We start from the raw sequence: 61,488 nt of genomic DNA on the forward strand, positions 1-61,488 counted from the left end.
TTAGATGCAGAATGGTTTTCAAGATATTCGTCAACTCGCAGATTGCAGTCTCAAACTAAAACTGAAACTCAAGGTATACATTTTTACTTATGAATAGTTAATGCATTTAGTCTTGGTGAAGTTGTAATAACTTTTTACATGATAAAATATAATAAATGATATCTATATTTTTTATATGATCAGAAGTAATATATTTCAACAACGAGTAATATTTTATATCATATAATTTAATAATGTATAATTGTTTATGAACTTTCACTGCAGTTGTTACTGCGATTATTGTTTATTTCGTTTTGTAGATTTTAGATTTCATGAAAAGATTTGGGAAAGTTTCCTTGTGTCTTTCAATTGGTGGTTTCTTTGATGTGGATAAGAAAATTATTTTTAAGGTTATTTCAATTTATAATCATATAAGTATTTAATAAATGTTTTAATCTGAAAAATTATAAGACATTTTTCAATTCGACTTCATACTTTCGATTTTCGTTCTTTTCAGATGGCGAGTACGTTGCATTCGATTGTTTCAGGACTTTTAAAATTAAGGAATGCGTCGAAAGGGAACAGAAAATGTAACAAAATATTACTATATAATTCTACTGAATATAATTAATATATAGCATATGAAATGTCATTGTTTGTAAATACTTCATCAGCGAAGAAAGTTGTCACTTTTGCAACATTTATGATATAAAATTAATACCGTTTGGAAGCACTTGTATGTTGAAAAACAAAATGTTTTTAGATTTCAAATTTCACTTCTTAACTGATTATCAAACTTCAAGTGTAATGCACAGGTATAAAAACAGCACACACGAAATTATATTTTTTCTCATGTAAACACGGCAGTGTTCGTAAAAAACCACTATTTGATCAGTATAAAACTGTGAAGACTGTGGTTTGTGCAGTGATAAGTGATCAAAACTAAAGTTTTATTATTAAATTACTATGTCTCTTTTATGTGTAAAAAAAACTTAATTATAATAATAAATAATTGATATTTTGAGTTGCCTTTGTTTGAAATCATCTCAAAATGGTAACGATAATGCCAATTTTGCAAAGGTATATATATATATATATATATATGTATACACGTCCAATTTGAATAGCTGTAGAACTGAATATTTAATATCAATACATCGTAAATTTTGAGAGAAATAATAATAAAATTCACGTTAGTATCAAGTGCTTTGTGAAACGTCTATTATAAGAGTTCGAAAACAACCAAGACAAAGTTCTTTTTAAACAGAAGACATTACATTGTTGTTTTGTAAGTATTTACATCGTTTTCCTATGTGTAACAGAACAGATTCACAGAGTTAACTTTAAATTACAGCAGAGGTCAACAACTGATGAACTGCCAGAACTATACGTGACAATCTTACTTACAAGATATTGTCACAATGGCGACTGTAGTGGTAAATAAATAAAATTAAATAAACTACTATGTATTTTCTTGAGTTTGCTCTAATACAGTCTGGTGGCTTATTTCATCGTTTGTGTAATGTTTGACATACGTGTATAATTCCATACGATTATAATCGAAGATAGAAGATCGAATAGTGGATAAAATTTTTTGTGAAAATCTTAACCATGACATTTTTGCAAATAATAATGGAAATGAAATAAGTGTCAATTAAATCTTAATTTTATAAACGAATTTATAAAACTATAACAAAAACGATATAACCCGAATTTAATCGTAATAAACGTGATATTTTATTTAAAAAAAAACTATTAAAATAACATCGACTACACGATAAAGTAACTGACTGTAATTTATTAATGAATCAAGAATTTATTAATGACTGTAATTTATTAATGAATCAATCTTCGCTTTGTATTTTATACATTATCATGCAAGTAATATTAATATTCAATTCATATATATTATTATTAGAAACGTTCTTTGGACGATACAATTAATGCAAACATGATTTACCGATTCAAATTTTTTCCAATAACTTGTGACAAACAACATAAACTGTTGTTTTGCCTCACTTTCCTGTATGTCTATTTTAATAACAAACTCACTTGCACTGACTGACTGATNATAAACGAATTTATAAAACTATAACAAAAACGATATAACCCGAATTTTATCGTAATAAACATGATATTTTATGAAAAAAACTATTCAAATAACATCGACTACACGATAACGTAACTGACAGTAATTTATTAATGAATCAAGACCTATCTTCGCTTTGTATTTTATACATTATCATGCAAGTAATATTAATATTCAATTCATATATATTATTAGGAATGTTTTATGGACGATAGCTATAATTAATGCGTGACAGTAGGGTCAGTGTCTCTGACACCACGTCAGGATGTCACACCACCGAGTCTCGCAGGACTCGGAAATCGCGACGTTATGTCACGCGAGCGGTAGCGGGTGAGCGGTTGGATTCGGAGTAGAGGTGAGGAGAGAGACGAAGAAGTGACTCACTCGGACTCCACAGTAACAAATAAATAAGAATTTTAATAAGTACTAAAGAAAATACAGATATATTCGATTTCTGTCATAGCTTCTGATTATACTAGGTCGTTCGAGAGAGAGAGTTTACAAACGAATCGCCGTTGATAAATACCTTTCTTTTAGGTCGAAGATCTGTGGTCAGATGACACTGTTGGCGCCGATGGAATGTTCCATAAAATGATGCCAGATCTTGTCCGTTAATAGGAGCCCAGAGGTGTGAAGGCACGAAGTCAGGATGATATCCTTAAAGAGGCACGGAATTAATCCGGGAGTCTTGGTCTCGGTATAAATCCTGGAGGGCGACTTTGGTGGACGGACTTTAAAAGACGACTGACCTCGGGTGTTTTTTCCGTTTTCTCTTATTATTTTTCTTAGATTTTTTTCATGAGGTCAGGTGGTTGTTGTTAAGGGTCTGGGCCCTTAACAACAACCACCTGACCTCCAATATGGGCCCTCAATCGAAAGTTCCGAGTGACACATAGCTGACTAGCTGGAACCTCCTCAACAAGGAACTAACTCCGTGGGAAATAAATTTTATGGCTTTTAGCCTAACGCTCAAATTTAGATGATGGAATGTTTTAATAATTAAAATTTAAAATAATACTTTATTGTAGGTCTGTTCGTCCCTTACAAATGCAAACATGAGTTACCGATTCAAATTTTTTCTAATAACTTGTGACAAACAAAAACTGTTGTTTAGCCTTACTTTCCCGTATGTCCTTTTTAGTAACAAACTCACTTGCACTGACTGACTGATTACTCAATCCAAATTAGAATCTGGAGATTTTACCCAGTCAGAAGAAAACTTCAAGTATGGTATTGGTTCTAACAATAGAAATGAATGTAATTGTTTTATTGAAAACTAAATATTTAATACTTTTTTATTAATTAAAAAATAAAATTTCGCGTTAGAATTAAAATAATTTAAAACAGATTCGCTTTAAATTCTTTTTCCATACAGACTCAACAGAGAACAAAAGTTTGTCACTGACAAGTGACAATTATCTAACAAGGGATTGGACAGTTTTACCCAGAATTTCGATTTTCGGCTTTTCCGTTTGAGTTTTAGGACGACAGATAACTTATCAAACCGAGATATTTCTAAACTTTCCATCTTTAAACATCTAATATTTAAGTAAAATATTATTAAGATGTAGTCAAGTTAAATAGTTTTTTAAGTGGAAGAAAAAACAGTAAATAACACTAGTCGATAAATTACACGTGTTGTGTTTACCTTGTTTTAAAAGAACCTAAAAAATACGATAATGAAATTTTTGAAAAGCTCTATATAAAATTGTATTTGAACAGCTGCAAAATTACGAATTAAATACATCGCAAATTGTAAAGCGAAATAATAATAAATTCAGTCAGTATCAAATATCTTACAAAACATCTATTATAACAATTCGAAAATAAACAAGACAATGTTCTTTATAACTAAAAGACAATACATTGCACTGTTATAAGTATTTATATCTTTTCTCTGTGTGTAACAGAATATATTATTAGATTTTTTTTAAAGTATAGTAACGGTTAACTACAGATGAACTGCCGGAATTACACCTGAAAAATCTTTCTTACACAATATTTTCACAGCAATTTTTAGGTGGACAGTTTGAAATATATCGCAAACATCTGGTGAATTTAGTGATACAACTATAAAAATTTTGACTGGCAAATATCGTTGTTTTATGAATATGACATTTACATTGTATTTTATCACAGAGAATTATATTTTTTAATTAATATAACTTTGTGCACAAGATTACTCTTTAATTTAAACAAAACTTGGACTCTTGATAACGCTTTCTTTTTCTTTCACATTTATAAAGTTTGTAAAAATATGCTTAAAGTATAGCAGTAATAAATAATACTTATTTAAATAATCTTATTTGTATTATTTCAATACAGTGCCATAAACTTAATTTGGTATTTAAAACGTTGCGAAATCTTACTGTATTATTTGTAAAACTGTTATTAGATATATCTACCTGAGCGTGGAGTCCAGCTTGGTAGAGCTAATAAACCGATTAGATTAATAATTTCTGTTATTTATTTAACTCACTTCGCACTCTAGAACTAAACATTTTAAGTAAAATCCCACACCGCTTTGCACTGCATAAACATTTTGACACGTCTTAAATTTGTGCCTCCATGCTTCCAATCAAACAAATTGTCTACTTTCTGCACTGACACTATTTTCAACAGTATCTACTTTTTATTTTTTTATTTCTTCTACACGATGAAGCGCAATTGGTTAGACACAAGGTGGTTTTTTACATTGCTTGACCAATGAATAAATAAAAAATTCAAACATTTAAACAATAGCACTTGATCGTGCTGAAGAAACAAGCAAACATATAATAAATAACTAAATATATATCCGAGGCTATAATAGTAAAAAACGTTATAAGATCGAAGAATGGAAATTTCAGTATTAAAAATTTTAAGGACAATTGCCTATTCCTTCCAAAATGTTTTTGGTGTAAGGAAAAACCTTTTAACAACTTTCTATAACTCATCTATGGACTCTATCGCAGCGATTTTGAGCCTTTTTATACCTTACGGCACAATGAAAGAATTACTGATATTGCAAGAAACACTATTTAAATATTATGAAATTTTTTTCCTTTATAACCTACAAGTTCGTCAAGAAATCCAGGCTTTGTCAAACTCTCAGCCTTCTGGCTTAAAGGACACGCACTTTAACACCTTCTGATGGCATCACGCAATGGCCAATACGATATATCTCTAATATTGTCATATCTGCTCGAGATTTATCTGCATGCCAAGTTTCGCAGAAATACAAAAACTCTTTCTTGGTGCGATAGTTTTCGTTGCAATGAGTGTGAATACTATTTAGTCAATTCAATAAAATATTTAAAACCCAGCATTATATTATAGAACTAACATATTCAAGTTAACCTTTTTATGATTTGTCTTTATTATTCACTGAAACCATTTATTAACCATTTCTAAAAAAAGGTGTATTTTATAATTTACGTTTAAAAGTAAATGTATAATTAGAAATTTTATGTTGTAAAAAGTATAAAACTGTGAAGTATGTCTACAAGAAATACATTTATATAATAAGAAAATCTCGAATTGTGTAATTTACACAACAGTTGTCATCAAGTGATTTAGTGAAAACAAAATGGCTATTGTTGTTGTGACTATTTACAGTTATTATATACTGTTTCATCTATTAAAGTTCAAACTGACTAACTTATAATGTTCTTAAAATATTTAGATCATTTTCTTTATTATTATTGAATATATTTTTTACATTGTATAATTACCTTAATTTATGAAGTAACTTATCGAAGATTACAGCCGTAAAAATATCGAATTATGGTTCAATTCGTTGGCAAAGGAACATTATATTAAATGTGAATTATCGCTGTTTACACAGTTTATACAGTTTATACTTCAAATAATATTTCTACTTTCCTAATATTCCTACTTTATTAATATTCCTATGAATGTTAATATTATGACCAATACAAAACAGATATCACTTTAAAGAAATAGAAACTTTAAGCTAAAGTAATAAGAAAAGATCATTCATGGAATTGACATTAGAAAATTGTTCGTTTTAATCGCACAATTTTCTTATTGTTTATTATTTCGTTTACATAAGGGAATTTAACAAATAAACGAGTAAGACATTTATTTTCAAAACTAGCAGACCCCGCCGCGTTGTTGTGGCTCAAAATGTATCTATTATAAATGTATAACACTTCCCCTGTGGGGGGGGAATTTTACGAAAAATTTCTTCTTAGTATACATTCTCTTGACCTACCCTATTAAAACGCAATCAAAAACGCAAAAAACCGCATCTTAAATAGTATAAGTAGAAGCAGAGTTCTTTACTGTAAGCCTTAATCCTGTCCATCTCCCCCAGTGCGAGAAATTTCGACACGTATATGATATAAAAACACGTGCGAATTCGAATGCAGCGTTGTGTCAAAATTTAAAAGGAATCGGTAGGAACAAACGAACATTACATTTTTATTTATATAAATAGATAGAAGATGATCCACTTTACTTCATTTTCACAGAAAAGCGTAATGCCTCGCAGGAAAGCAAACTTAGGGCGTCGTTCTCGTAGCGCCATCTGTTGGACATAAAAGCCTTAACCTAGATGATATATTTTAATTTATATAAATGTTTAACGGAATAATATACAGCCTATGTCCACCCTGAGGTTCCATTCTAAATATTGGTGAAAGAATTATTGAAATCGGATGAGTAGTTTCGGAGATTACCTGCTGCAACGAAACTTACATACAAACATTACCTCTTTATATAGTAGTATAGAGTATAGATATAGATATAGATATAGATTAAAACGTACTTGTAAGAGTTATTCTGGTCAACTGATCCGTAGTATGCGATGCTATTTCACGATTTTATATGCTTTTGTTTATTCCGAACAATATTCATGAAGATCGAACATTAACCACTATCTTGTTTAAACATATGGACATTGCTATGACATACTAACAGCTTGTCTATATTCCAGTCTTCGAATACAAGTCATTAAATTAGTTTCATGAAGCAGTGTTATCAGACAAATGCTGTATTGCTCGGCGCTAAGTTTCCTTCATTGTGTTATACAATATACTGATTATGTTTTCTTTAATTAAACAAAAAAGTAATAAGTTTTTCGGTAGATTTAAACCTGGTTCATATCAATCGCCGATATTTTGATGCCGTTTAAAGATTTTAATGCAAAAATACATAATCTATATCTATATCTATATATATATAAATGGACATGTATGTCCCTATATCTCACTTTATCGCCAAAACTACACATCACACGTGAATGGTGTTTGTATGTGGTGGTAGACCCANACAGCCGTCATAAAATCTCTTTACAGATGGTACTATGTACAACTTTGACAATAAATAAGCGTCATCGTGCTTTTTAAACTGAAGTATAACTTAATTGTAAATTTGTCATATAAATCCATGGTATTATTTCCTTTCAGTGTTGGTGATTACTTAAACTTAATTTACTAATACCATTGAAATTTAATTAACTTTTAATTGCTTTCGTAACTGTTTTTTCGAATGCCAAAAATACGAGCACGACCGGTTGATGTTGAGTGCGTTTTCCTTTATTTTTTTAAGAACGAAAAAATCCGCTCAATATGTTTCAAAAATTCCGTTGATTGCAATGAAAATTTCGAACCGAAACATTACTTTGTATGGTAAATATTTCATTTCATTTTCTAAAAGTAATCATTTATTCATAGAAAACACTGCCCCAAAATACATATTTAAAAATTAAAAACACTCATTAATGAATGATGAACAAAACAATTACGAACAATAACAGAAAAGTATTATAATAACTTATAATAATATGTCCTTAAAAAAATTCTAATTACATCGTCTCAGGACACCACGAAAATGCGAAGTACAATACACATATCAAAGAGTTATGAAATATTCTACATTCCTACGTACAAAAATACTACAAAAGATACAATACCCTCCACACTTTTTACATCACAAAAAACTTAATATGCTTGATCGTCATAAACATAATCATTAAAATTAATTTAATGATAACTTAACTAAATCATTGACAAAATGTACACAAGCTACTAATTAGGTAAAACGAAAGCGTCTTTCATTTTTTAAACAATTCTTGAACGAAAGATTTCTTCATGATAAAGTCTTAACCATTAGTTGAAATGCACTCATTCATTTATTAATTGTTTCTTTTCTTTTCTTTACTCGTGTATTTAGTGAAATACACGAGAAAATTTGCATTCAAAATCAATACTTACATTTTAACGGAGGATCGATTAAAAGTTTCTTATCGATTAATTTTCGATAAATTTTTCATTTTATTGAAATCTCCAAGTGATTTTAACTTGTCGTGCTTTGAATTTTTAATATTATATTGCGAGTATAAAAGCATTAAGTTTGGATATCCATTAATGAAATAATTATCTTACAAGGTAGGATCTGTTTTCAGGAACAGTCATACCTTCAGTCACGTGCTTAGAGAAGTTATAATTTCATTCACTAAAAAAAAACATTATGCTTATTAAATATTCTTTTTAATCTTTTATTTTGATAGGCATATTCATAAAATTGATTTAATAATGAATTTAATCCATCTGATCGTAAAATTTAAAGTGAATTATCGATATTAGAACGGTTCATACTTGAAGTAATAGTTCGACCTGTTAAAGATGTTTACTTTATTAATGCACATCGATAATTTGCGCTATTAACATGTTTATTTTGTTAATGGATATCGGCAAGAACAATTTTCCTTGAACTTTAGTACAGTGTATATGTTATTGACTATTCAGTGGCGTAGCGTAGGTGTCAGCCGCCCGGAGCAAAGGAAAATTTCGCCGCCCCCTTATTTAGGTATTTCAATTTAAAAGACTAAAATTCAATTTCCTCACAGAATAAGTAATGAAAAATTTCGTGCTAGTGTTGCCACCTTTTTAACATCGCCGACCCGGACGGCAGGTGAGGTTTGTTCGAACAGAAGTTCCTGACGCATGCGTATATCATTTTGCAATGAATAATAATTTGCAGTGCATGCTGGTTCTAAATCAGTTACAGTTAGCGACTAGAGAGACTTGGGTAGGAGTAATGTAAGTAATCTACTTAGCCCTATTGGATATTGGAGGTGTATATGAGTACCAATGAATCGTACAAGCAAAAAAAAAAAAAAAAAAAATTCGACAGGTTGCTGCGCACAATATCCCCGGACGGTGAGTCGGATGATAACACTATTTTCACTATTCCGCGCTCATTTTAACCGGCCCGAATCGTAGGTGGACAAAAATATGAAATAAAATGGTTCAAATTCTTACAAGATATTATTATTATTTATTGTGAAATTTTGCCGCCCTTTAAAAAGTGCGGACCGCCCCTGCCGCCCCCCTATGCTACTATACTGTGACTATTAAATCAATTTTATAAATATGAATATCAAAATAAAAGAAGAAAAGGCTAGTGAAATTCACAACGCTCTCATTTCAACGAAAGGTAACATCATTTGAAACTTTTAAGCTACTAATGATATCGATATAACTTCAATTCTTGAAATTATGACTGACAGAATTTCCAGGTGAATTACTTCATAAATTAATAACAATTATATTATATCAAGAATTATATTATATCATAATTTATTAAAATATTGAATATAGACATTTTTTATTCTCTGTTATATAGAGACAGCACTAGTGTAAATTAAAATAATTTGCATAAATATGATTTGAAATTGTTTTTTATATGTAACTACTTCATTGTTGACCTTGTTCACTGTTTTATACAATTCAACACTTCAATTGTGCTAAAATGGTTTTTTCAAAGAAACTAAAAGTGTCAAGAAACATTTATTTACTAAAATATTAAGTAATGGGCATAATATAAAAATGGCCCAACTAAGGTAAAAAACAAGACTTTCATACTGAAAAAATTTAACGTTTATTAAAATAATATTTTATTAAATAAGATATTATTTTTATAAAAAGAAAGTATTAAACTAACATCGATTACTTAATTAATAAGGTAACTGACTTCAATTCATTAATTAATCATGAATTTATGCCTTCTTATATTTTATATATTATCAAGCAAATCATATTAATATTCAATTCATATACATTATTATAAATTGTTTATGGACGATATAGTTTATGCAAACATGATTTAATAGTTGAAATTTTTGCTCATAATTTGTGTCAAACAACAGGAAATATGTATTCTAATTTACAAGAAGAGATTTGTTTGACTTGTTTGTTAGAACCTTTCGTAAGGATAGCTATCATCTTTGGCTTCGATATTTTTATCATATGTAGCCGCAGAAAAAAAGTGTTCAGGCTAAAAGTTATTAAATTAAAAAATAATTATGTCAGATTCATTAAATATGCTTTATGGCAATTGACTTTGTTGTATTTCTGGCAGATAATACCGGGACTGAATAAATACGCAATTTGTAAAGGGTGGCTTGATTATGTAACTAATCAGCCAATGCTATTAACTGCTGCTTTTGCAGCAAGTCAGTTAATTTATTCTATGTGTTTAACTATTCTTACGAAAAATGACAACAAAGTCAATTTAGAAATTGATTTAAAACATGAATACTTCCAACGAGAAATGTTACGCAAAAAGAATTCTTCACTTAGAAAGGTTACCTTGTTCATATCTTTTTATACAATAATGGCTACTATTGTGTCTCAATTTCTGAATGTATATTTTTATTATCCCGGAGTAGAAAAAGGAAAAAAATTTGAAAGCGAGCCACTGCTATGCTCTATTCTGTATGCTCTAGGTATGATACCTGCATTAACAGGATTTGCATTGTCTATATTATTCGTAGGTTTATTCTTGTTCACCGCCTATATAGAATTTCAAAATGTTTCGTTTCAACTTTCCTCATTGAACAAGAAATACAAGAACATGCCGAATATATTGAAAGAATTGATGCTACGACAACAAGAATTGTGGATTTTCGTCAATCAACTTAACACTAAACTTAATTATCCATTTTGCATTATGTATTTTTCTGTTATGTGGATAACCAACTTTTGGTTTTACACATACCTATTTGTAGATGTGAATGATTCAATGCGTATAATTGCCATAATAATGTCCATAATTTGTACCTTCGTGTTTACAATTTTGGGTTGTTTACTGTCTTGTTTCGCATTTTCGGTAAGTATTCATGTTAACGATTTATTTTTTTCGAAAGCTAATTTCTTACTTTTTAGATGCAGAATGGTTTTCAAGATATTCGTCAATTTGCAGATTGCAGTCTCAAACTGGAACTGAAACTCAAGGTATGCATGTACTTATGAGAATACTTTACTCATAATAAGGTGCATTATGTCATTAAAATAAAATTCAATGATAACACGTTCTTGACAACTTTTAATTGTATCTGATATTGAGATTATTGTATATTTCGTTTTAAAGATTTTAGATTTTATGAAGAGATTTGGAAAAGTTTCCTTGTGTCTTTCAATCGGTGGTTTCTTTGCTGTGGATAAGAAAATTATTTTCAAGGTTATTTCAGTTTATAATCATATAAGTATTTAATAAGTTTCTAACTTTAAAAAATTATAAGACATTTTTAAATTTTAATTTAACTACATAATTTTGAGTTTCGTTCTTTTTCAGATGGCGAGTACATTGCATTCTATTCTTTCAGGACTTTTAAAATTAAGGAATGCATCGAAAAGGAACAGAAAATGTAACAAAATATTCTTATCTAATTCTACTGAATATAACTAATGTACAGCATATGAAATCTCGTTATTGGTGAATGTTTCATCAGCGAAGAAATATGTCACCGTTGTAATATTCATGATATGAAATTAATGCAACTTTCAATAGACTTATATGTGAAAGAACAAAATTCTTTCGTATTTCAAAATTCATATCTGAATTGATTTTCAAACTTCAAGTGTAATGCGTAGGTAGGAAATTAGCACACACAACATGACATTTTTTGTACTGTTACACGGCTCTGTTTGCAAAGGAACATTATAGGAGCAGTAATGAACTATCAAAATGGTGGTTTTAAGTCATTATTTAAGATTGCTTTTTCAAGAAAGAAAACAACGGTAAATAACACTGATGTTGATAAATTACACATTTAATGTGTTCTTTGCTTGGAATAAACTCAAAAAGGATTGATAATGCTAATTTTTCAAAGTTATATAAAAGTCCAATTTGAACAACTGCAGAAATGAAAATGATCGCATATTGTAGAGAGAAATAATTGAAAATCGACGTTCGTGTCAAATCATTTGCGAATGATCTATTATAAAAGTTCGAAAATCACCAAGACAGAGTTTGTTTTAAGCATGAGACATTACATAAGATATTGTTAGTATTCATTCTCTTTGTGTGTAACAGAACGGATTCACAGAGTTTTCTTTAAATTACAGCAAAGGTCAACCGCAGATAACTACGCATGAAAATCTTTCTTGTACGATATTTTCAGAGCTATTTTTTGGCTCACAATTTCAGTAGCGATGATTTCGATTGTTAAAGCTAAGAACCTCCAGGGGTGGTTATTTTTTTAAACTTTGTATTCACGGCAATCCCTTAAACTAAATTACTGAAGTAAAATCACACGTTGCAACGCCTTGCATAGAGTATTAACCCTGTTTCAATGGTGTCTGTAGTGATATATTATAGAAGAGTATCAAACAAACTTTTTTTTCGGCAGTGACATTATATAGAGTAAAATTTAGTTGGTAATATAAGAATTACCTAAATTCAAACCTTTCATATACTGTTCGCAAATGACTTTTTTAAGTAGGTTAATTTCTTTTTATATTTTCTTCATATTTACATTCGAGACATTAACTGCCACTATAGGACAATAGTTAATGTAAAAAGTATTTTGTGAATTGAATCTATATATATAATCTATAATCGAGATAGGTAGATAATAATAATAATAATAATAATAAGCGCAGAGGCCAAACGGTTAGGAATTGAAAGTTGAAATTTGGTACACAGAGGACGTCATGAGAACGTACATGAAGAAAAGATTTTTTTAAATCCCTTTCGGGGAGAGGGACAGGATTAAAACAATCTCGAATATTCTATAAGGAAATTGACTATAATTAATTAATTACGAAACATTGGCTGTGTGTATGATTATTCAATTATTATATAATTTTTTAAAGTGTTTCTCGACATTATCTATGCAAATCAAATGTGCTAATGATTGAAGTTATACGGATTTAGTGATAACAATTTGTGTGACGAACAGGAAACATGGCAGAATAATGTCTTACATCATCGGTTTCGATATTTTTAACGTAGGTAGCTGTAAACACAAAGAATTTGCGCACAGATATGTTAAATTAAAATTAAAAAATATATATATTCTAATTTAACATATAATATATACATATATAATACATATATAAAGTACTTGACTTGTTAGTATAGTAAATATAAAGGTTTTATTGCTTATATAATGAAACAAAACTACACAAAAAGCTTATTTATTCAATCTATTGTCTGCCAAAATAACACAAATATGCAATAAAACCTTTATATTTACTATACTAACAAGTTAAGTACTTTACTTTTGCAGTAAAGTACTTGACTTGTTACACTTGCTTCACTATTCTCACCAATAAAGAAAACAAACTCAATTTAGATGTGAAATTAAAAAATAATCATTTCCGATAAAAAATGATACTCGAAAACTGAGAAATATTTTTCTGTTCACATTTTTCTGTGCAATAAATATTACTGCTTTTTACTTTATGAATGTTTATCTTTATTATTCCGGAGTTCGATTACTTTATTCTGTATTCACTGTTATCTTATTATGAAATGTTCTGCTTGTTTGTAAATTATTAAATTATGCACCAAACTATCAATTCTGTGAGTAGAGTACGTTTTTCTTCATATCTATTACTGTATTGAGTTGTGGGTCCAGAACACAACAGAGAAGAATAACTATGTGAACGAACATAAGCAACACCAGTAAATTAATTATTATGCAAATGTAAACCATCATTCTAAATTAATTTTTGAACAATGTTCATTTATTGCTTTTCTGTAATTGAATAGGTTACCCCTGAAGCTTTCTGAAGTTTAACAATTTGCAATCTTTGCATTTTGATTTTGCGATAATTTAAGTTATTTTTAATCTACAGAGATGAAATTTATTATTTACTTCTCTGCATTTATTCAAAAGAATCTTTGTACCCTATTCCATGTCAACGTTACATAATATTTTATTCGTCTTGAGTATAAAGTCTAAAATATTCATTAATCTTTAATCATAATCGCTTTCAGTACTATTGCTTAAATAGATAATAATCTTATTACAATTAATTAATTTGTTAACAAATATTTATATGAATAATTGTATTTTAATTGAGGTTTTAAAAGAGTTGTGTGTATTGTACATTCATGTGCAGTATAGGTTTCATAAGGCAGTATTTTCCAAATTGCGGTGTGCGTATCATTGTGTATTATTATAGCTTTAACGTTAAAATTTAAGTGATTTTTCAAATAAATTCTGCTGTAATCAAATATATAAAGAATAACCAAGAGGATTTTTAACTCGGCTCCTGAACTCAGACACTCATAACATGAAAGTGATGTGTCAAGAATTCCTTTTTATTTTAATGTTTATAATCTATATATTTTTTATGGCTTTTGGACAGGAATAGAATAAAATATTTGTTAATGTGACTAATTGAATCACTTCTGTCTTAGCTCATATACTTAATAATATCTTTAATTGTATTGTAGTTAACTATTAAAATTAATTGTACATTTATTAAAACGGCATTTTTTATCCTATTTTAATATGATATTAAATATAATTTATTGACTTATTTGTATTAAATCATTGTATTAAACCATATTTAACTTCACACAAATCTTTATAATCATAAAAATAATTATAAAGACTTTGTATGAAGTTAAATATATTACTCAAGATTAAATAAAAATTATTCTTCAAACTAGTAAAGTATTTATATAAAAAATTTAATTACAAGATATTATTTCTAGAACACAGAAAACTTTTTAAAAATTTTATAATCTCCTTGCTGACTCTCTTGTCCTAGTTTCTTACACGCTACAAATGCCAAAGATTTTAATACGCTTCTAACGTCGAATGACCTATGACCTATTCTATTGACAGACACGTTTTGTAATTTCATTTTAAATGCTTTATACATAAGTTAATTTCTTACATTAAACTTTTAATCTTTCACAATTCAAAACTGGTTGATAACATACGAGATTCAAAGTTATTAATCAACCTCACTTGAAATTTGGGCTAACGTCTTTCTGGACATGAAGACACCTGACCTAATTTTTATAAAAGTAACATATTCTTTATTATTTTATATACATTAAGGACTGGATAAATTAAGAATGGATCTTGCAGCACTAAAATAAGTTAAATTTGTTGATAAAATTTATTTAATTTTTTAAGTATTTACTACTTCCCTCCCTAGTATTAATTACATAATTAAAACAAAAATACACATTCACTACTAAATATTTTCTTTATTATTATTATTTTTTACTTGATTAATCAAGTTTAAAGCATTTCATTTTGTAAAAATGTCTTTAAAAAATGAAATTGCTTGATTATAGTTTAATAAAACAAAACTTTATAAAACTACTACTTTTAAATATATACAATTAATCATTTATAAAACTGGTCCTCTACTTTCTATCGATTTTCGTGCTTGTGCTAAATAACGTTTCAATTCATCTGGCATCTCTCCTTCTCCTGAAAGTGGATCCTCTTCTGGTGGAATATCTGAAAAATTAAATATTATAAGTTGAATATTTCAGCAGCCCAGTAATTTTGCTCTTTCTAATGTGAATAAATTCATTTTCCTATGTAAGATAAATTATAGATTTTAACAAGACACAGATACAATTAAAAACAATAATAAATTTTAAATTATAGAAAAATATCAAAGGAAAATATTTCAGTAGTGTTTAAATAAATTAAGTTTAATTGTTCTTTATGTGTAATGTAGTCGAAGTTAATGATCGGTCAAAGAACGATCCCCTAAATGTTCACATTTTTTTAATTTAGGACACCTTAAAACGTTCAGAAATGTAAAAAAAATGCGGGTATTTTCTCCTGTATGTATGGATGTTAGTGAATGTGGGGGCACGATTTTGTTCTCCTTCTTTAAAGCTTAATAACTCCTGTCGGTGATTAAAGGTCGGGAGATAAAAGGGAGTCTGTATCTCCAGTAGAGTCAGATTTTATAAATATTTTGTTCATTATTAGCATTTATAAATTTTAATAAAACTCACATCCATCCTCAAAATTAAGTTTTTTGGCTTTTTCGTAATAATTAATTATATATAAGTTTTTATAATAAAAGATGATAACAGATGGCATTACACGCAATTTCAAATGTTATTGTCAGGAAAGTTACACAACTCGTTGCTGGATTTTTTGCTGTAAAGGAGATGGGCATAATGCAAAATCTTAAAGTGAATAGGGAATTGTTTGCATTTAATTTAATAGGGTCTATTTGGACAACATGTACTGTCGCAGAGTTTAATTATAGTACTGTACGTAACAGTTTGCTAAATTTTATAACGATATGCCATCTAATATACTGTAAAAGTCATGTTCTTTCTGCCATATACTGTACTTGTTTTATTTGTGTTGTATATTATTATATACTTTAAATATTTATGTAATAAATTATGTAAAATGTATATCTAAAGTATTCTGATCCCAAAGTAAATAATTCAAAAATAAGTATACAAATCAATCGCTATTTTTGAAAAAAGAAAATTCAATATTTCTATATATTTGTGAGAATAATATAATTCTGTATACAAATATGTTAACAGTTAATAAAAAATTATCGATATTTATTTATCAATTACAGGATATTAAGTATATTTTAAACCTAGAATCTTTCCCTAAAGTAGGGCATGGCATGAGATGTGTCGTGTAACGAACCTTACCTTCAGCAATGGAAAGTTCTAATTCAATTGCTTTTTTCATTTTTTCTTCTTTTTCATTAAATTTTCTAACAACTCCATAATGAATCAAAGCGTAAATAACACAAAATCCACCAGAAATTATTCCCATTGCACGAAAAGCTATTCTTCCACCGTAATTACTCATAATGTTACCACCTATAAAACTACCGGACCCACGACCTGAAAGTACAGAAAGTATTATAGAATTTATTTTACATATTAAACATGTTACAATTTACTTACCAACTCCATAATGTATACCACTAACAAATCCTTGCATTGTTCCCAAAAGACTCCTCGGACAGAGCTTCGCACTGTAAGTAGCTGCAGCAACCCACATGGTGTGATAAGTAAATGCTTCCATGGCTTCGAATGGAATGCACCACCATGGGTTACTTATAAAAGAATAACCAAAACATCTGATGAAGTAGAACATCAGTGCAATTATTAACAGATTTACTTGTCCTATGTGTCTTACGAACCATTCTGAGTAGTGAAGAAAGGGTAGACCAATTCCAGAGCCAATAGTGAGAGTTAATCCAAGAAGATATGTGGGACTATCTAAATCTAACAGATACCAGAAGAGAAACGACTCTATGAAACCCCATACCGTACCTAACCAGAAGATTATAAAAAAGAGAATTATAACAACTGGTAATCTGAATAGCTTGACTGCATTTTTCCATATGTTTTCTTCGGGTAGGGCCAACTCCATTTTAAGTGAAGCTACAGCAAAAACTGTTAATATAGTTAATCCGTTAAAGAAATAAAATGCGGGAGAGTAATCGTTATGCCCTTTTTCACTCACGAAATCTACTAAGATTCCAGTAACGGGGGAGAAGATTGCAGTAGCTAATATAGCCCAAAATCTTTGGCGTCCATACTGTCCACCATGCGATTCTACCATATGTAACGTGGTAGCATCAGTTAGTGAAATGCAGATAGCCACAAATATTTGAAACATGACCCTTAACCCAAAATATATCCATACAGTTAAGCGTTTATTAGTGTTAGTATGGAAACAATTTCCGTTTAAGTAATTGGTTTCGTTAGTATTGGAGACTAAAGTTATGTTGCAATTGATAGTGCAGTTTTCATCATCTATATCTTCCGAATAACAAAGCAGAGGGGTCTTAGATGCTGAAATTGAGTAACTGCAAAGATCTTCTTTTAGTTCTGGCATATCTAAGTGTATATTTGTAATGGATATGGATGAAGTCATGTTTGTTTCGTAGCTGGAGTTCAAATTACCATGTAAAGAATTGAAACATCTCTTATCACAACTTGAAGCAAATAGATCATACCTGACATTTGAATTATTTTCGCATTTTTGGTTACAACTTTCAATTATTAAATTTAATTCCGAAGAGTTACATGTTATGTAGCGATGAGGAACATGCTCATAAGTGTTGGCTGCTGGAGGTACAAACATAATGGCTGTACTGAAAGCTGAAGTTAATAAGAGAGAAATGATTAAAACTGGCTTGTATTGCCCTAATTTATCAGCCACTGCACCTGCTAGTGGGGAACCCATAATTTGTGTAAAGGGTAGAAATGTGTAAATGTAAGAAGTCTCTTCTACAGAAATTCCAAGATCTTTCATGTGTATAGTCATGTAAGGAATTAGACACGCATGAGCTGAAATTTTAAAAATACACATGTATTATTTCATTTTATCAATTAATATTCTTTAAAATGCTAAATAAAATACCTCCAAATAAACAAAACAGAACTACTTTTAAAGGTAAAAGGTCCACATCAATTTCTGGTAACTTCATTTTGCTGTTAAAGATATAAATTAGTATATTTTTGAACAATAAATTAGCTTAATACATAAAAGGTCTTTATTAAAAATTATATTAAATAAAGGATTTAAATACTTCTTTCCGGAAATTTCAAAACTGAAATAGTTTAAACAATTTGCAGCACGTGACACATATATAACCATTTACAATTAACATTAAAACGTTAAAATGCGTTCAACACGATTCACTTATGTCTTTAATAGGCTATAATGAGTAACATTTTAATTCAATTTTCTTAAAATACAGAGCAAAATTTTACTATGCCGTATTGAGTACATTATTTGGAAAAAAACTACATGCAATTCAGGGTATTTATCACAGTGAGTACGTTTCTGTGATTCTCTGTGTTTGGAGTGACAAGAACTGGAGAAGCAACCTTTGCTAATAGAGTCAGATTCGATGGCACTAGGATTAAATTAATATGTAGAACAAGGCAATCTGACAGGGAAGGGTGCATCCCGGAAGAAATTTCTTCAAGCAAATTAGTTTCTGTTTACGTGTTAAACATCGAAACTCCATTTGGTCGACGTATAAATGTGACGGGCCACTGGCGAGCTTTGAAGACAATAAGACTGGATTAATCTATCATTCACCATCTGCACACACTTCGAAAGTTCATTGGGGGCTCTGTACAAGCCCCAAATTATCACGTTTAGGTGCCAGAAATTTAGTTGTAATTTATCTTCCTCACTATTATATAGAAAAAATTTTGTTTAATCGCTAAATTATCATTATTATTATATTATTAATATGGGCCCTTGGCACTTGGAGGCCCAGGGCTTAGGACCTATTAGTCCCTATGAAGATTCGCCTCTGCATACCATTATCTATTTTACTATTTCCATTTTCTTTATCGTTATTAAAACGGTTATGCATTTATTATCCAAAAGAACCATTTAAAAAACATTTTTAATTTTATATTATTCAGTTAAGAACAATAAACAGTCAAACCTCTGAACAACGGCCACCGATAAGAACATAAAACATTTACATTATTTGGAGGTTACTTTGTGTGCATTTTTGTTTAACGTTCTTGAAAAAAATGGTGTCTTTTATTGGAGGTTTGACTGTATTAAACATTATTGCTAATTATAAAAGAATTTCGTTTCTATTAAATGAAAATAATTAGATTTTTTTTCATTTATTTACTTATAACTTTGTTATTTTTGTTTTAAATATTTATAAAACAAAAAGATCATAAATAAAAAGTTACGTATCTAGTTTGACATGTTTAAAATATAGCAGTTTGACAAAGACTTAACGAAACATTTCTTTTATTTTTTTTATCTAAATCCTTTTAGAGTATAAATCTTGTCATCTTCAGAAGAATCCATGTGATGAAATATTTCTTAGTAGGTAAAATAATACAGGAATAAAATTAAAACAGCATTAAATTATTATAATTTTTATGCCTTTTTTAATTTAAAGTATTTGAAACATTTCCCACAGGCTCAGGGAAATGTACTTTGTAAATTATACACCAAAAAATGGCTGATAAAATATATAAAATGGTAAAATATATCAATTTTTAGACAGTTATAACAGGAAATTTATATCAGTCGTAAAAGCTAAAGTTTAATACATGATGGATACGATTAGCGGAAGCGGAATCTATAGTATAAATTCATATCAATGCAGCATAATTAAACATATACGACGATGTTTCTGTATTCAAAAAGGAAGTTTTTATCTAAAATAAACATTTTAATTGTATACTAAATTCAAAATATTCAAAAATACTTCTTTGTTTTACAGTTTGATACTAGGAAATATACAGATTGTGCCATAAGTCTTGAAGTTATGTAGATTTTTGTTTATACTTATACAGGAAAAGCATGACACCGAGTAAGAAGGAATACATTAAACCTATTTTGGTGATGGGAAATTACTGTTAGAGTGACGTTGCCAAGAAGTTTAACAGACTGCGCCCGGGTCTCTGTTGCATAAAACTCTTGTAGTTATTTCAAAGGCTTTATAAGTTACAAAATACAAGCAAAATGTATTCAATTAAACGTTTAGTAACAAGTTACAAGCTACTAGTCTTAAGCTTCAAATTACTGATAATCAGTAACGAGTTACAATTGCTACAAGATACATACATATTAGTCTTGTAGATTGTAACTTTATGCAACAGAGTACGGGATTAGAGGGATTTCTGGATGAAACCTGTTAAACATTACGGCAACTTTACGCCCTTACTTGAAAATAAATCACATTCATTTCTTTTTTATTCGCCTCCTTTACCAGTAAAATAAATGAAGAAAAATCGACATAACTCCTGCTAAATTAATGTTAATAAAATAATAAATACAAATAAAACCATGCAATTTATACATGATATATATTTCTATTTATTTTTCACGTGTAGATTATTTAATACACACAAAACGTAAAGAGAAAAATTTAAATGACCTAATTAATAACAGAAATACTTTCGTAGTTCCATGTATAATTTATAAGCGAGTTTTTCGATTTATCGATCGTAAAAATTGATTAAAATTGGATATTTCTATTATAATTTTACATTAAATTTACTTACCTGTTAACCACGAAATTCGCTTCTATGCCTTTTCTTTATTTAAAGCTAACTGCTTATCGGTTGCAACTAAGCCAAAATTACAATGTCCACTATTCTCTGCCATTGGTTAATAGCAGATAAGTGTAAATAACATGAAAATTTTTAATTTACTGCTTTGTTATTCTTTACTCTTTTACTTTAAATATCTCTGTCAGATTTCATAGAAAGTCATTTTTAACCTTTTCAGATCTAATTAAACTATTGTAATAATTTAAAAAAATGCAAACTGTAGCATATAAAATTTGTTTTAATTGGTACAATTAGTCAATTCATTTAATTTTTTTTCCTTACACGTAAAAAAATACAGTATAATTTTCAATAATTTATATAAATAATCAATTAAATATTATTAAAATTTATATAATAAAGCTTTTTAAAGTGTAAATGCTCTCAATTTCTTCAATAAAAACGCTGATTATGACATACATACAGGATTTTTTTGTTTATTTAAAAAATCTTTACTTAAAAAAACGTATCGAGCGACCTAATTCGTAAAGAAATTCTTTAATACATTTATAATAATATAAAATTTTTTATAATAATCTAAACAGTAATCGTATCAGTTGAATATATCGTTATCTACGTTAAATAAAGGATAAAATTAATGGTAATAAAAATCCAGCAACGAGTTGTGTAACTTTCCAGGAAAAATAACTTATAATCTCTCTGTTATGATAACTTTTTATAACATTTTAATATTATTAATTCTTATAAAACGGCAAAAAGCTTAATTTTGAAGATAGTGACGAGTTTTATAATGAAAAAAAATTTGTATATGGTAATAACGAGTAAAATTTTCATAAAGACCTATCCCACTCGAGATACAAAATGTAACTCCCTCTGACTCCCAACTTCCTTGTCTTTTAATTATTAAAATTTAAAAGCATTAAAGTCCGTAATATACAAATTTCCTTGCAAAATTTCAGAAAATTTCGACAAAAGGTACAGGAGTTATTAAGCTTCGAAGTGGGTAAATATAAACAAAATGCTGCCACCTATTTCCACCCACACACACATTAACATTACATTACATCGTATATGGCCGGGATCGAATGAAATTTGAGTATTTTGTTACTGCCAATTCTTTTATATCCTGTGCAAGTAAAGTTCTTGTATTTTGGTTTTTAAGAGTGTGAATAACTACCCTGCTGTCAGTGTATATTATTATAGGTCATTTATGTCATTGGGATTTTTTGTCAATATGTTGTAAGGCTTTGAAAACACCTCAAAGCTCTGCTTGCGTGATTGTGCAATAATTCGCCATTTTAAGGCTAGCCTGATAAGTCTTAATGTTCTTTGGGTCAAAGATTACGATCCCACAACCAACTCCTTCTGCCCTCCTCGAACCGTCCGTAAATACTCTCCAGCAGTCTTCTCTGTGGACAGACATCCTTGTTTTCCATGTTTGTTTCGTAATTGATAGCTTGTGAAGGGTGTTTATCCATGTCGCCTCTCAATTTGGTTGTCTTTTATTTCTTGTATGAGGTTATTGCTATTCGGGGGTAGTAATTTATTCTTAATTTTATTTTTAATATCCTTAGCATTAAAACTGCTGATGTCGTCTTTTATTAACGTCCATTCCCAGTTGTTTTGCTTTAAGGTCAATTTGTAGGATGTTTGCCAATACAGTACTAACATGCCATTAGTCGGACCAGTTCTATACGCTTTACAGATATTTATCATAAATTTTCTTTGGATCATTCATAGTTTCCTCTTTATTTCTGTTCTGCTAATGGCTTCTCCCCACACTTGTACCCATATAAAATTGTCGGCTCGATTGCCGCTTTATATATTAACTTTGTAGATTTGTAATTGAGACCTCAAACTTTAGGAGATGTTTGCAAAAGTATATTTATTTTTTGAAGCATTTTTTGATGGGTTTTTTACGGGACTTTTCCAGGTAAGGGCCCTGTCAAAATAAATTCCTAGATACTGCATCTCATTGACATTTTTTACCTTATTCCCCTTTATGTATATTCCGGCTTATTTCTTTAATTGTCCTTTATCTTCTTTGTACTCACTAGTATCCCACATTTCGTATAGTTAATCTAAAGTTTATGTTTCTGGCTCCACTCACCTATTTTCCTTGTTGCTTTATTGTCCTTTTCTGCTTTTATCCGAAATCATCAATTTAACATCATCGGCAAAAGCCTGTATTTTTGTATCTTTCCTTTAATTGAATTCTTCTAGCAGGCTGTCATAGCCTAGGTTCCAGAGGCCTGGCCCACTCCTCGAGCCATGTGGGCAACCTCTGGTGACCTTTCTTCCAATTGTAATGTTCTTGGAATAATATCCTGTCGTCCTGCTGTGTATTTTCTTAGAATCACTTGAATATTGGTGAAGCATCATTCAGTCTTGTTCAAGCGTTTGAAGATTCTAAACTCTGAGGGCTGCTTGGATTGTAAAACGCCCTTTTTTGAATCCAAATTGACGATCATTTAGTTTATTATTCTTTTGTAGATGGTAATAGATTATCTAAAAATATGGAAGTGATATGTGTATTATAAAATCTGCTTTGTTGATTTTATCGATTTGTAAGCACATTTTTGTAGCTTATGGTGCAGTTGTGATGAAACTTGAAATCGGTTCGAGCTTCATCACATCTCTTTCCAGCTCCGAAAGGGTCCTTGTAAATTGATAAAAACATGAAAATACTGCTGTATCTCGATTTTACGAATCCCAGTTTAACAGATTTCGAAAGAAAATAATTAAATTTAACCGTTCCAAGACACATAGCAAAATGAAACTATAGTAATTGCAAGTGTCAGTGAGTGGATCCCCCTCCTCTTTTTATATTTCTTGATATTTTGACAGGAAAAATTCTGTGTGTGTGTGTGCAAGTGTGTATTTGTGTCGACATCTGTCTTACATTATACCTGAGAACTGGATAAACTTTTAATAATATAAAAGTTATTTTTTAATAAAATCTTATAACAGGTGACACCGTATATAATTTTAACTATGTGTTATTGTGTCATAATGTTTTTAAACATTCTTAAAATAGAAAAATTTCTCATAATCCAACAAAATTATTTTTCATTTTATGATCTTGGTGGATGTTACTGAGGTCAGATCTCAAATATTTTGATCATGTGAGAAACTCAAACTAAATTAAAATTTTCAATTTTTAAATTTATATAATTATTTTAGGCAACTCTGAAGTAGGAAATAACTGCTGGAATCGTTATAGAATTTAAATTAAGCATTAAATTTAATTTTCGCAGACAAGCAGATTAATTAATGTTCGTATGATACAGAAGGTGACGAGATAAAAGACATTATTTATCCGTAGAAAAACTGACCTACGTCGAAACGATAATGTCACAGAATATGACAGTATATTGATAAAATACGGTCGATATTTAATCGAAGATTAATACTGAATAGACTCATTGTTAATTATCAAATTGTCTAAACATCCAAAGATAGCCTAAATGATCGGGCTATTTTTAATAATTAATACAAATTATTTTGCTACTAGATTATTAGTGAACCCTTCATTAGTGAGTAATTTTTTTTCAACAGTTGAATGTTAAACAATGTTTTATTTTTGGAAAAGCGCTATAACTATAAATAATAAAAAAATTAAGGTAAGCTACACCCCTAAACAAATAATAGAAGTGTCTGGTAATCACGTGAGACCTATGTCATCAGGTGTCTTCTTCGTGTGCACAAACAATACATTAACGTATAATTTTTATTGGTGTTAATATATATATATAAATCAATGGATTTAATGAAATTGTGAGCCTTTTAAACACATTGTGTGCTGTAATACATTTTAAATTTACATATTTTAAATAAGTGTAATAATATTCAAAGTTAAATTAAACAAAAACAATGATTAGCTTATTAAATTTTTTTTAAATATTCACCCTATGTAGAAACAAATTTAAGCATAAAATTAGTTTAATTTTACTACTCAATAAATAAGGAAACACTTAAATAATACAATGGCGAAAGGCATTAGAAAACCTGAGCGAAGTCCACAAAGAATTCAGTTTTTAGTCAGAGAGTCGGAGGAAGTAATATTGATATAATAAAAAAATTTCAAATTTTTCTTAATAATGCCACTCACTACAACTTAAAAAGCAATTGCAAAAAATGTACAAAATACTTTATAAAAGTTTACAACAAATACATTACACACAGTTTAAATTCAACTGTGAAAAATGGACGTAGAAAATAAAAGTACTCTCACCTGTTATCTGTTGCCATATTGACACTATTATAGCTAGCGCTTTATAAAATCGTATTTGTAACTATTACATATCTTTAAAATTATATATTCATGTGGCCGATACGGTAAAATCTTCAGGAGAAAAGAAATTTCACATTTAATTCGTTCAAAATGGTAGAACATGATGGTGGGATATTTAGCGATGGTTACTCATCACACAACATTTATAATCATGCCGTTTATTTATTTTAAAGTTATTCTTATATACTACAGTTTTGGACAGTTTTTATCTCTTGTTTAAATATTTGTTTTAGTTATATAATAATTTATCTTTAAGATTTCTTGGGGAGAGAAAAACAAAAATACAGTTTTGTTAATCTTTATAATATCGAATAGTATATTTTTATTTATTTTTTAAAATAATATGCTAGATATTTTTCTAAAAAAATAAATAATTTATTTATGTATTATGTAATGAAGAAGGTTTGTTTGTTTGTTTGTTTGTTCTTTATGTATTTTTTGATACGGTTTAAGCAAATGTAATTAAACTTTTCAGGGTAGTCTCGAGTTACCTAAGTTACAACGCGGTGTTAACATTGTCACGTGTCACAAACTCGTTTAGTGAATAGTCTCACAAAACAGATTTCTATCACGTGACATATTGCTATTTACTCAACTCGAGGCGAACGAGTAAGTACTTACAAGGAAGTCAACCCCTACTTTTGATCGAGTTAACCTTAGCAAGCTCTCTTATGTGATCGGAGGAATGATGGCATTCGAATAAGAAAACTACACAATGTACGGTTACGAGCGAGCATAAAATATGTTTTTAGAGGATTTTGAGGGTGCCGAGTTTAAATGTTTGGTCCATTTTTCGCGACACAAGAAAGCAATATCAAAAAATTTCCGTGTAATGCTGGATAACTTTGCTAGTGTATTCAGAAAAATGGAAAATCGATCGATTAGTTAAAACAAATAGCTCATTAGGAAACAATTTCGCTCATTACGAATGGACCCATGATGGAGTTAAGCAATATGGTTGAAGCGGAAGAAAGAATGAATTATTAGTTATCCAATGTGACATGCTCTATAAGGGTTTATCGTTTCGATTTGTTTAACGGTCATAATGAGCTTTATATAATCCGATTTCTTTATATGGTCGAGTAGATAAGACCACTGAACACTGGTAGTTGGTCGCGGATTAGCACCACACCAACGGGTAAAGTTTTTTATCACGTGTTACACACGTGAAAAGGGGATATCCGATAATCCGGCATATTAATATTCGTGAATCAGAATGTATCTAGCCACGTGGCGGGGTAGAAACCGTGGAAAATTATGGCACCTGCCTAAAAAATAGATATTATTTTAGTGTATATTAAGGATTTTGCAGATGGTGCAGTGTATTCATGTACTGTATTACCTTCAGACTGAATGATCTTTGAATCACTTTTAATAAGATTATAAAAGCACTACGAATCACTCTTGATGGAGTGTGAAGTTTAGTATTTTAGTAAGAGTTTCTGACCAGTTGTAAATTAAAATAAAATGTTTAAAGGGTGTCAGTGTCGCTTTTGTTCACAACTTTAACAACTGATGCACATAACAATGAGTATCGAAGATAAACTCACTTCTGCTCGACAACCGGATAACGAAATCACTAAAGGCGCTAATTAATCTACTTACTGCTCTGGATATCCTGGTTTGAGCGCGGGTCAAGAACCTTAAAAATTTTTCATGGATGGTCTGCTGGATAGTTCGAGTCCTCTTTTTCTCCACTCAACCGTCTCCTTTGTTGTGTGCCTGATCGAATCTTTAGTGGGAAGAGGGGTGTTCTGTTTGTGCCTAAAAAGCGGAAAGAATTTAAAAATCACCTTCGTCCATCGTCAAGGTGAAAAGGGACGATCAGTGGAACTAGTTGTTCAGTCGTTGACACCGATTATAGTTACAATTTTAAAATTCATGTTTATCAACCTTTAGTTTTATACTGAAGAACTCTACAATTGTCAAGATTTCTGTACTGTAAATATAAATTTTATGCACTAAAAGCATGTTGAATTTTTTACTAATTAATAAATTAGTTTAGGGTTTTTATTTGTAACTAAATTATTTTGAAATATAATTTTATCGAATGTACATAAACTATATATTAAATTTGTTTCATTGCATTATATAAACTTGCAGAGTATATGACATATTCTTCTTAGTTATTGTAAAATATTTAATTACTAAACTTGAAAAATAATCAGGAAACTTGATGATATCCTTTCTAAATTCGCCAATTTTTTATTTTATTTTATATTAAGTTTAAAAAAATACTTTACTAGTGATATTATAATACCTTTAATGCATCGTCAGCCATATTCGTATGTTCAATTCCGAAGTCACTGCACACACTAATACGGCTGAAATGCTTTGAATGCAATGCGAGGTCTCGCATTGCATTCAAGGTATTTCAGTGAATATAAACATAAATGGCATTGATTTNATGAATTTCAAAAATATTTCGATATAAATTTGCTTTACTGTTTATGCATATTTATGATTGATGATACATAATTCATATAAAATTAGCAAGAATTATAATATTTATAAAGAACAAACATTAATAATACACCAAAAAATAAAACTTTGCCCTCTAATAAAGTAAATCATTTATAATAAGTAATGAGATATATATTAGAAAAACTAGTACAGTAATTCACAAATAAGTAATTAAGAGCCTAAACCAAGGAAGGCCTACTATAAACTGTGATTCAATACAGATAATTAACCATTAATTAAGTAAGGGCCTTTATTAAATGGCCCCTGTGATGAGTCCTTATTAAATGCACTTTTTCAAATTGCTACGTCTGTCTTCCCTTCTTTACACACTCTTCTCACCCTTTCCCTTCTACCCCTCTCTTGTTATATATTTTATGTGTTATGTTCTAAATTTCTATACAATTAAAATAAGCTATTTTTCGTAAATTTGGTTAGAAGATTCAACAAAATATTATTTAAATTTCAAGTTTTTTTTTATTTTGTTTTAATGTTTTAATCTATGAAGTCGTTGAACTTCTTCACCCTTTTAACAAGTTGCGTGATGGGTAAAGGGTGGAGTGAAGACAACACCCTTCCGCTTAAAAAGTGTAGGAAGTATATAAGTTCCTTATCTCTTTCCTTAATTTCTTATAATAATTATTATAAAATATAAATTTAAAAGTCTATAATTTAAATCATTTTTAACTGATAAAACCTAATTTAAATCAATAGAATAATTTTTCTAATAACATTAAGTTATGCTCCCTTATTATTATTATTATATTATTATTATTAAAGAAATGTCGGTCAAGTCTTGAAACTTATTCAATTTATGCATCTCACGAAAAGGTAAGTGTTTGATATTCAGTTACAAAGGTGACAAAACTGACCTAAGTCTATGGCGTAACTCAATTGCAAAGTTCAAATTACTTGTGTAATAGACCTATATTATAACAAAAAATATATAACTTTAATGTTTCACATTTTAATTATAAATATATCATTTATATTTCTGATTAAATGGTCCAAAATTGAGTTAACCGATGCATGAGTAAGTTAATTTATTCGGTTAACTGACTTAAAGATCGTGTTTAATTCTAAACACTTGTTACATTATGTCGGATATGACGAGTTCCACCTTTATTACTGGCCTGGTCGAAGTCATAATGAATACAGAAAAATGTCCTCTTAGTATTTACGGAATGGAAAAAGTGAAAAAAATCACTTAAAATTATAAATTTATTACTTTATATAGTAAATTCCCGTTTTACGACCTTTCGCTTTACAACTCTCACTTTATAGAAACGATAGAAATTTTCTATTATAATTAAATTAAATGCCGTATTTAAATGCCGTATGTTTACATGTTATCTCAGTATTTTATTGTACAGTTTAAAACTATTTTGGAGAACGTAACCTCCATAAACGACACAGAGTTTGAGTGTAATAAATGGCTCGCTTTACGACGGATTTCTCAACAGCCAATAGCCTAAATTTATAAAAGTATGCGGATGATATTACACATTTATACAGATTTAATAGACCAATATAGATAAAAAGAATTAATTTATAAAGTTTAGAACACAATCGAACCTCTGAATAACGGCCGTTGATGAGATCATGAAAATGAGTCGGAGGTGGTCTTTATATGGAGGTTCAACCGTATAAAGCAAAATAAAGGATTTAATTATATAATTTTTTTATATATTAAGAAATATAAAAATAAATAGTGATTAATCATTACTTTTTTATTATGTTTTAGTTAATATAATTAAATGTATTCAAGACCATATATTTTGGTATTATTTATTGTACCCTAATTTTCATTTTGCCCTATTTAATATAGTGCAACAACCGTTATCTATAATAACGAGAACAAACCATAATTGTTAATTCTCGATTTGTTTTTTATTGCTCTACATATATTTTTAAATGATTATGATAAACAGGCCTACATGAAGGGAGTGCCATTGAGGCCATCTGGAATGCTTGGGATTGAAAAGGAGCCTTAAAATTTAGTCTTTTAAGTGAAAAATTATATTTGATAAATCTTAATGGTATCCTTCCTCCCTCCCTACGAGGTCTGTATAGATAGGGTACCAGTTGAAAGGGGTTCCAATGACAAAGGGGCCCAAAATTTAGGTGTTTGCATATAAAACATGATAGGAGTAATATGAATTTAAATTTCGTTTGTTATGTGATTTATTTATTTTTATGGATTTCAGAAGGTGTGGATCTTACAGTTCTGAATGTTAAGGGCTCCTATCTACTATCTCTTAGGTCCTGATAAAAATTAGTGTTTATACTAGTCAATAATTACTTATAGATTATGCAAACTAGTGAAGCAATACATTAAAATTGAACATTAAGAAATTTTACATTAAATCAAGAATTTGTATTTAAAAATATTGCATTTTTAGAATGTTTGATTCATGAGAATTCATTGTATTCAACCCCTCGTTCCAACCCCAACATCCTCAATCCTGACGTCCCTCTCCAGATTGTTCTATTAATCTAATCTCTTATCAAGGAGAATAGCCGGAACATGCCACTGACCTCTGTAAAATGCCTTCGAGTTATAAATGCGATGTTAAAGTAGAAGATAACGTAAATAAAAGTTAATATAAAGATCATTGTATGAGTCAAAGATATTATCCTATTGACAGGATAAATCTCCTTTTATGTCTGACCGATTTTGGTAACGATTTTGTCTCTTACAGCCCCTCTAATAATTTAATGGGTAGTATCATATCCGGATCAATTTATAAGATTTATAAAAGCAGGAAACAATTCTCTAATATAGATATTTTCAATTGATCTAGTCGATTAATCATTCCGCACCCCCATTTTTATTCTATTTACTTATCATTATCACCAATAAATAGCACTGAATATGTTACTGTTTCTGGGAATAAATTAAGATTTGTATACCTGATCCATTTCTATAACAGTGTTTCTTTATCTTTTTAGTGATGGCACCCTCTTGAATCGCAAAATATGGTCTGGCATTCCCTTGAAATATATGTACCGACTTCTTTTTGTTATGGAAAAGGCTACCCTTTCTACCTTTGCCACCGTGGCATTTTCACCTGGCTTTTTTATCACAGCATTTTCAGTTTATCGTAGGCACTGAGAGTACACAGTATACTCAAATCAAATTTAAATAGGATGATTTAGCCTTAAATTTTATGTTAAACATGCAAAGATTAAAAACCACTCGCACCCCAGGTTAAGAAACAATACTCTACACAAATGATACCTACAGAGCGAGTGATTTTATAAAATCTTTATTATCTAGAAAGCCAAAATTTATATAATTGTAGATATCTCATTATCTTATAGTTAAGGTTTATAGAAATCCTTAAAATTAATCTCCTATTTTAAGTATAAATAGAAATAATTGGGTGAGCATAACTCGAACCAGAGCAATAGATCAAGATAATACTGATCGATTCTAACAAGCAAAGGGTCATTTAACGGTTAAATTTAGACTAACCGCAAATGGTAGGGCTAATCTAGCACTTATAGCTATCAAGCATGAAGTATTCCTTCTTATTTTCTTAATTTTATGTCCCTGTTCTCACTAACAGTAGCTGTGAAGTGCTTCATAAAGTTAAGAGAAAGACAATACGTATGCTTAGTATTGTATCTAAAAGTGCATCATCGTAAATATTAATGCTTACGACTTGATAATAAGCATTAAATAGTTATATTTTCCATTTTAAAAAAATATTAATTACATTAAAACCTGTTCGAAACGGAACCTGCCTAAACGGAAAACATTCATCGAAAGGCTGCGATTTTCCGTGTTAAAAACCTGCCAAACAGGAACAATATTCGGTACCGTGCCTGACCGGTTTACACAGGTTTTCCTTTACCTGAAAATAAATTGAAAAATTCATATTCTTCACGTCTTTCATGTGTATTTCCTGTATGTTTAAGGCTATTGTAATTTAAAAGTAGACTTCACGAATTGTTACATAAGAGAATTTACACACGAAACCTTGGCATCTACCTTTTTATTTACATAATAATATAGAGTAGTAAATGAAAATTTGTACAACAAAATTAGTAAATTAGTACATTGGAAATTAATAATTCGCCTGTTGCGAGTAGAAGTAAAGAAAAAACACCAGCGCGTGCAGTAGTTAAACACGAAAAATCTGTTATTTATTACATCAATTACAAGGGAAAAAAAACAAAATAAATCGTAACTTGACGAAGGTTAAAGTAAAAAAAAATTAATTCTAAAAAATATAATTTTAACTTAATGCCTGTAATTTATATATCAATTATGTTTTCTATTGTTTGGTTTAAATGTTTCAACCTTGAGATCAAATTAATAAACAGAACATAATTGTATACATTTTTCTTATTTTATTGTTTTTTTGCTGAACAATTTCCGCTTGAATCACAATTAAAATGATTTAACTTTTTCATTATATTTCACTCAATCAAATAATTAAAGAGATAACAATTAAAATACGTTATATTTTTTTTTATTANTATTTTATTTGCTTATAAAATATGTGTGAAAAATTTGATGATGATGTGAAAAAATCGATGAAATAATAACATAATAATTTCAAAAAATGATTTCGTATAGTATCTAGCACAAACAATGAACACATCTGTAATGATTAACAGCATAAATCAATTGTTTCTTGTACTCTTGTTACAGTAAAAAAAAAAATTGAATATTACGCGATGCCAGCAAATGAAAATAAGGGATTTATCCACACTCAATGGCTTCGTAATAACATACGTGTATAACAATTAACTATTCATCTAAAAGAATAAGATATAACTTTCTAAATACAAAAAAAGGTCACTTATTCTTAAAACGAATTACCGCAGTTTATAAAGAAAAAGAAAAATAAAGTAAACAGTTTTATGCATTCTGAAGCGATTTGTGACATCTTCACTTATGCAGATATATCACAACCCAACTTGTATTTTGTCCCTCTATTTAGGTACATCATCATCGACTCCTATATCGGAATCTTCGTGATCGGAGTTAAAAAGATGGCCGCCAGCATCACCGTTTGGTCTTGTTTCTCCTAGAGGATACCAAGATCCATTCATTCGTACTGAAAACATAAAAAAGTATTCTTTATAAGTAATGTTTTATTAGCGATGTAAAGCTTTTGATTGTAAAATTATTTGTTTTTTTACATTAAAAATTTTTAATTTTGCCTTTAAAAACTTCTCTAAACTGCTTAAATCTTCTCTAAAGATTTTACAGAATAATTCAGCAGCCCAGTGCACCTAAATTTGACACTGAAACATGCGAAAAACACCGTTAAAACCAAAATAATACCATAACTCAACACTATGGCACTTTTGTCTCTGCATTCAATAAAAATCCGTAAAATGTTGGCAATGTGAACACTTACAAAAGTGTAATTTATCGAGAACACGTTACAAATTTGGCAGCATTGCAAGATACTATCATACTGCATGTGAGAAACACCATACATAAAGTACGGCCATTGAACAAACTGTTCATTGTCTTCAGATTTTACACCTCGAAAATGACGACACATTGAGCTAAAGTTTCTGTTTCACATGAGGGTCTTGTACAAATAAAATGTTTGTTCTTTTCAGCGCCAAAACTGCCATAGCGGTGAATTTTAGTACTATTCTTTTACGGAAGTGTTTTCCGCATCTGCTGAAATTTCACACGGTATTATATCAAAGAAAAATGTCAGGAAAGTTGCATAAATAGTAATACTAAATGTTGATAAAATAGATACAACACTACAAAACGATAATCAATTAGCTAAAATTTGTAAGGGTAATAGTTAACATTTACCTGTGGTATGAGTAACTCACCAGGACTGGTTGGTCTCTTATTTCGTCTACAACTCTTTAAACAAGTATGATAAATCACCAAATAAAGTAAACCGATTATAGTAGAAACGACAGCAAAACCACGGAATGTTTGTCGAGTACCAAATACTTCGCTTAAAAATCCTCCTATCATCGTACCCAAACCACGACCTGTAAAATACGTATTAAATTTTCAATATAAAATAATGTTTTATAGTATTAATTAATAAATAATTACTTAAATAATTATAATAATTACCACCAGATGACGATATAAAACAATTAGATAGGAACACAGGAAGATAAGTGTTATAAAAATAAAATCTACATAAATTTAAATAATAATTTGGATTACGTAAACAAACTGTTAGGAGTATGTTTTATAGTGATGCCTGAAGGTATATTGTTAGTCATTATTGACCAGGATAATGTTGGATGCAGGTCATGCCAACAAGTCGATCGCGATCGACCGACTATTTGAGGCGTCATTTTGATCGCTTTGAAATAATAGGGCTCGTTTAAAGTGTGCAAATGTTTCATGTACATTAACACTGTATATTCATCCTTAATTTCGCCAATAACGACCGAATCTGACCAGAATGGTGTCAGAGAATGAACGAATTTAAGCCGCAATGGTATCAGACAATATAATATTGGATTATTGTTCATAGATTTTACACATTTGCAATGGAAACAATGATGAGTAGTATCACAGGCATTCCTAAAGCCTCCGTGTAGCATGGGTATCTTCTATACAGAGGCAAATTGTTTATTGCAGCGCCAAAAGAGCTATAGAGGCTGTCATTGTAAAAAGGTCTACTGAAGATCAAATTATATTGTAAATCAAATATATAATGAACTTTTATCCATTTACTAAAATTACTCATTTAGATAAGTTCAAAAATTTAATTAATTTTAATTGAAATTATACATGTTTATAAAATTTTAAAATGAATGGGTCAAATTATTTAATAATTTAATAAATATAAATAATGATTAAAATTTTCATTAAACTTACCAGCGCAGAAGTGCAATAGGTTAAACAGGTACTGCACTTTAAGACGGGCACCTCTGGATATCAAGCTCTGTCCATAAGCAACGATACCAATCCAAGCGACACTTATTGTAAATGTTTCCATAGCTTCAAAAGGCAAAGACCACCAAGGATATATTATATAAGATATCCCAGCAAAGCGTATTCCGTAGAAAAGAAAGGCAAAGACAATGAGATGGGCTCTTCCAATATTTCTCACCATATTCTTAGAGATTATCAAAAATGGTATACTTCCAGCAAACCCAACAGTAACTGTCAATCCCAATATCAGTTTGGAGCAGCCAACTTCATCTACGTAGAACCACAGAAGAAAAGTTTCCATGAAACCCCATTGAGTACCCAATATCAATACTAAGAAAATAAGAAAGGACATTTCCCATGTGCAGAATTTTAACTTCTTTCTGCTTCTTTCTGGTGATACAACATATCTTGCATTAGTTCCTGCTTCGATAGGTAAAGCGATAATTAATGCACAAGTAATAAGAGCAAGACCATCAAAAATAAAGATCGCTGGAGAGTAATCTGGCTTTCCAGCAATTCCACTGTAATAATCGATAAGGACACCGGCAACGGGTGAAAATATGGCTAAACCCAAAGCGGCCCAAACGTGCATTCTTCCATATAATCCATAAAAATCGTTAATACTGGAGATGGTTACTGCATCTAGTAAGCAGATGACAGTCATGATGCATAAGTCAGCAAAAGATCTTACACCTAAGTACACCCAGAAGGTCAAAGTAGAGTCACCTAATACATCTTCACAAGGTGCGGGATCCAACGAGTGGTTCTTGTATGTTAATTTAAGGAAACACTTAATGGAACAATGTTCTGGCATCGGTCGGCAATGTATGTCTTGATGAACTTTCTCGTTGAAAATTATGGGTGCCACAGGTCGAAAGTTGCAAACACCTATATGATCGGGCATCTCTGGTGTCGCTGAAAGAAAAACAGATTTCTGGATACTTTGTTGCTCTTCAAACATCCATGGAACAAAACGTGATTGGAACTTTACTTGTTTTTCAGTTTGCTGATCGTAAACTGTGCACAGAGTTTCTTTGCTACCCTGAAAGCACACGTGTAGAGGATACGTGGTGTTGAAAGTGTTACGGCACTGATACTGGCATCCGGATAGTGTAAATGTCGTCATGTTATCAGTAATGATTCCTGCATCGGTACAACTTGACCAACTGCTACATTTCTCCAATCTAACAGCATCTGGGCAATCGAATTCAATGATGGGTTGTCTAGTGAATCGCAACACTCGAGGGATGAAAAGTAAACCCGTGTAACTAGCAGCTGATAGAAACAATGATAAAACGATAAAGGTTTTATATTTAGCGTGTCTGTCTGCAATTATTCCGGCGATGAGGGGTCCAAAAATACTAATAAATGCTGCTGCGGTGTTGACTACAATGGTTTCTCTATACGTTAATCCAAGATCTCTGGTATGAGGACTTAGAAAAGGAGTAAGACATGCCAAACCTGAAAGAGAAAATGTATTTNCCCCATTTTTATTCTATTTACTTATCATTATCACCAATAAATAGCACTGAATATGTTACTGTTTCTGGGAATAAATTAAGATTTGTATACCTGATCCATTTCTATAACAGTGTTTCTTTATCTTTTTAGTGATGGCACCCTCTTGAATCGCAAAATATGGTCTGGCATTCCCTTGAAATATATGTACCGACTTCTTTTTGTTATGGAAAAGGCTACCCTTTCTACCTTTGCCACCGTGGCATTTTCACCTGGCTTTTTTATCACAGCATTTTCAGTTTATCGTAGGCACTGAGAGTACACAGTATACTCGAATCAAATTTAAATAGGATGATTTAGCCTTAAATTTTATGTTAAACATGCAAAGATTAAAAACCACTCGCACCCCAGGTTAAGAAACAATACTCTACACAAATGATACCTACAGAGCGAGTGATTTTATAAAATCTTTATTATCTAGAAAGCCAAAATTTATATAATTGTAGATATCTCATTATCTTATAGTTAAGGTTTATAGAAATCCTTAAAATTAATCTCCTATTTTAAGTATAAATAGAAATAATTGGGTGAGCATAACTCGAACCAGAGCAATAGATCAAGATAATACTGATCGATTCTAACAAGCAAAGGGTCATTTAACGGTTAAATTTAGACTAACCGCAAATGGTAGGGCTAATCTAGCACTTATAGCTATCAAGCATGAAGTATTCCTTCTTATTTTCTTAATTTTATGTCCCTGTTCTCACTAACAGTAGCTGTGAAGTGCTTCATAAACTTAAGAGGAAGACAATACGTATGCTTAGTATTGTATCTAAAAGTGCATCATCGTAAATATTAATGCTTACGACTTGATAATAAGCATTAAATAGTTATATTTTCCATTTTAAAAAAATATTAATTACATTAAAACCTGTTCGAAACGGAACCTGCCTAAACGGAAAACATTCATCGAAAGGCTGCGATTTTCCGTGTTAAAAACCTGCCAAACAGGAACAATATTCGGTACCGTGCCTGACCGGTTTACACAGGTTTTCCTTTACCTGAAAATAAATTGAAAAATTCATATTCTTCACGTCTTTCATGTGTATTTCCTGTATGTTTAAGGCTATTGTAATTTAAAAGTAGACTTCACGAATTGTTACATAAGAGAATTTACACACGAAACCTTGGCATCTACCTTTTTATTTACATAATAATATAGAGTAGTAAATGAAAATTTGTACAACAAAATTAGTAAATTAGTACATTGGAAATTAATAATTCGCCTGTTGCGAGTAGAAGTAAAGAAAAAACACCAGCGCGTGCAGTAGTTAAACACGAAAAATCTGTTATTTATTACATCAATTACAAGGGAAAAAAAACAAAATAAATCGTAACTTGACGAAGGTTAAAGTAAAAAAAAATTAATTCTAAAAAATATAATTTTAACTTAATGCCTGTAATTTATATATCAATTATGTTTTCTATTGTTTGGTTTAAATGTTTCAACCTTGAGATCAAATTAATAAACAGAACATAATTGTATACATTTTTCTTATTTTATTGTTTTTTTGCTGAACAATTTCCGCTTGAATCACAATTAAAATGATTTAACTTTTTCATTATATTTCACTCAATCAAATAATTAAAGAGATAACAATTAAAATACGTTATATTTTTTTTTAATATTTATTCATTACTGTTTACTAGTTAATTAATTTGTAAAGTTTCATAAATATTAATAATAATTAATTAGAAATAAATTAATTTAGTATTTTTACCCCCTACTATTAATAATTAATAAGAAAAATTAATTAATTAAACATTCTACGTGTTAGAATGATCAGGTTCATTTGTTTCGAGGGTGCTTGGATGATAAGTGAGGACCTAAAATTTAGTCTTTTATGTCAAAAATATAATAGGAAAGTAAAATAAACTGTTTTTATTTGTTTAATTGAGTTTATTTACATAAGTTTATAATTTTTAGAGAAAGGTTGGTGTAAGTGTCACGTTCTCTAGATATGATTGACCTTTAACCTTTTTTTTAGCACAATAGACCTGAATTTTACGACTGGTATAAATTTTCTCACTCAATAGGTTTTGGTAAACATTTCCTAAGTGGTATTGTAATTGAAATTTAAACAGAACGTCGATATAACACATCGAGCTTATGGAAAATTACAGTACAATGAGTCCAAGAACCATAAAAGCGAGATTTTATGTATATTTTTTCACGCGTATTCATGCCATTTTAATAGTAGTAAATTCCTTTTAACCAAATTGCAAAATGGGAAATGTTTGCAGCTTTCAAATGAAGCTAATTTTATAATTAGGGTGTAGACAGTGTAGAGTCTACCCAGGGTCTAGGCTAAAGAAAGAGTGTGAAGGACTAATAACTAAATTAAAATATGTGCTAAAATATTTCTCTTATTTACTAATTAAAAGTAATAAATGATATAAGAGACTCCACATAGTTATAATCAAAGAATAACAACTGACAGACAAACTGACACCCGAAAAAAAAATGACAAATTACCTGTTTCAAATATAAAACAGATAAAACATCTTTATTTTCTGAATTTTTTTTACACAATTTAACATTTAATTTATAAAATATTTATTTATAATTTNTAATAAATATAAATAATGATTAAAATTTTCATTAAACTTACCAGCGCAGAAGTGCAATAGGTTAAACAGGTACTGCACTTTAAGACGGGCACCTCTGGATATCAAGCTCTGTCCATAAGCAACGATACCAATCCAAGCGACACTTATTGTAAATGTTTCCATAGCTTCAAAAGGCAAAGACCACCAAGGATATATTATATAAGATATCCCAGCAAAGCGTATTCCGTAGAAAAGAAAGGCAAAGACAATGAGATGGGCTCTTCCAATATTTCTCACCATATTCTTAGAGATTATCAAAAATGGTATACTTCCAGCAAACCCAACAGTAACTGTCAATCCCAATATCAGTTTGGAGCAGCCAACTTCATCTACGTAGAACCACAGAAGAAAAGTTTCCATGAAACCCCATTGAGTACCCAATATCAATACTAAGAAAATAAGAAAGGACATTTCCCATGTGCAGAATTTTAACTTCTTTCTGCTTCTTTCTGGTGATACAACATATCTTGCATTAGTTCCTGCTTCGATAGGTAAAGCGATAATTAATGCACAAGTAATAAGAGCAAGACCATCAAAAATAAAGATCGCTGGAGAGTAATCTGGCTTTCCAGCAATTCCACTGTAATAATCGATAAGGACACCGGCAACGGGTGAAAATATGGCTAAACCCAAAGCGGCCCAAACGTGCATTCTTCCATATAATCCATAAAAATCGTTAATACTGGAGATGGTTACTGCATCTAGTAAGCAGATGACAGTCATGATGCATAAGTCAGCAAAAGATCTTACACCTAAGTACACCCAGAAGGTCAAAGTAGAGTCACCTAATACATCTTCACAAGGTGCGGGATCCAACGAGTGGTTCTTGTATGTTAATTTAAGGAAACACTTAATGGAACAATGTTCTGGCATCGGTCGGCAATGTATGTCTTGATGAACTTTCTCGTTGAAAATTATGGGTGCCACAGGTCGAAAGTTGCAAACACCTATATGATCGGGCATCTCTGGTGTCGCTGAAAGAAAAACAGATTTCTGGATACTTTGCTGCTCTTCAAACATCCATGGAACAAAACGTGATTGGAACTTTACTTGTTTTTCAGTTTGCTGATCGTAAACTGTGCACAGAGTTTCTTTGCTACCCTGAAAGCACACGTGTAGAGGATACGTGGTGTTGAAAGTGTTACGGCACTGATACTGGCATCCGGATAGTGTAAATGTCGTCATGTTATCAGTAATGATTCCTGCATCGGTACAACTTGACCAACTGCTACATTTCTCCAATCTAACAGCATCTGGGCAATCGAATTCAATGATGGGTTGTCTAGTGAATCGCAACACTCGAGGGATGAAAAGTAAACCCGTGTAACTAGCAGCTGATAGAAACAATGATAAAACGATAAAGGTTTTATATTTAGCGTGTCTGTCTGCAATTATTCCGGCGATGAGGGGTCCAAAAATACTAATAAATGCTGCTGCGGTGTTGACTACAATGGTTTCTCTATACGTTAATCCAAGATCTCTGGTATGAGGACTTAGAAAAGGAGTAAGACATGCCAAACCTGAAAGAGAAAATGTATTTGTATTAAACATATTATCTCTATTGTGTCCTATATTTATAAAATGTATTTTGTGCCAATTTATTATTTTATAACAATGTAAACAGTATATATCCTTGAGGCATGTTTTCGTGTATTTTAAAGAAAGGTTTTATTTTTATCTTTTTCTAGTAACTTATTTAATCATTCATAGATCCGTGAATCAAACAATGATTACATTCATTCATGGATTCGTGTTTATCAAAGTTTATCAAGAGGCAGAAGACTTAAAAAAATGACATTTACTTGTATAAATATGTTCTTTTGCGTAATAAATACACGTAAATCAAAATAAAAAATATTTCATTTTTAAATCAAAACAATACGTTTTGGATATTAATTACATTAATTGTGAAGTATCTTCTCTGATTAAACGATAAACAATAGATATTAAAGTACAAAAATCAGTTGTTCTAAAGGTAAAAAAGGATAAAACATTTCAGCTCAAATTTCAGTTTCAAAATCTCTCAGAGAGATCAGCTTACTAGATAAAATTTCAAATAAAATTAATAAATTCCCCCGAATTTAAGGTATAAATTGTTCGAATTTTATAAAGAAAATGTTGTGGTCCTAACCTGTAACATTTAATAAACACTTCTCTACATAGAATAATAATATAAGTAAAAAAAGGTAGGCCTCATAAAACGAGGCCCTAAGATGCAGCTTATATGCAAATCTGGCTTTGCTTGGGTGTTGCAAACCACTAGGTTGGATCTCTTGTTAAATAATTATGGGGTTACTTTAAATTATTATAAAATATTGGCTCGTGGATTTGAAAGAAAAAATGTCCCTTTAAATTGTAGTATTTGTTAAGATGTGTTAAAATAAAAATAATTTTTATTTAAAAATCACTTATATAATTAACAGACTTACCTGAAAATAAGAAGAAATAAATGACTTGTATAGGAATTAAATGTTTACGGCCTGAGAAAGACATCATAATTGTTGTTTATCTAAATGAAAAACAAAAGAGAAATTAGTCTGAGATGTTTATAATTTATTAAAAATTATAATATATTTTACATTAATTTAATGAATTTCAAAAATATTTCGATATAAATTTGCTTTACTGTTTATGCATATTTTTGATTGATGATACATAATTCATATAAAATTAGCAAGAATTATAATATTTATAAAGAACAAACATTAATAATACACCAAAAAATAAAACTTTGCCCTCTAATAAAGTAAATCATTTATAATAAGTAATGAGATATATATTAGAAAAACTAGTACAGTAATTCACAAATAAGTAATTAAGAGCCTAAACCAAGGAAGGCCTACTATAAACTGTGATTCAATACAGATAATTAACCATTAATTAAGTAAGGGCCTTTATTAAATGGCCCCTGTGATGAGTCCTTATTAAATGCACTTTTTCAAATTGCTACGTCTGTCTTCCCTTCTTTACACACTCTTCTCACCCTTTCCCTTCTACCCCTCTCTTGTTATATATTTTATGTGTTATGTTCTAAATTTCTATACAATTAAAATAAGCTATTTTTCGTAAATTTGGTTAGAAGATTCAACAAAATATTATTTAAATTTCAAGTTTTTTTTTATTTTGTTTTAATGTTTTAATCTATGAAGTCGTTGAACTTCTTCACCCTTTTAACAAGTTGCGTGATGGGTAAAGGGTGGAGTGAAGACAACACCCTTCCGCTTAAAAAGTGTAGGAAGTATATAAGTTCCTTATCTCTTTCCTTAATTTCTTATAATAATTATTATAAAATATAAATTTAAAAGTCTATAATTTAAATCATTTTTAACTGATAAAACCTAATTTAAATCAATAGAATAATTTTTCTAATAACATTAAGTTATGCTCCCTTATTATTATTATTATATTATTATTATTAAAGAAATGTCGGTCAAGTCTTGAAACTTATTCAATTTATGCATCTCACGAAAAGGTAAGTGTTTGATATTCAGTTACAAAGGTGACAAAACTGACCTAAGTCTATGGCGTAACTCAATTGCAAAGTTCAAATTACTTGTGTAATAGACCTATATTATAACAAAAAATATATAACTTTAATGTTTCACATTTTAATTATAAATATATCATTTATATTTCTGATTAAATGGTCCAAAATTGAGTTAACCGATGCATGAGTAAGTTAATTTATTCGGTTAACTGACTTAAAGATCGTGTTTAATTCTAAACACTTGTTACATTATGTCGGATATGACGAGTTCCACCTTTATTACTGGCCTGGTCGAAGTCATAATGAATACAGAAAAATGTCCTCTTAGTATTTACGGAATGGAAAAAGTGAAAAAAATCACTTAAAATTATAAATTTATTACTTTATATAGTAAATTCCCGTTTTACGACCTTTCGCTTTACAACTCTCACTTTATAGAAACGATAGAAATTTTCTATTATAATTAAATTAAATGCCGTATTTAAATGCCGTATGTTTACATGTTATCTCAGTATTTTATTGTACAGTTTAAAACTATTTTGGAGAACGTAACCTCCATAAACGACACAGAGTTTGAGTGTAATAAATGGCTCGCTTTACGACGGATTTCTCAACAGCCAATAGCCTAAATTTATAAAAGTATGCGGATGATATTACACATTTATACAGATTTAATAGACCAATATAGATAAAAAGAATTAATTTATAAAGTTTAGAACACAATCGAACCTCTGAATAACGGCCGTTGATGAGATCATGAAAATGAGTCGGAGGTGGTCTTTATATGGAGGTTCAACCGTATAAAGCAAAATAAAGGATTTAATTATATAATTTTTTTATATATTAAGAAATATAAAAATAAATAGTGATTAATCATTACTTTTTTATTATGTTTTAGTTAATATAATTAAATGTATTCAAGACCATATATTTTGGTATTATTTATTGTACCCTAATTTTCATTTTGCCCTATTTAATATAGTGCAACAACCGTTATCTATAATAACGAGAACAAACCATAATTGTTAATTCTCGATTTGTTTTTTATTGCTCTACATATATTTTTAAATGATTATGATAAACAGGCCTACATGAAGGGAGTGCCATTGAGGCCATCTGGAATGCTTGGGATTGAAAAGGAGCCTTAAAATTTAGTCTTTTAAGTGAAAAATTATATTTGATAAATCTTAATGGTATCCTTCCTCCCTCCCTACGAGGTCTGTATAGATAGGGTACCAGTTGAAAGGGGTTCCAATGACAAAGGGGCCCAAAATTTAGGTGTTTGCATATAAAACATGATAGGAGTAATATGAATTTAAATTTCGTTTGTTATGTGATTTATTTATTTTTATGGATTTCAGAAGGTGTGGATCTTACAGTTCTGAATGTTAAGGGCTCCTATCTACTATCTCTTAGGTCCTGATAAAAATTAGTGTTTATACTAGTCAATAATTACTTATAGATTATGCAAACTAGTGAAGCAATACATTAAAATTGAACATTAAGAAATTTTACATTAAATCAAGAATTTGTATTTAAAAATATTGCATTTTTAGAATGTTTGATTCATGAGAATTCATTGTATTCAACCCCTCGTTCCAACCCCAACATCCTCAATCCTGACGTCCCTCTCCAGATTGTTCTATTAATCTAATCTCTTATCAAGGAGAATAGCCGGAACATGCCACTGACCTCTGTAAAATGCCTTCGAGTTATAAATGCGATGTTAAAGTAGAAGATAACGTAAATAAAAGTTAATATAAAGATCATTGTATGAGTCAAAGATATTATCCTATTGACAGGATAAATCTCCTTTTATGTCTGACCGATTTTGGTAACGATTTTGTCTCTTACAGCCCCTCTAATAATTTAATGGGTAGTATCATATCCGGATCAATTTATAAGATTTATAAAAGCAGGAAACAATTCTCTAATATAGATATTTTCAATTGATCTAGTCGATTAATCATTCCGCACCCCCATTTTTATTCTATTTACTTATCATTATCACCAATAAATAGCACTGAATATGTTACTGTTTCTGGGAATAAATTAAGATTTGTATACCTGATCCATTTCTATAACAGTGTTTCTTTATCTTTTTAGTGATGGCACCCTCTTGAATCGCAAAATATGGTCTGGCATTCCCTTGAAATATATGTACCGACTTCTTTTTGTTATGGAAAAGGCTACCCTTTCTACCTTTGCCACCGTGGCATTTTCACCTGGCTTTTTTATCACAGCATTTTCAGTTTATCGTAGGCACTGAGAGTACACAGTATACTCGAATCAAATTTAAATAGGATGATTTAGCCTTAAATTTTATGTTAAACATGCAAAGATTAAAAACCACTCGCACCCCAGGTTAAGAAACAATACTCTACACAAATGATACCTACAGAGCGAGTGATTTTATAAAATCTTTATTATCTAGAAAGCCAAAATTTATATAATTGTAGATATCTCATTATCTTATAGTTAAGGTTTATAGAAATCCTTAAAATTAATCTCCTATTTTAAGTATAAATAGAAATAATTGGGTGAGCATAACTCGAACCAGAGCAATAGATCAAGATAATACTGATCGATTCTAACAAGCAAAGGGTCATTTAACGGTTAAATTTAGACTAACCGCAAATGGTAGGGCTAATCTAGCACTTATAGCTATCAAGCATGAAGTATTCCTTCTTATTTTCTTAATTTTATGTCCCTGTTCTCACTAACAGTAGCTGTGAAGTGCTTCATAAACTTAAGAGGAAGACAATACGTATGCTTAGTATTGTATCTAAAAGTGCATCATCGTAAATATTAATGCTTACGACTTGATAATAAGCATTAAATAGTTATATTTTCCATTTTAAAAAAATATTAATTACATTAAAACCTGTTCGAAACGGAACCTGCCTAAACGGAAAACATTCATCGAAAGGCTGCGATTTTCCGTGTTAAAAACCTGCCAAACAGGAACAATATTCGGTACCGTGCCTNTTTATTTCCAAACAGGACCTATTTTTTCTCTTCCGTATTTCCGTACATCTGCTTGAATATTTATAAGTAAAGCCACAATATCCAGTTTATATAATTATACTTATTGAATATTCATATACTTCCCAGTTTATAGCTTATTTTAAATACGATTTTATAATCCTGTTCAGTTTATAATCAACATAAACTGAAACAGGTCCTGTATGTAGGTGAAACAGAGTCTTTACCCCTCTACTTCGACGGTAAACCGCGTGAGAATTTACTTAATTTTTTTGTATTTAATCTAATTTTTTCGTCAATTTTACACTTCTAAACCCAATTTAACAGTTAGATAATTAAATTTTGCTATTTCTCTTACCTGGTTCTTAAGTTAAACCATTACAACACCTGCCCAAAAATTTTGAAATTGGCAAACAAGTCGAACGAGTTAACTTTCGTTTTCAATACCTTTCACATAATAGTTGCTTCATAAGAAAGAAACATTGGACATTGCAGTCACACAACTTTATCAACCGGTTTATGAGGGAGGGAAGCGAAAAGGGAAGAGACGAAACAGGAAAGAAATGCCTTCATATACACATTCTGCTAGGTCACTTCTATATCGAAATATGTATCTAATTTAATATAAGCGATAATGTTATAAAGCGTGTTATATAGAAGTATTCATAAACAGACTAAAGTCCACTTTTCATATTTGGAAAAACAAGTTTATAAATGAAAGAATATTGATTTAAAACACAGAGTTTATTTAACAATTATACTACTTATAATTGTGTTTTAAAATAAATTAATATACTTTGAAACTTGTAGAATAATATAAAAACTATTTACTGAATTTTCTTTATATAATTTAATAATATTTTTCTACAAAATTTAAATGAAAACATCTGCTTAAATTTTCCCACAAAATTAAAAAAGTTACAAAAGAAAATTTTCCACACACAAAAATAAAAATAAAAATAAAAATTCGTAAACAAAATTAATTAAATTCTCTTTCTAAACACGGAGTAGACATAAATAAAAATTTTTCTCATAAACACGAAGTATCATAAATAATTTCAACGTGAACACACGAAGAACATTTCCTTATAAAGTATTAGAAATCGCATTCAGATAACGATATAATATTATTTAATTCATTAAAATTTCTTATAAATAATACTAAAAAAAACATCTCCACGCTAATTTAAATTAATTCTTAAAAATAGGGATGATACGAGGCGAATAAATAACGACCCACGCAACCTGTAAATTTTCATTTAAAAAAAACTACAATGAAAAACGAAATTATTCAAGGTAAAAAAAACTTTAAAACGAACGTAATGATACACTAAACGGAAATAAAGAAAACATACCTTGTTTTAAATCCACCCTTACTCATTTTTTATATATATATAGAGAGAAGCAGTTCACGTTAGACGACCTTCAATACAACCCTGAGGGCCAAATAAGAATGTGGAGTCAAGCTCTGGAACGTTCACAAAGAACACTATGCTAACAAAGAAACGTGGTTTTTCAACATATCGCCCACGTTACCTATTATAGTAATTTTCTCAGCAACAAGTGGACTAGAAACCTGACTCGAAACGTGACACTAGAAAAAAAAAAAACTGCAAACACACCAACCAGCAAGCTGCGAGAGTCCTACTAACACATACACATATACACTACTAACACACCCTTTCGTACAAACTATCTAAAGGTGTTGTTATTTAGTTAAAGGGGGCTATCACTTCTCGAGATATATCAGAATTAATGAGTGATTTTAACGTGTAGTTTCTTAGTGACAAGTCATTTGTCATAATCAAAATGTGAAGTAAATTGTGAGAACTTGTCAAATTCTTTTTTAAAAAATATAATAAAAAATAAATTAAAGTTTTGTAACTAGTTGATTCGTTTTAAAGAAGAAAAACCAGAACAAATTACAACACCCAAAAATAAATCTAAATTTTCTAAGTGACGATTGATTAATGACATGAAAATCGTCGAAGTAACGCCTACTTCTGTCCTTTTTCCACGTCTCTACCCTGTTAAAACTGAAGAAATTCCTTTCCTTTAAGGATTAGTCATCCAAATGAGTTAGAAAGCAGAAAATTCAAGCTTATATTTTTAGAAATTATTCGAATTTTTCTATCAAGAAATGCAGATAATTACATCTTCCTTATTTATCATCCTCATCATTTAAAAGCTTTAAATTGGTAAACAAATCTTTCATTACACAAATCTATACCGCTTTGCATCTATTTCTATTAATTACTACAATAATTTACTATTAAAATAATTAAAATATACAATAAAAACTTTAAAATATTTCAGAAAATATTTATATNGTTTCAAAATCTCTCAGAGAGATCAGCTTACTAGATAAAATTTCAAATAAAATTAATAAATTCCCCCGAATTTAAGGTATAAATTGTTCGAATTTTATAAAGAAAATGTTGTGGTCCTAACCTGTAAAATTTAATAAACACTTCTCTACATAGAATAATAATATAAGTAAAAAAAGGTAGGCCTCATAAAACGAGGCCCTAAGATGCAGCTTATATGCAAATCTGGCTTTGCTTGGGTGTTGCAAACCACTAGGTTGGATCTCTTGTTAAATAATTATGGGGTTACTTTAAATTATTATAAAATATTGGCTCGTGGATTTGAAAGAAAAAATGTCCCTTTAAATTGTAGTATTTGTTAAGATGTGTTAAAATAAAAATAATTTTTATTTAAAAATCACTTATATAATTAACAGACTTACCTGAAAATAAGAAGAAATAAATGACTTGTATAGGAATTAAATGTTTACGGCCTGAGAAAGACATCATAATTGTTGTTTATCTAAATGAAAAACAAAAGAGAAATTAGTCTGAGATGTTTATAATTTATTAAAAATTATAATATATTTTACATTAATTTAATGAATTTCAAAAATATTTCGATATAAATTTGCTTTACTGTTTATGCATATTTTTGATTGATGATACATAATTCATATAAAATTAGCAAGAATTATAATATTTATAAAGAACAAACATTAATAATACACCAAAAAATAAAACTTTGCCCTCTAATAAAGTAAATCATTTATAATAAGTAATGAGATATATATTAGAAAAACTAGTACAGTAATTCACAAATAAGTAATTAAGAGCCTAAACCAAGGAAGGCCTACTATAAACTGTGATTCAATACAGATAATTAACCATTAATTAAGTAAGGGCCTTTATTAAATGGCCCCTGTGATGAGTCCTTATTAAATGCACTTTTTCAAATTGCTACGTCTGTCTTCCCTTCTTTACACACTCTTCTCACCCTTTCCCTTCTACCCCTCTCTTGTTATATATTTTATGTGTTATGTTCTAAATTTCTATACAATTAAAATAAGCTATTTTTCGTAAATTTGGTTAGAAGATTCAACAAAATATTATTTAAATTTCAAGTTTTTTTTTATTTTGTTTTAATGTTTTAATCTATGAAGTCGTTGAACTTCTTCACCCTTTTAACAAGTTGCGTGATGGGTAAAGGGTGGAGTGAAGACAACACCCTTCCGCTTAAAAAGTGTAGGAAGTATATAAGTTCCTTATCTCTTTCCTTAATTTCTTATAATAATTATTATAAAATATAAATTTAAAAGTCTATAATTTAAATCATTTTTAACTGATAAAACCTAATTTAAATCAATAGAATAATTTTTCTAATAACATTAAGTTATGCTCCCTTATTATTATTATTATATTATTATTATTAAAGAAATGTCGGTCAAGTCTTGAAACTTATTCAATTTATGCATCTCACGAAAAGGTAAGTGTTTGATATTCAGTTACAAAGGTGACAAAACTGACCTAAGTCTATGGCGTAACTCAATTGCAAAGTTCAAATTACTTGTGTAATAGACCTATATTATAACAAAAAATATATAACTTTAATGTTTCACATTTTAATTATAAATATATCATTTATATTTCTGATTAAATGGTCCAAAATTGAGTTAACCGATGCATGAGTAAGTTAATTTATTCGGTTAACTGACTTAAAGATCGTGTTTAATTCTAAACACTTGTTACATTATGTCGGATATGACGAGTTCCACCTTTATTACTGGCCTGGTCGAAGTCATAATGAATACAGAAAAATGTCCTCTTAGTATTTACGGAATGGAAAAAGTGAAAAAAATCACTTAAAATTATAAATTTATTACTTTATATAGTAAATTCCCGTTTTACGACCTTTCGCTTTACAACTCTCACTTTATAGAAACGATAGAAATTTTCTATTATAATTAAATTAAATGCCGTATTTAAATGCCGTATGTTTACATGTTATCTCAGTATTTTATTGTACAGTTTAAAACTATTTTGGAGAACGTAACCTCCATAAACGACACAGAGTTTGAGTGTAATAAATGGCTCGCTTTACGACGGATTTCTCAACAGCCAATAGCCTAAATTTATAAAAGTATGCGGATGATATTACACATTTATACAGATTTAATAGACCAATATAGATAAAAAGAATTAATTTATAAAGTTTAGAACACAATCGAACCTCTGAATAACGGCCGTTGATGAGATCATGAAAATGAGTCGGAGGTGGTCTTTATATGGAGGTTCAACCGTATAAAGCAAAATAAAGGATTTAATTATATAATTTTTTTATATATTAAGAAATATAAAAATAAATAGTGATTAATCATTACTTTTTTATTATGTTTTAGTTAATATAATTAAATGTATTCAAGACCATATATTTTGGTATTATTTATTGTACCCTAATTTTCATTTTGCCCTATTTAATATAGTGCAACAACCGTTATCTATAATAACGAGAACAAACCATAATTGTTAATTCTCGATTTGTTTTTTATTGCTCTACATATATTTTTAAATGATTATGATAAACAGGCCTACATGAAGGGAGTGCCATTGAGGCCATCTGGAATGCTTGGGATTGAAAAGGAGCCTTAAAATTTAGTCTTTTAAGTGAAAAATTATATTTGATAAATCTTAATGGTATCCTTCCTCCCTCCCTACGAGGTCTGTATAGATAGGGTACCAGTTGAAAGGGGTTCCAATGACAAAGGGGCCCAAAATTTAGGTGTTTGCATATAAAACATGATAGGAGTAATATGAATTTAAATTTCGTTTGTTATGTGATTTATTTATTTTTATGGATTTCAGAAGGTGTGGATCTTACAGTTCTGAATGTTAAGGGCTCCTATCTACTATCTCTTAGGTCCTGATAAAAATTAGTGTTTATACTAGTCAATAATTACTTATAGATTATGCAAACTAGTGAAGCAATACATTAAAATTGAACATTAAGAAATTTTACATTAAATCAAGAATTTGTATTTAAAAATATTGCATTTTTAGAATGTTTGATTCATGAGAATTCATTGTATTCAACCCCTCGTTCCAACCCCAACATCCTCAATCCTGACGTCCCTCTCCAGATTGTTCTATTAATCTAATCTCTTATCAAGGAGAATAGCCGGAACATGCCACTGACCTCTGTAAAATGCCTTCGAGTTATAAATGCGATGTTAAAGTAGAAGATAACGTAAATAAAAGTTAATATAAAGATCATTGTATGAGTCAAAGATATTATCCTATTGACAGGATAAATCTCCTTTTATGTCTGACCGATTTTGGTAACGATTTTGTCTCTTACAGCCCCTCTAATAATTTAATGGGTAGTATCATATCCGGATCAATTTATAAGATTTATAAAAGCAGGAAACAATTCTCTAATATAGATATTTTCAATTGATCTAGTCGATTAATCATTCCGCACCCCCATTTTTATTCTATTTACTTATCATTATCACCAATAAATAGCACTGAATATGTTACTGTTTCTGGGAATAAATTAAGATTTGTATACCTGATCCATTTCTATAACAGTGTTTCTTTATCTTTTTAGTGATGGCACCCTCTTGAATCGCAAAATATGGTCTGGCATTCCCTTGAAATATATGTACCGACTTCTTTTTGTTATGGAAAAGGCTACCCTTTCTACCTTTGCCACCGTGGCATTTTCACCTGGCTTTTTTATCACAGCATTTTCAGTTTATCGTAGGCACTGAGAGTACACAGTATACTCGAATCAAATTTAAATAGGATGATTTAGCCTTAAATTTTATGTTAAACATGCAAAGATTAAAAACCACTCGCACCCCAGGTTAAGAAACAATACTCTACACAAATGATACCTACAGAGCGAGTGATTTTATAAAATCTTTATTATCTAGAAAGCCAAAATTTATATAATTGTAGATATCTCATTATCTTATAGTTAAGGTTTATAGAAATCCTTAAAATTAATCTCCTATTTTAAGTATAAATAGAAATAATTGGGTGAGCATAACTCGAACCAGAGCAATAGATCAAGATAATACTGATCGATTCTAACAAGCAAAGGGTCATTTAACGGTTAAATTTAGACTAACCGCAAATGGTAGGGCTAATCTAGCACTTATAGCTATCAAGCATGAAGTATTCCTTCTTATTTTCTTAATTTTATGTCCCTGTTCTCACTAACAGTAGCTGTGAAGTGCTTCATAAACTTAAGAGGAAGACAATACGTATGCTTAGTATTGTATCTAAAAGTGCATCATCGTAAATATTAATGCTTACGACTTGATAATAAGCATTAAATAGTTATATTTTCCATTTTAAAAAAATATTAATTACATTAAAACCTGTTCGAAACGGAACCTGCCTAAACGGAAAACATTCATCGAAAGGCTGCGATTTTCCGTGTTAAAAACCTGCCAAACAGGAACAATATTCGGTACCGTGCCTGACCGGTTTACACAGGTTTTCCTTTACCTGAAAATAAATTGAAAAATTCATATTCTTCACGTCTTTCATGTGTATTTCCTGTATGTTTAAGGCTATTGTAATTTAAAAGTAGACTTCACGAATTGTTACATAAGAGAATTTACACACGAAACCTTGGCATCTACCTTTTTATTTACATAATAATATAGAGTAGTAAATGAAAATTTGTACAACAAAATTAGTAAATTAGTACATTGGAAATTAATAATTCGCCTGTTGCGAGTAGAAGTAAAGAAAAAACACCAGCGCGTGCAGTAGTTAAACACGAAAAATCTGTTATTTATTACATCAATTACAAGGGAAAAAAAACAAAATAAATCGTAACTTGACGAAGGTTAAAGTAAAAAAAAATTAATTCTAAAAAATATAATTTTAACTTAATGCCTGTAATTTATATATCAATTATGTTTTCTATTGTTTGGTTTAAATGTTTCAACCTTGAGATCAAATTAATAAACAGAACATAATTGTATACATTTTTCTTATTTTATTGTTTTTTTGCTGAACAATTTCCGCTTGAATCACAATTAAAATGATTTAACTTTTTCATTATATTTCACTCAATCAAATAATTAAAGAGATAACAATTAAAATACGTTATATTTTTTTTTAATATTTATTCATTACTGTTTACTAGTTAATTAATTTGTAAAGTTTCATAAATATTAATAATAATTAATTAGAAATAAATTAATTTAGTATTTTTACCCCCTACTATTAATAATTAATAAGAAAAATTAATTAATTAAACATTCTACGTGTTAGAATGATCAGGTTCATTTGTTTCGAGGGTGCTTGGATGATAAGTGAGGACCTAAAATTTAGTCTTTTATGTCAAAAATATAATAGGAAAGTAAAATAAACTGTTTTTATTTGTTTAATTGAGTTTATTTACATAAGTTTATAATTTTTAGAGAAAGGTTGGTGTAAGTGTCACGTTCTCTAGATATGATTGACCTTTAACCTTTTTTTTAGCACAATAGACCTGAATTTTACGACTGGTATAAATTTTCTCACTCAATAGGTTTTGGTAAACATTTCCTAAGTGGTATTGTAATTGAAATTTAAACAGAACGTCGATATAACACATCGAGCTTATGGAAAATTACAGTACAATGAGTCCAAGAACCATAAAAGCGAGATTTTATGTATATTTTTTCACGCGTATTCATGCCATTTTAATAGTAGTAAATTCCTTTTAACCAAATTGCAAAATGGGAAATGTTTGCAGCTTTCAAATGAAGCTAATTTTATAATTAGGGTGTAGACAGTGTAGAGTCTACCCAGGGTCTAGGCTAAAGAAAGAGTGTGAAGGACTAATAACTAAATTAAAATATGTGCTAAAATATTTCTCTTATTTACTAATTAAAAGTAATAAATGATATAAGAGACTCCACATAGTTATAATCAAAGAATAACAACTGACAGACAAACTGACACCCGAAAAAAAAATGACAAATTACCTGTTTCAAATATAAAACAGATAAAACATCTTTATTTTCTGAATTTTTTTTACACAATTTAACATTTAATTTATAAAATNTATATATATATATTATATTTTTCCTAACCTAATTATAATTTAAATCATTTATTTCCAAACAGGACCTATTTTTTCTCTTCCGTATTTCCGTACATCTGCTTGAATATTTATAAGTAAAGCCACAATATCCAGTTTATATAATTATACTTATTGAATATTCATATACTTCCCAGTTTATAGCTTATTTTAAATACGATTTTATAATCCTGTTCAGTTTATAATCAACATAAACTGAAACAGGTCCTGTATGTAGGTGAAACAGAGTCTTTACCCCTCTACTTCGACGGTAAACCGCGTGAGAATTTACTTAATTTTTTTGTATTTAATCTAATTTTTTCGTCAATTTTACACTTCTAAACCCAATTTAACAGTTAGATAATTAAATTTTGCTATTTCTCTTACCTGGTTCTTAAGTTAAACCATTACAACACCTGCCCAAAAATTTTGAAATTGGCAAACAAGTCGAACGAGTTAACTTTCGTTTTCAATACCTTTCACATAATAGTTGCTTCATAAGAAAGAAACATTGGACATTGCAGTCACACAACTTTATCAACCGGTTTATGAGGGAGGGAAGCGAAAAGGGAAGAGACGAAACAGGAAAGAAATGCCTTCATATACACATTCTGCTAGGTCACTTCTATATCGAAATATGTATCTAATTTAATATAAGCGATAATGTTATAAAGCGTGTTATATAGAAGTATTCATAAACAGACTAAAGTCCACTTTTCATATTTGGAAAAACAAGTTTATAAATGAAAGAATATTGATTTAAAACACAGAGTTTATTTAACAATTATACTACTTATAATTGTGTTTTAAAATAAATTAATATACTTTGAAACTTGTAGAATAATATAAAAACTATTTACTGAATTTTCTTTATATAATTTAATAATATTTTTCTACAAAATTTAAATGAAAACATCTGCTTAAATTTTCCCACAAAATTAAAAAAGTTACAAAAGAAAATTTTCCACACACAAAAATAAAAATGAAAATAAAAATTCGTAAACAAAATTAATTAAATTCTCTTTCTAAACACGGAGTAGACATAAATAAAAATTTTTCTCATAAACACGAAGTATCATAAATAATTTCAACGTGAACACACGAAGAACATTTCCTTATAAAGTATTAGAAATCGCATTCAGATAACGATATAATATTATTTAATTCATTAAAATTTCTTATAAATAATACTAAAAAAAACATCTCCACGCTAATTTAAATTAATTCTTAAAAATAGGGATGATACGAGGCGAATAAATAACGACCCACGCAACCTGTAAATTTTCATTTAAAAAAAACTACAATGAAAAACGAAATTATTCAAGGTAAAAAAAACTTTAAAACGAACGTAATGATACACTAAACGGAAATAAAGAAAACATACCTTGTTTTAAATCCACCCTTACTCATTTTTTATATATATATAGAGAGAAGCAGTTCACGTTAGACGACCTTCAATACAACCCTGAGGGCCAAATAAGAATGTGGAGTCAAGCTCTGGAACGTTCACAAAGAACACTATGCTAACAAAGAAACGTGGTTTTTCAACATATCGCCCACGTTACCTATTATAGTAATTTTCTCAGCAACAAGTGGACTAGAAACCTGACTCGAAACGTGACACTAGAAAAAAAAAAAACTGCAAACACACCAACCAGCAAGCTGCGAGAGTCCTACTAACACATACACATATACACTACTAACACACCCTTTCGTACAAACTATCTAAAGGTGTTGTTATTTAGTTAAAGGGGGCTATCACTTCTCGAGATATATCAGAATTAATGAGTGATTTTAACGTGTAGTTTCTTAGTGACAAGTCATTTGTCATAATCAAAATGTGAAGTAAATTGTGAGAACTTGTCAAATTCTTTTTTAAAAAATATAATAAAAAATAAATTAAAGTTTTGTAACTAGTTGATTCACGCTGTTTATCCTCCTCATCTCTTTAAAATCTCGAGATTAATGGAGCTTGTCTTCTATCGTTTAGAATAGAAAGAATTTTTCTCTTTTAATTATTAAATAATAAAAAATTTATTTAAAATTAAAATATTTAATAAAATTGAATATAATAATTTATAATTTCGTGTAAGAAAAAAACATTTTATGAGTTTAAACGAACAAAACTCGAGAATGAAAACATGCAATGTAGAACAATAAAGGTGAATGAACGCAAATTATCGTTAAAACTCTTTAATTTCGATTGTTTTTGTTACAATTTTTTAATTTTATACTTTATTAGAAAGGCGTAAACATAAAAATTAAATAAGAAACAATATAATTTATCGAATATTATAAGAATTTTCTTTGAAAGTGAAGCATGAAGAAGGCAAATTCTTTACATTCCATTTGAAGAAAGGAAGCACGAAAAGACCTTTATAAGGCTTGAATAGGTGAATCAGTCTCCACATTAATCTTCTTTTTTATTATTATTCTAGATACTTTACATTTTCTAGATACTTTATGTAAAATATTTTTTTAAAAAATTACCATTTTCTTAATTTTTTTAGATAGTTATTTATGCATATTTTCTAGTGTTCTGTATAAAAATCAATCTTAACTTAATGAAGAATTTAGTTAAAATATTATGACTTTTTATAATTATAAAGTAATTAAAATAACTTTTTAAATTATTTAATTAAAAATTTTGAGTTTTTTTTTGTTTTTTTGTACTGTACTTAGCAATTTGTTACGTCTTTTAACTTGCAGATGGTTATCCTTAACTAGGATAGAAGTATTTAAGGAAAATTCGAAGTTTTTCACTCTTACACAGCTTAAAATTTAAAAAAAAGGTAATTAAAATTTATCTTTTAATCCGTTATTGATCCTAATTACAGATAATGCAATGTGTCTGTCAGTTACGCTCTACATCTCACTAACTTCGCCTTGACATTAAATACTTATTTGATATATTGTATACGTGTGCTAGAGCAATGTCTAAAGTATTTTTGGAAGGTTTTCGGTCCTTGCGACGCGATGCGCCGCATTTACCACTTAAATAGTGAATGCCTACGCGACGTCGAGTACGGTATATATGTATGGTTAAACCAGGCGCGATGCCTCCTCCTCCTCCTCCTCAAACCGACGTATTTAATAGACAAATATATAAATCTTTTAAAGAGTAAAAATAATAAAAATTTAATATATTTTTAAAGTAAAATAGACAAATAAATATTTGATATTAATGATAATAATAATAATAATAATTTGTAAGCTTATAATTTAAATGGAAGGAAGGAAAACTAGTTTCTTTTTATAAATATATAAAAATAATACATCATACGTTTTAAAAATTTAAATAAAATGATGTCAGCATTATGAAAAGAATAGGATTTCTAGTTCCACTTATAAACAACTGTGTATATCAGGGTGTTCCGTCTGACTGACTACAGACTACAGGTGGGTTGTAAAGTACCTGTACAATTTTGGAGAGTAGGCAGGTGTGTCTGATGGTCACCTGTCTGTCCGAATCGTCTCTATTCTGTTAAATACAGTATTAAAAATAATAAAAAAAAAACAAAAAATTACTCTCGCTTCATCGGTTTTGCAACAAATTAACGACATTTACACCTCAACAAATACAAAGGTTATATTATTTAACATAAATATTATAAATTCCATTTAAAATAACAAGAAAAAAAGTCATATTTTAATGTGGAACTTTGCCAAATTTAAGTATAAATATTTGTCTTTTTAGCAAGTTAAAGATGAAGTTGAGTTAATTATGTATTTTTATAAACAATAATTTTATTGTAGTCTCTATAATTTGTGTTTTTGATATACGAGGAAGAAATGTCGGGTTAGATGTAATTTGAATGAATTTAAATGTTTAAACTTAAATGATTAGTAAGAAGGATTGTATTTATTGTAATTTGATGAATAATTCTTAAAGAATTTTATGTTAATTTTTTCAAAAAATGCTTTGTTATATGTTTAAATTATATCTGTAATAATGTTTTTGTGTGATTTTAACGTATTAAAAATTAAATTAAAGTCTTAAACCGGTTACTTATATTTTAAAAAATTGTTTTAAATTTATTTTTAATCAGTTTAAATTCATAAAATACACTAAAATTTGAAGTTATTAACAATAGATCCAATTATTTCGTCTATTATCACAGCTTAAAATAAATTAAATTAAGTCATCACGTAGCTTGAAATTGGCACAAAAGATTTAAAATTACTAAATTTTTTTATAGTTAAATTACATAATTATTTATTAATTTAAATTATTTGCCTTTAATTTCACGTTTTAAAGACTAATTAATTTTAAATCTTATATTTAACTTTCAAGCTAAATTTATTACTTAATACGAATTTAATTTATTTAAATAAATACTTTTAAAGATAAAAACTATAATTATAATAGAATTTTCTGGTTTATTTTTTTTTTAAAAAGTAAACGTCTAACGAAACATAAAACAAAGAACACGACCTTTACTTTGTTTATAGAAAGCTAAAGTTTATTTTTTTTTATAAATAACTAATTTAAAAAAATAATAATAATAATAGCATTTAATGTTTCTACGCTTGAAGAAAGATAACTTTTTTTATTATAAAATAAAATTTTTATTAACTTTTTAATTAATTCCGCTCCTTCAAACTGGACTGAACTGGAAACACGTCACAGTAAGAAACCCTAAATCAAAAGTCATAAATATGTCATAATAGTTAGGGCAGCTATTAATAATACATCATAGTGTGTTAAGTGTATATATCGGGGTCATAAATCCAATTTAAAACTAGAGAAATAATAATAAATAAATAAAAAAATAACTTATTTATCACAGCACAGCTTCAATTGATAACTACTCAAAATAATTAATTTTCTCTAATATTAAGGACTTAAATCTCATTTAATTAAAATAAAAACATATATAAGAACTTATCTATAACTANTATTAAATAAAAATTTTTTGCATATTTTTAACATCTATCTTTACACAACATTTAATTATAACAGTTGTGAAATTTAATACATTACTGCTAATTTCAGATTGTATTCTTTGTTCAGACAATTATTTTATATTTTAAGAGAGGAAATTCAGCTTCCACGACACTTCATGACCATCTCTAGCAGAAGCAATGAGCTTAGTAAACTATGGAAGTAGAGAACACTACAAACGAGTTTTCGCTGCTGTTAACAGAAAACGAAACGGGAAAAAACGAAAAATAACCTGAATTTCACTTTATCGAACTAACGGAATTATACGTCATATTATTATTAAATAAAGGAAAATAATAATTACAAAATCATTACGTAAAAATAATACTTACTTTATCTTTTCTTATTATGTAATAACATACGTAATTTTATTCTTCTTATTATTAATTTAAGTAATTTATTTTTAAAAAAATTACATAATTCGTCATAAAATATTATTAATTTTTAAGTTAAAATTTAATCTTTAAGTAGTATATTTTTTAAAAAATAATTTAATAAAGGTAAATTTTTTAAAGCAATTTAGTTTAATTTTAGTAAGAAAATTTAGTATTAGATTTTTTTAACGTAATTTAACATTTAAAAATGTTATTTTTAAAAAAAATAGGAAAAGAAATTTGTCGAAAGGGAATTTAAACTTATCACCAAAATTAGAACATCCCTACTTTTTGGCTCTCAAAATAGAAAAATATGTTTCTCCACTAATACGAACGAAAATAGATTATTAAAGCAAATTATATATTGAATTTCCATTTATATAAAATGTCTTAAATGGTCTGAACTCGAAAATAAAATATTGTAGACCTATAAATTTCCACTAACGTCTGTTCGTCTGTCCGTCCGTCATTCCTTAATCTCAAAAAAATAAGTGAGATAGATAAAATTCGAGAGAAATATGTAAAGATTAGAGGGAGTAGGCCCTTATTAACTATATAAAAACTACTTTAATAACGATATTTCAATTTAAACTTTTCCTCTGAAAACAATTAATAGATGACCTGCATGATTTTATTGTTAAAGGAAAGGTGTGATGTACAGGGGCAAGCCATTACATATTTCAGATGGAGAAAACGAGGATATTGTGAGGATATGACAATAAATAATTGCTCGTTAATTAATATAAAATTTTTATTTTTATTTAAATGAAAGTTAATTTTCAAACTGTACGATTTATTCTGTAAAGAAATGTTATGTTTAAAAATACCATTCCGCACCGTGGGAGAAAAATACCTTCCCATTTGTCAAGTGCAACCAAGTGTTCTAATGTCTTTACTCAACCGAAACCGTATCCTGACTAAATTTTCAAAATTTCAAAAGATTAAGTCGATTTGCACGAGTTTATGCCATGTAATTTCCTGCAAAATAAATAAATAAATAATAATAATAATATAAAATGTTTACTGTTTTTATAAAATATTCTAGATTTATTATTGATTAACTCTACTTGTGTCTAAAAATAGGTAAATAATACGAAATTAATTATGTATTAAGATGAGAAAATTCGAGATTATTAACTTTTTTCCACCCTTATTTTGGGTTCAACGTGGTCAACAATGGGGCATTTGGGTAATGTGAAAGGGATCTGAAATTTGAGGATACAATAGAATAGATAATTATTATATAATGATAAGGCAACACAACACACAGGCGATCTATCAAGAGGGTGGACTTTCTATTTAGTATTAAAAACGTGAATAAAATCCATATGGCAAATAGTTGATTGGTGGGAACCCACGACTCAATGGTTTTATCACTAGGCCATTAGTGAGGCTGGATATAGTGTATATAAAAAATATTCTGGCTGTAAAAGGTACGCTTACGCCTTAAACGCCTTGACTATCCTCTATCTTTACATAATAAAATAAATTTTGGATTTTATTCGAAGATTTTAAAAGAGTTCCTTTGTTAAAATATTCTGTTATAAATCCTATATAAAAAGTAAAAGTACCAATAATTTTATAAGCTTACAAAATTCTTAAAATAAATTTATACTTTTTTATTATTTAAAATATTTTTCTATAGATACAAAAAAGCTACATAATAGAATGTGGTAATGTTAACTCAATAACGCAGTTTGTAACAGTTGAATAAACTCCTCTCAACAATAATAATGACGTGAATTGTAAGAGACGAACACATCGAGTGAATAGAAGTTTATGAATTTATTTTTACAATATGTTGTTGGAAAATGGTGTCAATGATCTTTTATATCCATATGTTTTACGATTGGTTATCATACATTTTCATATAACACATACAATTGTAAAAATCTACAACAAAATTTAATACTTAAAATTTATGCAAAAAACACATTATAAAAAGAATTTCCAGGAAGAGATCCTCCGTGGCAACGTAGTAAAGCAATATATTAAATTTTAGCTAAAGAAACTTGAAGTTTTAATTGAACTATAACTTAAAACAAGGATGCCAACACGCATTGTTACTGTATATGAGCAAATTCTATATAAAGTACTATTGCAAACGGCCTTATAAACATTCATATTCAAGAGGCCGTTAATACATAGACGTAAGCACCCACAACTTCTAATTTATTGATCAATTACGATCTGCA

The 61,488-nt window shown here is 29.1% G+C and overlaps 3 protein-coding genes and 1 long non-coding RNA gene across 5 annotated transcripts; 1 reads left to right on the forward strand and 3 right to left on the reverse strand.

The window, feature by feature from the left end:
• Positions 1 to 10,328: 10,328 nt before the first annotated feature.
• LOC111622865 lies at positions 10,329 to 12,760 on the forward strand. The gene is made up of 3 exons (XR_002756355.1): positions 10,329 to 11,310; positions 11,447 to 11,536; positions 11,651 to 12,760. It is a non-coding gene; the product is annotated as an uncharacterized LOC111622865 (long non-coding RNA).
• Positions 12,761 to 15,630: 2,870 nt separating this feature from the next.
• LOC111622866 (major facilitator superfamily domain-containing protein 6-like) lies at positions 15,631 to 25,637 on the reverse strand. Of its 2 annotated transcripts, none has more exons than XM_023365300.1 (5): positions 25,575 to 25,637; positions 18,702 to 18,772; positions 17,234 to 18,628; positions 16,973 to 17,170; positions 15,631 to 15,791 (listed from the first exon to the last, which is right to left on the reverse strand). In XM_023365300.1, the coding sequence occupies exons 1-5, from the start codon at positions 25,589 to 25,591 to the stop codon at positions 15,679 to 15,681; spliced, it is 1,794 nt and encodes a 597-aa protein (XP_023221068.1). In that variant the 5' UTR covers positions 25,592 to 25,637; the 3' UTR covers positions 15,631 to 15,678. The 2 variants fall into 2 exon arrangements, with proteins under 2 accessions (XP_023221068.1, XP_023221069.1); XM_023365301.1 differs by lacking the exon at positions 25,575 to 25,637 and adding an exon at positions 21,335 to 21,525.
• Positions 25,638 to 32,591: 6,954 nt separating this feature from the next.
• On the reverse strand, positions 32,592 to 36,564 carry LOC111622871 (major facilitator superfamily domain-containing protein 6-like). The gene is made up of 4 exons (XM_023365306.1): positions 36,556 to 36,564; positions 34,927 to 36,478; positions 33,912 to 34,079; positions 32,592 to 33,166 (listed from the first exon to the last, which is right to left on the reverse strand). The coding sequence occupies exons 1-4, from the start codon at positions 36,562 to 36,564 to the stop codon at positions 33,042 to 33,044; spliced, it is 1,854 nt and encodes a 617-aa protein (XP_023221074.1). The 3' UTR covers positions 32,592 to 33,041.
• Positions 36,565 to 36,883: 319 nt separating this feature from the next.
• Positions 36,884 to 59,059, reverse strand: LOC111622872. Its single transcript, XM_023365307.1, has 5 exons — positions 58,989 to 59,059; positions 43,479 to 43,482; positions 41,541 to 41,620; positions 39,114 to 40,631; positions 36,884 to 36,918 (listed from the first exon to the last, which is right to left on the reverse strand). Exons 3-5 carry the CDS (start codon positions 41,605 to 41,607, stop codon positions 36,884 to 36,886), a joined length of 1,620 nt encoding a protein of 539 aa, XP_023221075.1. The 5' UTR covers positions 41,608 to 41,620; positions 43,479 to 43,482; positions 58,989 to 59,059.
• Positions 59,060 to 61,488: the final 2,429 nt, after the last annotated feature.

Source organism: Centruroides sculpturatus, unplaced genomic scaffold (assembly GCF_000671375.1).
Source record: "Centruroides sculpturatus isolate CEXI.00-Female unplaced genomic scaffold, Cexi_2.0 scaffold290, whole genome shotgun sequence".
In the NCBI taxonomy this organism is placed as follows: domain Eukaryota; kingdom Metazoa; phylum Arthropoda; class Arachnida; order Scorpiones; family Buthidae; genus Centruroides; species Centruroides sculpturatus.

What these genes read in the sequence shown, in the direction of transcription:
- LOC111622872 (XM_023365307.1), bottom strand. Translation starts at nt 41,607, where the DNA reads ATGATGTCTTTCTCAGGCCGTAAACATTTAATTCCTATACAAGTCATT. An exon ending in TTATTTCTTCTTATTTTCAG is followed by an intron (nt 40,632 to 41,540) that starts GTAAGTCTGTTA and finishes TTTCTCTTTCAG; the next exon opens with GTTTGGCATGTCTTACTCCT. An exon ending in CCTATTGCACTTCTGCGCTG is followed by an intron (nt 36,919 to 39,113) that starts GTAAGTTTAATG and finishes TTGGCTTTCTAG; the next exon opens with ATAATAAAGATTTTATAAAA.
- LOC111622866 (XM_023365300.1), bottom strand. An exon ending in TCTGTTTTGTTTATTTGGAG is followed by an intron (nt 18,629 to 18,701) that starts GTATTTTATTTA and finishes TTAAAATTTCAG; the next exon opens with CTCATGCGTGTCTAATTCCT. An exon ending in TGGTATACATTATGGAGTTG is followed by an intron (nt 17,171 to 17,233) that starts GTAAGTAAATTG and finishes CTGTACTTTCAG; the next exon opens with GTCGTGGGTCCGGTAGTTTT.